A 63,316-nucleotide genomic window follows, 5' to 3' on the forward strand; every position below is an offset into this window, starting at 1 on the left:
ATAGCCTGAGATCTATAACTTTCGACTAGTTATTATGAAAGCCAAAGCTTTTTTTGCAGATCTGGTGCATTTTACGAATCAGCGGCTCCCATGCACTGACTGTTGTTTTTTTCGTGCAACAATTTTAGAGTGGAAACCATCAAAATTGACAAAGACTTACCGCTTTGCTGGGCCCGTTTATTTCGACATTTTTTTTTCTTCAACTGATTCAGGTTGGGTAACTCTGGCTTATGAAATCGATGATAATCACCCCTGCAGTGTCATCTTCTCAAAATCGAGGGGGGACGACATACCCGAGGGGGTCGACTTGCCCTCCCTTCCCCTACACAAACTCAGAATCAAATGCATTTCACAAGCTAAAAGTAAAAACCGTGTTAAATTTTAGTTTTCCTACATAACTTTCTGAGGCAACAGTTTGTGTTAGAATTTAGTCCCAGCAGTACATGAGCTGTCTGAAACAAACTGATTTCCATGTAGCAAATCAGGCCGAGTAACAATGAATAGATGGGCCGATGCGCTTTGTCTGTGGAAAAGACCACTGGACATTCAGAACTGACAACACCCTGTCAGTGTAGACTGTAGCTAGGTGCCATTAATTATGGACCAATTTGATGCAGAATTCTAACATTTTGCTTGAATGAATAGGTTGTCAGAGTACCTTGTGAGTGCAGAGCAGATATAGAACTCTTCAAGCATAAATGGTCCTTTTGCTTAACTCATTGTCTCCCAGGTACGGATATATATATATATCCGTACCCACTCATATGGCTCTATCTGACCAGGTACGGATATATCCGCTCAGACTGTTAGCTTCAGTCGCTTCCTGTAACGTCCATCTAACGCCTGCATTCCAGCGTGTTGATACACTTATACTACATAGTTACTACAATTCTGAGTGACCTGCTGCAGCACAGCTGGTCTCGGCTAAAAAAAAACTTGGTCAACATAGGTGGGGTAGAAAGTGTTATGGGGTGCTGCTGTTTGACTTTCTTGATGTGGAACAATTGATTAATGACTAATGTGTTTAGAAATCAAACTTATAGCTTCAAGGTAATAAGCACACACACACACACACACACACACACACACACACACACACACACACACACACACACACGTACATACATGCAAACAAAGGAATACATTAACATAATTTAATTGTGTCTTCTGGGGAATCTAGTTCAGTTTTTATATATATACATGGACCCGTTCACACACCCAGACACTGCACACACACACCCACACACACACACACACACACGTGCACAGATTCGCACTAATTAACAAGATGACATGTTGCACATTAAAACTAAAAGAACAATTAATGCATATATATAATTATAAAATATCCTTTCAATCCAAATCATTTATTGCATATGATACAAACATAAAAAATGCTTCACACATAAAATCACATTTAAAGAAAAACATTAGAGAATGTGTAATGTAAGTGAATACAAAAATTCTGGGAGAAAAAAAACACAATTTAAAAACTTATCACATGTAATCAGTTATCCCATCCAAATAGTTTAGGGAAAAAAGACTACAATACATGCTCACAAAATGTTAGTAAAGTTACATTTGAAGTTCCATTCAATAAATACCACATATATATAAAACATCAGAAGTTGTGAAAGAAACAATTGAAAGTCAGAAGAGACTTTATTCTGAGATGTGTATGTATATATATATGTATATATATTTATGCCGGTGTAAAAAATTCATAGAGCAGCAAGTCGTGGGGAAAAAAACGACCACAAAATCCCTTTCTCCATGCCCATCAACTCTAACAAATGGACGGCTTATTAGCATGAAAATGTGCCAAAAATGATACATGTTTTTTTTTAAATCCATGTATTAATTTGATATTAATTATGCTGTCATTGATTTGGGCCAGAAATTCATCTTCATCTCCAAATTCAAAGAAAAAATACCAAGAAGTACTTTGAACACATATTTTTTTTATCCCCTGGCTCTGCTGTTAAAATGTTTATTATAGTCATTCTGTTTCAGATCCAATGTTGAGTACCTTGAGCAAAAAGGTATTTTAAAGATAATACCAATACAATGGAATTAACTCCCCTTTTAAGACATCAAAACATCTTGGAAAATCAGGTCTTAAAAAGAAGGTATTCTTAAAAAGGAGAGGAATGTACACAGGCTATGAACGGAAAATCTGATGAATAAAGGTCTTTAAAAGGAGTCTAAAATCAGGGGGTCTTTAAAAGGAGTCTAAAATCAGGGGGTCTTTAAAAGGAGTCTAAAATCAGGGGGTCTTAAAAGGAGTCTAAAATCAGGGGGTCTTAAAAGGAGTCTAAAATCAGGGGGTCTTAAAAGGAGTCTAAAATCAGGGGGTCTTTAAAAGGAGTCTAAAATCAGGGGGTCTTTAAAAGGAGTCTAAAATCAGGGGGTCTTAAAAGGGGGTTCCACTGTAGTACATTTACCTTCAACATGTTAAACATGATTATTAAACATGAACATGAAGAAAAAAAAATCCCTGCGCTTAGAACTGTACCCACGGAATACGCGCGATATAAGCCTCATATTGATTGATTGATTGATGATTGCCATTGTGGCATAAACAAAATAATGGACGGAAAAAATAGAAACATAACGTTCAATCAAAAATCAATCAAAGCCAACAGTATTTCCGTACTACTTAGTGCTCACCATCATATAATATGTATTTGAACTGAAAAAAATTCAGCAGCGTGTCACAAGGGACTGTGTTAACTCAGCATACACAAAACTGTATGTGACATATAACATGAACAAGAAATATGAAATATGAATACACTGCTCTCCAGTCAATCACGTGCACATTTAATTAGGTAAACATGATATGGATAAAGCGAAAAGAATTTACTGAATGAATGTCATCAGTACTTAAGTTTACACTGAATGCACTTTCGTAAAGTCACACAAGCATCAGCATGCATACACATATCCTTGATTTCTTGATGTTGTAACTACAGAACAAGAAAATACAAACTAAAACTCCTGGTTACCAACAAATGAAGACCTTGGTGCAAGGTGTATACAACACAAAACAATCAGGTTTAAATCGGACACAAAATTGCATCTAGTATCTTACTCATACTTGCATTTCAGTCATAAATGAAATAGAAACACTACATAAATGGAGAATTTTCTTTAAAACCTATGCATTGATTCTTTTGAAATCAAAACAAAGAACCAGGTAACCTTGCTCTTTGTTTTCAGTGGTTTGCAAACCTTTTTTTTCTCCTATGCCATATTCACTTGAAGAAAAAAGCATTACCCCTACACTGCAGCCTACCCCCTCCAAGTCTTTAATTAGAATTCATGGTAAATACGTTAATTCTAGCCACCACAAGGCATCTTTCATTAATTGCATACAGGAACTGCATACTTCTAAGAGCACCCAGTGCAAAAAAGTGGACAAAACTGATTGTAAATGTTCAGCCCAAGCTACTGAATACATAAATCATCAAATAACATACTAATGGACATCTAATGAATCAACTATTTTGACCTACAATTGAAGGTCCCAAGAAATTCTTTGAGCCCATCACAAAAGCATTATTTGTCATTTTGATTAGATTTACTCTGTTAATTCGCATCAGTACACATCCAGCAGAACATTTTCTTGTCTTCAAAATTCTGCTACTCGTATGTTCTTGTCCATTCCATATGAAAACATTGCACTTTCTTGGTCAGTTGCAGTCAGGTCAAACAGTCAGGCAGTCATTCTACCTCTAGCACTAGATTAATATAAATCTTTGGTGTTGTTGTTTCATTGCTTCACTAGACGCTATTTGTAGCACAATGTTTGTTGAGCACAGCAGAACTTCGACCGCTTGCTTTTGCACTTGCAACCTGATCATAACCTTAGCCGAGCACATCTGCATCTGCATTGGCCTTATTTTCCTTTCCCAGTTTAATTGTTGTTCCAACACAAAACTGTCAGTGTACCAGAGCAAGCACTAAAAGACAATTAATATACTGTCTGAAAATCAGTATATCAATACGATAATTTAGCGCATCCAGGGACCCGCTTTTTTAACAGGTGCACTGCATTGCGGGACCTCCTCAATGAATTTTGAATACATTTTTTCCGCTTTTAGTGAGTTCCGTACGCAGGGAGCCCTAGTATGTACAGTCGATTCCGGATATTACGTCACCCCTCGGGGGATGTTTTTGAGCGACATTATACGCGGTGACGCTGTATCCGGTTCATCGGTTATAACGTCACTTTTACTTTTACGGTGATGTTATATCCGGAGTCCAAGTTATGTCCCTTTCTAAAGTACTTTTCTTTCTTTATTTGGTGTTTAACGTCGTTTTCAACCACGAAGGTTATATCGCGACGGGGAAATGGAGGGAGATGGGATAGAGCCACTTGTTAATTGTTTCTTGTTCACAAAAGCACTAATCAAAAAAATTGCTCCCGGGGCTTGCAACGTAGTACAATATATTACCTTACTGGGAGAATGCAAGTTTCCAGTACAAAGGACTGAACATTTCTTACATACTGCTTGACTAAAATCTTTACAAACATTGACTATATACAAGAAACACTTAACAAGGGTAAAAGGAGAAACAGAATCCGTTAGTCGCCTCCTACGACATGCTGGGGAGCATCGGGTAAATTCTTCCCCCTAACCCGCGGGGGGTCTTTGATATTTGTGCTAGTTTATTTTAGAATGAATTTGAAAAGCGCCTGGAGCCAATTGATGGGACTCGGGCTATAAAAAAGTTATTTATTATTATTATTATTATTATTTATATTTGGAGATAATTGTACATGTACACAGATTGCTTGCCTAGCGTACATTAAAGTGAAATGAATCATCTCCAGACATCAGCATGAAATATATGTACTTACAATTCATGAACAAGAAGCTCCATCCAGCATTAATTGGCAAGGCAGACTCAATACTACTTTTTTAAATGTACCTTTCTTCAACATCCTTATTTAATATTGTAACAATAACTCACTCTTTTATCCACGGTTTGCTCTAACAATCAATCACATTGATCCTTCCATCAAATGCAGCCGATACTCTCAACACAAAAATTCCAAGACAAACGACTCCACCCCCCCCCCCCCCCCCTCCCCAAAGAGAACTGCTGCTAAATGATGTCCACTTGAATTAAGTTTTCAACAATTCTGCAGAAATACTGATCGAGGCATGCAAGGCTGTATCATTCTTTTGAGTATGAAGAATCCATTCAGTGTTACGAAATGGTGATTTTCTTTTCAGCAGTTACATCAAAGAAAGTATGCACCAGTCCTGTCATGCTTGTGCTTAATTTGGTGAAGTCGACTACCCGAAGTATACTTTGCGAAGCTGGCGACACAGGGCTTTAGCACTGAGTTTTCAGTAAAAAATGTCTTTGCGATGTCGACTTCGGGCTAAATTAAGGACTGCCTTTAATGTGTCACACTGAAGAAAGAATAAGTCAAGGGGTTTGAAGGTTTCGTGAGGCGTGCACGATCAGATGTTGAGGACGCGCTGATCCCTTGGAAAGCTGACCGCCTGCACTCCGGCCTCCACCAGAAGCTCGTTAATGTTCATGTGGTCTGTGTTGGCCTCGTCCAGGTGTGTAAAGTGAACCTCCTCACCTGCAAGCACATGTGTAACGCAGCTGTTAAAAGCCAAGAAAACATAAGTGTATTTGGTGTCTCACTAACACTTTGTTGTTCTTCAAACACTTTTGCAAATCAAATGCCCAACAGAAGGGAGCTCCCCTTTCAAAGTACAACTGACCTTACAATAAGCTAAAACACACTCACACACAATCAACACCCACAACACACACACAAAACATGCATTTATTTTTCAGCTTTAGAGAAGAAGAAAATAAATAAATAACAGCATTTGTGCAAATTTGGTTCAATTGTCAAACCAGGAAGGTTTAGTTATATCTGATCAAAAATCTTTTGTCAAGCTGCAACTTCCAAAAACTATTCTTCATACACACATACAGATACTGTTGATGGACCACATGCAAACACACATCTGCCTTACTAACCATACCACGGGTGAAGGGAAACAACTCAGCAAATGACTGCAAGGTCAAATTCCATTCTAAGTGCTAATTCCAGGGATTGGCTTGGGCGTCGGTCATCGGTCTTTTGCCATGTTAAATTCGGAAAAGACCGACACACATGGGTTTCAATCCGTCAACTGACCGATAGACATGCAGCAGAGTCAGTCAGCTCGTCTTATTTTTGTCTGCTGAATTGTTCTTTCTTTTTTTCTCCTTCCTTACTTAATTGAAATAAATATGGTTATTGTGTCCCCAGACCTTTTATTCCTCTTCATGTAAGACCAATGGAAAATAAACCAAAAAAAGAAGAAACGAATTGAATTTTCCTCTCATTTGTACATTGTAAACACCTGTCAGAAGTTTCTCCTCACTGCCGTAATGCACTATTGCGGCAGTCCCGTGGTGGAAGGAAAGTGGTTTTTTTTTTACTGATTCGTTTTTCAAAATGACTTTTTGATTCATGGCTGAGTCAGTCAATGGACCTTTAGTGGACAAAGCCCAAGCCAATCCCTGTACTTCATTTAACTTTTTCATATCACATGTGGGGGTGAAAGACAGATGTGTGCAAGCATGAACAAGAACATTAGATACAGTTCAACCCCCCTTTTACGACCTTTACAAATCTGAGAAAATCAAGTCTTAAAAAGGAGGGAGTCTTAAATTGGAGGTAAATTTACAGCGGTTATGAATGGAAAATCTGGAAAAGCAAGGTCTTAAAAAAGAGAAAGTGTTAAATGGGGGGGGGGGGGGGGGGGGGGTGTCTTAAAAGGGGGGTTCCACCGTAACACATTCAAAAAATGTATTAGTAATCTTTGTGCACATTCCTGGCCCCAGGATATATATTATGAACAGAACATTCAATAACGCATTCAAACAATTATCAGTAATCGTTGTGCACATACCTGGCCCCAGGATAAAAGCGCCGCCTTGCTGATTGGGGTTGCCTTGGTACTCCTGCACCTTCATGGCTCGCCACATGCTCTTCATTACCCCCATCACCATGCCAGACTTTATGTGCTTGCTTTCTGCAAAAACAGTCACAAGAAGTTTACTTTCACTGATGTTGCTGAACGAAAGCAGCTATATAGCAAAACCCCTCCATCGAAAAAAACGAAAGAAAATAAGGTCTCAATTTTGTTTCTTCCTCTTGTCGATCACACGTCTATATTCTCAGCCCGGTGTCACGAACTGAAAACTCTGCTGAACAATCCCTCTCAATGCGGTCAATGCGCATGCGCCAATCTTGGACTTAAAAAATACGACCCTTTGACCGAACGAACCATGGGTTAGGGGTTAGGGTTAGGTTGTTCACGACCTGATTAATCTCCCCATGTTAGCGCATGTGCATGCGCATTGAGAGGGATTGTGCAGGCAGAGTTTCCAGTTCGTGACACCGGACAGCAAGACAAATGGTCTTAATTTCAAAGGGAGGTACATGTAGTTGTAAAAGTAGGACAAATTCACAGAAAATCTGAGAAATCAGCATTTTCAAATGTCTAGACCTACTACATGTCAAAACTGTCCGACAGTTGACGGGCAAGGGGTCAGAACATTTATAAGTTTAATTTGTGCTCCTTTGTTGTATTCTAGCTTCGAATGGGGAGGGGGAGGGTGAAGGCGAGTGAAGCCAAGGGCTCCCTTAAACTTTCAACAAAATTGCTGACGCTTTCATGGCCATTTGGGCAATTTGCTGAAGAAAAATCCCAAAACAAAATTAATGGAGTGCCAACATTAAAAAACCCAAGAAAACCAGAAAGGTATATTTTTGGAACGTTTAGTTATTGACAAAAACACTACGTTCACATGTATTTCAACCTAACGGTCTTTTTTAAGCGCATAGACAGACAAACACTAATTATACAGAAAAAACTTCTCTGACAAAATGTTCGGCCACATGATTGCCTCGCTTGTGTCTTCCCTGCAAGCAGCTGAACATTTTGTCAGATAATTGTTTTCTTTATAGCTAATGTTTGTCTGTCTGTGCTCTTGAAAGACCGCTGGGTCAAAATATCTGTGAACATTTTGTTTTGTTTTGTCAATAATCAAACGTTCCAACAACATACCTTTCTTGGTTTTGTATGCTGAGGAACAACAAAAACCAAGAGCAAAATTATGTGGCACAAGTACTTACGATCAAGAGTACCAAATACATTTTTTTCTAAAAATCCCAGCTCCTTGTAGATCTCTCTGTCTGGATCACAGTACAGGGTGTACTGATAGCCTGTCAGCTGCTTGAAAGGCTGAAAATACACAAAACACAAATAAATCAAAAATACGTTTGTTTGCCAGAGACACACTTTTTTTTTAAACCTTGTGAGGCAGCTCTGTGTGTATAAATATGTTTTCACCAAGGAAGAAGGATGCTCCCCGTCTAAAAAAAAAACTAAATAAATTTTTTTTTTTAAATTGAAATTAACAAATCAGGCAAAAAATATGGGTTGAAGCAACCTGCATGCAACTGAGGTAAAAAAAAATTTAAAAATATCCACGGAGCTTTGTGATACAGGATTCAGGTACAGATTGACTTAATGTGTTGACATTGCTTTACACAACTTGTTTTGTCATGTCTTTGCAGGAAGGTATTGTGAACTGTGCACACTACTCAAAAGCCTGTTACATGTATTAGTGTTATTCCCAGACTCAGAGGACAGTACAACTTGGACTGAAAGTATGTACTGATTACAAACAAAATCTTCGTCAGAAGACCTGGTACATGTCAAAACTAGTGTACAATTACCTTTCTTGGTTTTTTATTCTGAATTTTGGAACGTTGGCAGTCTCTTTGTTTTTTATTTATTGTACAATTGACCGGCACAAGGTCAGAACAATGCCTCAACTCTAAAAAAAAAAAAGTGTCAGTAATCAGAACAACACTGTGTAATGCGTTCTGATTTTCATAAGTTACACTTACATTGAAAAGATGAGGCAATAAATGCATGTTTTCAGCTTGTTACTTCGCTCACCTTTATGCATTTGAAAGGTGCAGGTCCTATGACCACAAGCCTGACCTCTGCTTCCTGCAAAACAGCATGCATCAGTTGTCACAACATTAGCTATTTTGCATTTATTTCATGGAAAGTGGCAACATTCAAGTCCTCAATATATGAACACAAATTCAGAGCAAATTAAAATACAATATTGAGAAAATGAAAATATATTTTGAGCAAAGTGGCAACATATTTTTGCGTTTATTTTGTGCAAAGTGGCAACATATTTTTTATTTTGAGCAAAGTGACAACATTCAAGTCCTAACAGATTGACACAAATTCAGAGCAAACTTAAATTTAAAAAACAAATTGAGAAATCGAAAATATGACTTTCTACATGAAAGGATTAACAAATGCAGTATTTGTTGTTGTGGTGGTACGGAGCATTTTCGAGCAAATCATTGCCGCCCTTTTGTGTATTTTTGTTCATCAACTTTGGAACGGTGAACAGGCCTGAGGTACATGAATGGAAAATGCGTGGCACCCAAACGGGCTATAGGGCTATTAGTATTAAATTAGACCAAACTCACTCTTGTTTGATTGCCTCCAAAAGTAATTCGAGAGTTTTGTGCACTTGGTTTCATAAAGCGTTAGGCTTTGTGTGTTTGTGTGTGTGAAAGTGTGTATGTTGCACTGCTACAAACTTGCAAGTACTCCAATGGAATCAGGGCAAGATCTGAAACAACCAAGGCCTGTCAGTCAGCACAGGAATAAAACTGGGACTGCAACTGCAACCTTAAGCAGACATTTTTACCCCCAAAATCACGCAAAGAGATATGAAATGATTCTACTCCCACATTTTCCATGACACAAAGGTAACAGAAATAAGCCGGGATAATAATATGAAAACTGGATCAAACAATCTTCTTTAAACATGTAACAACTGGGTATGATGTGATGTGCATATCTTAGTGACTGGTTAAACGCTTTCCATGACTATTGATTCATATGCAGCTATCAAGGCACAAACAATATAAAGGCATGTTTAATTGTGTCAGTGTGTATGTCTATGTGCTGTATAAAACAGCCAACATTCTATACAATCGATCATGATATCGAGTATCATATTTTGACTTTCTAGCTGTAACTTTTGAGTAGCGTACCTTCAACATACTCCTTTGTGATGAAGTCCAGGAAATGCTGAAAAAATGCAATTGCAAATTATTAATTAGATGCACTTGAATTAAGATATATTTGTATAGTATGTCAAATTCAAAAACCTTTAATGTTTAGTTCATATTTGTGCTATTGTGTAGGTATGTATATGTGCATTTGCATGGGTGTGTGTGAGAGAGAGAGAGAGAGAGAGAGAGAGAGAGAGAGAGAGAGAGAGACACAAAGAGAGAGAGACACACAGAGATCGAGAGAGACACAGAGAGAGGGGGGGGGGGGGCTGGGCCGCTATTGCGCGGTCCGCTATTGTGCGGGGCCGCTATTGCGCGAATCTAACCCTAACCCTAACCCTAAAGATTCGCGCAATAGCGGCCCCGCGCAATAGCGGGCCGACCCCAGAGAGAGCACTCACCCTTATAAATATGATTATTGTCTTTTGCTTTTTGTAGATGTCACCGAAGGAGATTTTGTTCCCAAGCTCATCGAAGACGGGTAAGTCTCTCAATTTTTCGTGATCAACTTTTACCTCTTGTGCTGGACCTCTGGACATTGTGCCGTCAGTGGGAGCCACCAGCTCCTCTGTTTCTTCACCTTTGCAGCACGTATCTTTCTTCACTTCCGCATCTGTCATTTTCACGCCTGCGTTCAATTTCCACCCGATACAACAAAATAATCGAACAACCAAGAATACAGCCACACACAAGAGAAAGTTTCAGTCCTAAATTTTCGGAACAGTATCGTATCTAACCGGATCTGACCACGTTTTCTTGCGGTGCAAGTGTACGCGTCCGAACTTGACAACCAGAAGTGTTTGGGACGCTTTGCAGTGGAAACGAGTGACCTCCCTTGCTGTCACAGACAAGGGAAATTCTAGAGTAACTCTGCTTAGTTTAGCTTTATGTTTAGTGTTCCTGAGTTTGTTCCCTTGTCCCTGCGGCCCAATGTAATAAGAGAAAAGGATTAAAATAAGAATACCAGGCCTTATCTGTGCAAAACAACAAGAAAAAGAATGACATTAAAAAGTATAAAACAATGCAGGAGGACAGAAAGAAAACACACCAATTAAAAAAAAAAATTAAGTCCACCAGCCAAAGCACTGATATATAGGTGAACAGCTCAGATCATGGGTCAATCAATCAATAAAGTGTTACACAGATGGTCAAAATTAAAGTACAAGATATTGCACTGGAAGTGGAACTACACTGTTGCTTAGTGTCTGTATGAAGCTACAAGGTGAAAATAGAAAAAGAAAAACACGATTCTTGACTTTGATGGGCTTTTTCTGCTCGTAAGCACACATTCTTCTACTCATCACAGCATGCCCCATTATTGAGTTTAAAACACCAATTAAATTTGTTTTGAATAAAACTCACAATTTTACAATAAGAATTTAGAGACCTGAATCAATTAGGTATATCCTACTTAGTTTGACTTTGGCAAAACTAAGTAATTACACATTTAATTGAATCAGTCAGACAGACGGAGACATAGAGAGACAGACAGAGGGCAAACAGAAATCTGAGAAAGAAACCCCTTTAAAAATGTTACCATGTTTGAAATGAAACATCGCAAGGTGAAGCCATAATTCATCACCTTTCAGTATGACGTCATGAGCGTGTTCCACACTTGAAATGACGTGTTTTTATCATGTTGTCAGCTGCACGGAGCTTGGAAGTATAATTTCCATTCAACGATCCGAGTTTGTTAAGTTTTAGCCTATTTTCAACGTCAAACACCATGAAACTATATATATTTGGAATCAGAAAATGGTAAGGAATAGATAGAAGTTGTTTTTAAGTGTCTTTTTTCATAAATAAAGATAGTGGTTATTTATCGGTTTTCTTCATTTTTAAGCATAATTATCAATACAAAACAACAAAACTATATAGTTTTAGATACAGGACGCAATAGGGAATACACCAATATAATTTTTTTTTTTCAAATATTAGTTTTTAAAAATTTGAAAAAATGACATATTTCGAACAAACATTTCAATAACAAAACTTTAAGTGACCAAACTGAAATGCAATCCCATAATCCGGCCTAGATCTGAGATTGTGTGATAAGAAATTCGATCAAATTGATGAAAAACTGTAACTGTGAAAGTGCTGCCTCGACCTTTTGGCAAACGGTAAAATATGACGTCATCAAACTGTCCTATCAATAAACGGAAAAACCTTCTATGAGAAAATCCAGTCAAAAATATCCATATCAAATTTCATAAAGATCCACTCCGTAGTTTTTGAGATATGATCTGCAGTGTGAAAAAAACGCCCATAACGCCCAAAACGCAAACTCATTTGTCATGATTTGGTCGTGTTCTGCCGATACTATAATGTTTTTCTTTCCTAAAACACACTATAATAGTAGCCTTTCCCAATGTCTATGCTAAAACTGACTTGTCTGTGTTGTCAATGATTTTGCTACAGTGTGAGAACAAAAAGTCTAAACAATCTCACGCCCATAACGCTGTGACACGAAAACTCATTTGGTCGTGTTCTGCCGATACTGTAATGTTTTTCTTTCTTAAAACACACTATAATAGTAGCCCTTCCCAAATGCAATGCTAAAAATGACTGGTCTGTGTTGTCAATGATTTTCTGCGAGAATGCGATCTATCTGTTTGTCGCAAAGACCGTGTGACACGAAAGTTATGAGCGGAAGACAAATCTGCTGAGTGCAATTACGTTTCAGAAGATAGTTGGTTAAAACAGTTTATCACTCAGACACGCAAAGGAACACTATAACTTTATTATTCAGGCCATATTTGCTTTCCTTTGTCATGTATGAAAGTACTGGCCTTGGTTGAAGAAAGTGACCTGTCGCTGTGCAACAAATTTGTCGTCATTTTCCGCCGTGTTTTGTAAATAAAACGTGTTTACTACCCACACATACAAAACGATGCTGTTGGTTCTTTTTATTTTCTTATTGTTTGATTCATGCTTAGCAGTTTAGTATGCTTTGTTTTCTTCTCAATTCAATGGATGGCTATAAAATAAGCATTTAAATGTGAAGGTGTTAAAATTACCCATGATCTGAGCTGTTCACATAGGGGAAGGGCTCCTAGTATGGACCGGCTCTTAATATGGACCACCTCTTGATCTGACAAACTAACGGCGCTAGAGCGCTAAAAACAATTTCATTCGCTGTATTCACCCTCTCTGGATAAGTTGCACATGTCAAAACTGTTGCAGAAACACAAACCTCAAAACCGTTAGGCTTTTTATCTTTTTTTCACTTTTGGCAGCGTTCACTCTAAATTTGACGCCTATAACGGACTCGTTTCTGTCCACAGCCAAAGCTTTTATCACACAAAAATTGCTATCTATGACAGCTAAAACCGTATTTTTTGCATTTTAGCAGTGTTGACCTTGAGTTTCTACTGCAACCAAAAAATAATAGCAAAATCTCAAAGTATGTGTGAGTCCCCTAATATGGACCACATTCAACAAATCGAAGAAAATAAAAGCTAAAGGCTATTTTCATTAATTCATTAAGAAGCTTGCTGAAAATAACCTATAACTAGCCCTCGAGCTTTCAAACAAATATATCAAATTGTCTTCTTTTTGTGGAAGTTGATAATTTCACTTATTTTCACTCTGTTTTTGATATGCTTCTTTAGTTTCCTGGTGTGCTTCAAATAATGCTCTCATCAACCCGAAACAGATAAATCTAAAGCATATTTGAATTAGTCTGACATGCACAATAAGTTGTATCATGTTATTTTGAAGTATAGGGGGCTTTTGACAGTGATTTGTGAAGGCCGCTTCACTGGTCCATATTAGGAGCCTGGGCGCCTAATATGGACCATGTGATTTTTTCTGTATTTAATTTTTGCTGAATGTCTATCAAAGCTATTTCACTCTAATTAGGCCTAACGGTTCACTTAAGAGAGAAGGACTACCAAACACAAAATGAAACTTCTTCGCAAGAAAACAAGCTAGTTATTAGCATGAAACAAAAAGTGGTCCATATTAGGAGCCCTTCCCCTACTCCCAGCGTTGGCCAAACAGGCAATCTCCATCACACACACAAACACACATACACACACAAGCGCGGGCGCGCTCCTTCACCTGTACAGAGATATCATATGTATAGAGGTTGCGAGTTCGACCCTGGGTCAGGGCGTTAGCAATTTTCTCCCCCTTTCCTAACCTAGGTGGTGTGTTCAAGTGCTAGTCTTTCGAATGAGACGAAAAACCGAGGTCCCTTCGTGTACACTACATTAAGGTGTGCACGTTAAAGATCCCATGATTGACAAAAGGGTCTTTCCTGGCAAAATTGTATAGGCATAGATAAAAATGTCCACCAAAATACCCAAGTGACTTGGAATAAATAATAGGCCGTGAAAAGTAGGATATGCGCCAAAATGGCTGCGATCTGCTGGCCGATGTGAATGCGTGATGTATTGTGTAAAAAAATTCCATTTCACACGACATCAATAAATTCCTGCACCTTGAATATGTGCGCAATATAAATTGCATAAAAATATTTAAAAATTAAAATAAATCCCTGCGCTTAGAACTGTACCCACGGAATACGCGCGATATAAGCCTCATATTGATTGATATTGATTGATCTGCACACACACACACATTTTTCCGCATTCCCAACTCTCACACACAAGTATATCTCAGAAGGCTTGAACATTATTTATAAACATTTAATTTGACAGCATTTCAAATTACAAGGCAACGTAGAAACAGAAAAAAAAGGAGAACAAAAGTCAGGCAACAGGCAAATAACCAAAATCCAGATTCGCCAACTTATATACAAATAAATGTTTCAAATTAATTCACACTGTACATTCATTCACTCTTCCACAACCTCTTGTATTGGACTGATATGTCCATCAAATTTTCCCCCCTTCAATCTAACCTGTTGTTTCACTTTCTCGCTGTCACACATGACTCTCACTTGCAAACAGTACTTTGGCAAAGCATGAAGAAAAACTGAAAATGTATGAAGCACTGAGTAAATTCTGTTTTTCACAAATCATGGCATAAATACCTTAGAAGAAAAAACAGAAAAAACACGAGAAAAACAAAATAATAAATTGCACCAATGACTGTTCTAACATCATGAACGCGCAAAAAAATTAATTCACATCATGTACAAATCGTTCTTACATCCTTTACTTCAAATACACTCTTTTAACTGTAGTTCACTTTTTTTTTTAAATTGACCTTTAAATTTAGTTTTATCACTCTGTTACACTATCACAAAATAGGCAACTTCACATTTTATCTTCAGATCCTTTATGTGTTCCCATAAAATGTTTTTGATGTAATTATGCTTACACTTGTGAAATTCATGTTTCTCAGTCTCACACAGAACTGATGAGATTACAGCCATCAGTTTTTTCAAATGTCTGAGTAGAGTTAAAACAACTCCTGTTTGTAGTAGAACTGAGATTGCTTTTTTAAATGCGACACGTGTTGTTAAACTGAGAAGACATTCCTTCATTGAACGTTTCGCACCGAGGAGCAAGGTGCAGACTTGCCACAACAGTCAATACATGTATGTGAAAAACAAACTGAAAAGCTAACTGAAGTAAAAAAAGAAACAAAAACAGGAAAAATAATCAGGTTACTTATGCATTGCACATACTGGTCAAAGTTACTTCAGAGCTGCACTGCAAAAATAATCTTTGACAAAATGTAATCAATTGGTGCTAATAAAACACAATAAAAAAAAAATAAAGAAAAGAATTAATTTTGAACAGACAATTCTTTTAACAATTCAACAAAAGAAAACACCTAAATGATCACAGACAAAACATAACAAGGTTTAATAATGCACCAATCTCAGAAGCAAAGGGTGAATGCTCTCGAAAGGACACACACGCACACAAAGCACGTTGCACAGAGATTCAGTCAATACTTCAAGATGCTGAAGTTACTGCCAACAAAAAAGTCAGCATCACTTGGATGGCTTACAGAGATTCCACTTTTGATGATAGGCTTAAACTGTTCAAACCCAAACAGACAGTTGGACGAGAATGAGTTGAAACTGAAGCATATTTTGCAACCTAATGAAATGTGAACTATGTTTAGACAACATCAAAATCTCTGAACTGAAATATATCTTAAATCATACATCTTCAATGTACAAGTCAACTAACACTGCAATAAATAGTTCAATCCATTCCTCTCTTATATTCAAGTCACAAGAAACACTGTACATGAAACAATGAAATGAAACAATGAAAAGAAACAACATTTTTTCAACAACATTTTCCCCTTGCAGCTACAAGCAAACTAGAAATTCTGGCTTACATTTACAAGCTGTGCAAAACCTGGCCTCTTTTGCAAATAGCATAAACAAAAACACATCAAAAAGACAAAAACTGATTCTGCGTGACTGTTCAGAAACAGGTTCACAGCTCAAAAGATGAACATGTACACCAATATTTACACTACAGCACCTGCGTGCAAAACAGCCTTTCTCTCACTCCAGTCGCACTATCAAAACCCACTCCATTTTTCATTCAATCGATTCATGGAATATATAGCAATAAGCATGACAGACACGCATCTTTTTACACTGAATATCAGATGTTGCCAACCCTAGTTCAGACCCCATAATTATGGGTGCAAAATGGAAGAAAAGCAGACAAGAATATTAATAATAGGGAATGTTAATATTTCAGGAAAGTTTGTCCTTTTTTCCAAGTAAAGTGCCAGTTACATTATGCTTCTATCATTATTTCGGAGATGTTTCTGAAAGCAGAATTATTTTTTCTCTTTTTTCAAGATTTTGATATTCCACTTCAAACCCATGTACGCATCAACCAAGATAACAAATACACATCAACCAAGGTAACATACACACATCAAGGTTACACAAACTCTCTCTCTCCCTGTGCTGTAGAGCTGTTCACACGCACAATAAATAACACACGTTCACACCCTTCCAGTCTTCATGTGACCCGCAGTCACTGGACCATATTCTTCAAATGTTATACTTGGGAAGTCATCTGTAGACTAGCGACATTTTTCATACTCTCATTCCTGTAGTGCAGCCGAGCGATTATAGGACACCGCCGACACAATCATCCTGTCAATTTAATGGCATTAAGTTTTACCCCCACACATTCACACAGTATCTGCTCATTTTCTAGTCAAAAAATGTTCATTTCTCCCTTCCACTTCAAGCACAACTATGTTCGTATCAGATACGCAAAACTAGTTTGCAATCGGTGGAACCCCAGTATGGATAGGATGGCACCCAGCAGAACATCTTCCTGCTCCATACGATCACACACTCGCATCAATACCATGTAGCACGTATACATTCTGTACAATATGCTGATCAACCAGCCTTCAAGTAATTCTCAACCAGAATTGCCTATTATGCTGATCAACCAGCCTTCAAGTAATTCTCAACCAGAATTGCCTAATATGCTGATCAACCAGCCTTCAAGTAATTCTCAACCAGAATTGCTTGGCATTTACTCTAACCTTTCACTCAGCCCAGGGATGTTGCCAGGTTTCATCTTATTTCGGTAAACCGCCCAAATGGGCCAAAGTTTCATCAATTTTCAGAAGTTTTTGCCAGTCTGAGGCATCACCTTACTCCCAAACGTGAGAAAGTTCAGCGATTCTGCCAAAATGATGGCCAAGTTTTGGGCAATTTGAAGTAAGTTTCCGCTTTTTTCTGACAACATACCTGCAGCTTAACAGAAGTATGCAGCCAACCAAAAATCTCCAAGCTTGACAAATACACATGGCTATAATGGGCAGTCACTCTGCAGCAATCATTCTTAAATGCAGTCACTCTGAGGCAATCACTCGTCATCTTCATCACTCAGTCTGGAATTCACGTTGAGCACAAATAACACAGGCATTGACAGGGCTGAAAGTGGTATCTCCTTTGCGTAGAAGGTACGTCTCACAGTTCTCTTCCTGCCATGTGAAAAAGCCCTGGTGGGAGTACACTGTCTCCGTGGGAGTACCGTCTCCCTCTTTTCTGATCCTTTCTTTGCGTCCTCCTCCTGGCTGACCTTGCAGAAAGACAGTCAACTGTCTCTTTTCTTTTTTTTTAAATTTTTTTTTTACCTCTTTTTTTTAATTTTATTTTTTTACATCTTCCTCCTGGCAATTGGACACTTTAAACCTGCGCAACATTTTCACTTTTCTGTTTGTTTTCAATTTTGTGTTGCTTTTTGTGTCATCACTGGAAAGTTAAGCTTTTCAAGGAGGAGGGTAACAAGAGAAAATAGTTCCGTGTGTTAGCTACAATGCAGCAAGACTCCTGCCACGTCATTGGTCCAGCTAAACACTGTGTGTAGTACTTCTCAGCATAGCATGGGGGTGGGGCATCGGTGACCAGACAACTCGCATAATTGAACTAAGTAGGGCGACGCAAATGCTCCGGCCTGCGCTTCCAAAAAGAATTATTGGAATAAAAACACCTCTACCCAAAAAATCTGCCATCAGAGAGATGGGAGTTGAAAGGGCGACTTGAAACGAAAGCTGCGGGGTAAAAAAATGGGACGAGGTGAAACAATTTAATAAAAGGAAACGCAAGCCAGAAAAGATGACTGGAAAAAGGGGCAAGGTATAAACAGATCTGCTTGCAAGTCACAGATCCCGATCTCACTCCCCTTCAGTTTTTTTTTAACGTTTTTTTTTTTTTTTGCGTGCGAGAGCCACAGGACCATAGTGGGAAGGGGATAGGGGGTGGGGGGGAACGGGTTTGTTTCAATTTCATCTGTAATTTCACCTTCTGGTTCATCCAAATGTAATGTAACACATTGCTTGTCATTATGAAGTGATGGTACCTGACATTTCACATTTAAATAACAAAAACAATGAAATAGTAACAATATTGACTCCATGTACCCCTTCTGTGTTTGCAGGTAGACACAGCATTTCTCCACAGCATCAGACACACTGATGAATGACAACAGGTATCCAACCCTTTCTGATGCCCAGCAAAGAATCAACCAGGTGTGAAAGTTCATAATCGCTACCAGCACCTCTATCAGTTGCCTGTGCTTGCAAACAAAAGGGCCAGCGAACCAGCAAACGTTTAATGCCCGAGAAGAGATCTTGTGATGTCTGAATGTTATGGGACAGTGTCCAATACGAAGCTGAAAAATCCCAATGAAGGTGGACCCGGATGATGTTAGATGAACGTAGATGATGAGAACATTGGGATATTTTTTTTTCACCTCCTTGGTGGCTTCCGCTGACTGTATGTTGCAGAAAGGAATACTGCCAGCATAATATCGAGGTATTGGTTTTGTTCGTTCACAGGTCTTCCGACGATCGCACTGGCTTGCATGACATCACTGGCACAATTAATTAGAAGAGTAGAAACCAAAAGACAGGAAGCGTTGAGGCAGCACCGATTGCAAATGAAGTTGGTTCTTCTCATCACACGACCTCGTTTTCTGGGTTTAAAGGTTGCATACTCTGCAACAAACAAAGGAGAGAAAAAAATGTAGCTTTTTTCTGGACAGATGCGAGTGTTTGACAGGCGACTTGACAAAAATAATGAGCAAGGAAAGTTTAAGGCCTGTACAGTGATTTGACTGGTGGCAATATCTCATTTTGATTGGAAAACCTATACATAGTGTTTTTTTCAAGAAAAGATTGATCCAGGAATCCACAGAAATCCTTTTATTTATATTCTCAATTACCTCACATTTCCAAGTCAACTAACACTGAAAATATGATGTTGGTTGACGGGTGGGGGTGGGAGTGTGGAGAATCACCCACATTTCAACGTCAACTTGACTTGTTGATCTTCAAAATTATAATATTTTAGAAGCATAGAAAATATTCCACTAACCGAAGGCAAATTTTGTCTGGAACTTGATCTCTCCATGTAAACCTTGTCCTCATCGGTGGTGGTCTTGCGGTATACGGGGTTGTCGAAGTTCATGCTCTTGATGTTCTTGTTGCGGTAGCGACGGAAGATAAACGCTCCAACCTGCAAATATTTCAAGAAGAATTTGAAGCCTGGGATGTATACAAACGAGGACAGGCAAAAAAGAAGTCAGAGCTCAGCCTCAATCTTCACAAGAATCAAAACTGATACTTAACAAACTTGAAGCCTGGAATTAGTTCAAACATGAACATGCAGAGGGGAAAATAAATCCTGAAATACAATATACTCAGCCTTTAAAAAATGTTGCCAATGATACTTTAACCAGATCATTTTGTTAACAAAGACATGATTTTTGTTCATGGTGCTACTATTGCAGTAATACCTTGGTCTCCCATAAGCTAAAGAAAACTGTCCTCTATTTGATCCCACAAAGAGAATCTATTTATATGCCCCAGTATTTATAGCACAAGTAATGGTACACCTGGGACATAGAATGATTCCTTACAGTCCCTAATTATTTCTTTTCTTTGCAAAATTCTTTCCCAAGTGATCTTATCTCTCTCTGAATTGTGGGAAATCAAATTTACAGTTAAGGTGAAATCCAAAACAAACAAAACGATAAGTAAATTCATGGAACGTTTAATACAAAATAAAAAAATAAATAAAAAGCTCACTGTACTGAAAACAAAATAAAAGACGGCCAAATACTCACAGCGATAACGATGAGGGCAATGCAGAGAACAGCAGCGATGACAATAATGGCCACGTGACCCATGCCCTCCTCCTGCTGCTTGTTGATTGGTGTGCTCTCCGTGCCGTTCACAGTCTTCTCCGTCGTCACATTGCTGGTAGGGTTTTCCGTTGTAACGGCCTTGGGAGTTGTGTTGGGGTGGGGAGTCTGAGGGGCGGTTGTTGGTTCGGGTGTTGGTTCGGGTGTTGTGCCGGGTTTGCCTGAGGGAGCTGGGGTACTGACTGGAGAACCTGTGGAGGGAAAAAATAACATGTAAAGGTTTTTTTTATGAAGATGCAGCTGACAGCATTTCTACACATGATCGACAATTCAAGATGCCTGCAAATGTAAAGATAATATATTTTTTCCATATATATATATATATCTCTGAGGCATGATTTCAGATTCTCTGCACAAATTGTGCTGGTCAAAATCAGATCCGGCTACATATGTGAAGTACGTTGAAAAGTGAATCTATAACTTCCACTGTTGTATTTGTGTGTTTTCAGCGAGCCACATATTCATGGTCACACAAAGGAGGAATTAACATGTAGCAGTATAAAACCATGCTCCAAAAGCTTTACTCCCATGCCTGAAAATGGCACTCAAGATTCTGCGCAACATGTTTTAATTAATAGGCACAAGAATTTTCTTTGCCTATGCATGCAGCAAACAAAAGAGCAAATATTAATTTATTTTGTCTTCCATCTTGTGTTACATTTTAACACCAACATTTTTTGTCTACATAAAAAAGCAAATGAAAATTATCGACGATGACACTGACAGCAATAGATCACAACAAGGGATACGGTTTGGCAGGTTTGTATTCAACAGAGCGAAAGATATGAAACAGAGACTTGCGGGCACGCTCTGGAAGATTAACAAAAGCCGGCATAAATATGTTGATGTTACAAGCACCTGCCTCGATCTGTAACCAATGAAAAAGAAACCAACAAAGAGCAAGGAAATGAAGTCCCACTGTGGAAACAGCTGCCAACATTTAAAGCGAGGAGTAGGTTGTTGAGACACATCACACACAACATACGAATCAGGGAAAAGAGATTCTGAGAGCAGTCCATTCATTTCAGATATGTATTCGGGCGGGGATGTAGCTCAGTCGGTAGCGCGCTGGATTTGTATCCAGTTGGCCACTGTCAGCGTGAGTTCGTACCCACGTTCGGCGAGAGATTTATTTCTCAGTCAACTTTGTGTGCAGACTCTCCTCGGTGTCCGAACACCCCCGTGTGTACACGCAAGCACAAGACCAAGTGCGCACAAAAAAGATCCTGTAATCCATGTCAGAGTTCGGTGGGTTATAGAAACACGAAAATACCCAGCATGCTTCCTCCGAAAACGGCGTATGGCTGCCTAAATGGCGGGGTAAAAAACGGTCATACACGTAAAATTCCACTCGAGCAAAAAACACGTGTACGTGGGAGTTTCAGCCCACGAACGCAGAAGAAGAAGAAGACATGTATTCCATGGCCATGCAATTTCAATGATGAAATAGAGGTTAAGATAAAGCAATCATCCGTGACAGCAGTAACATATTAATGACATGCTTTGATCAATAAGCTTCAATGCAATTATCACTTCGCTGCTAGACTTTATTTAGCAAAGGCGCAGAGACTTTCTTTATTTGGTGTTTGACGTCGTTTTCAACTGTTCAAGGTTATATCACGACGGGGAAAGGGGGGAGATGGGATAGAGCCACTTGTTAATTGTTTCTTGTTCACAAAAGCACTAATCAAAAAATTGCTCCAGGGGCTTGCAACGCAGTACAATATATGACCTTACTGGGAGAATGCAAGTTTCCGGTACAAAGGACTTAACATTTCTTACATACTGCTTGACTAAAATCTTTACAAACATTGACTTTATTCTATGCAAGAAACACTTAACAAGGGTAAAAGGAGAAACAGAATCCGTTAGTCACCTCTTACGACATGCTGGGGAGCATCGGGTAAATTCTTCCCCCTAACCCGCGGGGGGTGGGCGCAGAGACCAAACAATTGGTCAACAAACAAGCGGGGCAGGTACATGCCTCTGAGAATTCATAAATCATTTGCTCATGCAACCGCTTTTGTGATTCAAATACTACCACTTAATAAGGCATGCTGAACAAGAAAGAACACAAAGGGTATGTAGAAGGGTGGAAGGAGGAGGAGGAAAATAAAGACGACAAAGAAGTCTCTAAGACGTTGCCATTTCTCTTGCTCTTTATTCCATATTTAACTTGACATAACCTCCGGTAAACTTGTAAACATACAAGCTAGAAGCTAGAAGCTAGAAGTTTGAAGGGCCTGAAAACATACAAGAAACACTAGTAAGTATTTGTTCTAATAAAATTATACAAGAATCAAGTTCAAATAAAATTATAAAACAACCTTGAGTTGGAATGCCTGTGTTTTACAATTGCTTGAATGTGATCTGGCTGAGTGTCTGTATAAGTGCAAATATTCAATGGAAATATTTCATAATGTTCCAAAAACGAATTTACAATTTGATTAACAATGTTATAAAGTCTCATGAAAAGAATCTAAGCTTTGATTGCTGACATTCAGAAATCAAACAGAACTGTTTACATTTTGAAAAAGGGGTTTCCCCAACTACACACATTTCTACGACATCACTACTCTATGAGTAAACTAATACACCATTTCCGGTGACGTCATGGGTCTGTGCATGGAAATCCTTTTTATGACATCACAGGTTACACGAGATCTATTGACGTCACAATCTAAAAATACGTCCAAAAAAATAGCTAAAGTGGGGAAGAAGAAGGGAAAGAGGGGTTGTACTTGATCACTATGCCTAGCTTGGGAAAAGTCTTAAAAATCATCTGAAACTGTTTCCCGCTGATTTACGCACTTATCTCATATCGGAATAACCAAAGCATCAAAAAATCAATGCTAATTGCTGATTCCGTTTACAGTATACATTTTCATAGGCCGGTCGAAAAAGCACATGTTTACTGCCTGACTTCACTTCAAATGGCTCTAACCGACAAACCATGAAGAAAACCCTCAAATGAGCATACATCGTCAATAATGAAATAACAATGCATCATATTACATACCTTGGGACAAAGATCTTGCACACTCTTGCTTCGCTCTCTCTCTCCGCGCGAAAGCCACTCGGAAGGCGCAAGGATAAATTGTACGAATACTAAACATGAGGAGAAAGTAGGTGACAAGAAACTAGACCGGAGAAGAAAGTTATATTTATTTAGATTTCTGACTGAAACTATTGAGCTGTCGGAATAAAGGGACAGAAATATAGTTTTAGAGCAACACTCGATTTACTAATTTCAGGAAAGAGGTTGCATTAAGAAAACAAAAGGGACGCTAACTAAAATACTACGCAAAGAAAACTGGATCCCCATGAGCTCGAAGGTAGAAGTTTGATTCCGGATCTTCGGCAGCTCATAGGTACCAGTAGTTAGATTTTTGTCTGGTCACAGGTAGAAAAGGGTCATGTTGCATGCAACTAATTTCTGCTCTTTCTCTGCTTCGGATACAGGCAGGCTTGTTTGTGTTACTGCAGCAGCAAGATACCGACAACAACTAGAAGCTAGCAGGGTACACTAAAAACAAACAAAAAACACACAAAGGAGGATGCCATGTCCAAAACTGTACAACAGCAACACGGATAGGTCTAAAACGCATTCCGCGGCATCCTCACCGGTTCGATTCTGGTTACCGCTGTGGTTAGGAGACCTAGTGGTGTTAGGAGATTGGGGCCGAGTGGTTACTACGGTGGCTTCAGCTTCGCCTTAACAGATACAAAAAAGGCAAAGCTATTATATTCACAGGCTCTGGGTTTCTGGGTTTCAAGCTTGCATGATACTATCAATGAGCATGAGAATGGGGGTTCCTCTGTTCAAGCACAGCTATAATATCACAGGCTCTGGGTTTCAAGCTGGCATTGTACCATCAGTGAAAGGGGGTTGCTCTGTTTATCGTTACTTGTCTCATTGGCTAGAGTTAGTAACAGCAAGGTATGATGGATGCAGGCAGATATATCACTGTGCACTTGCTGGAGTGGTGAAAAGATGCATTTTACTGAGGACTCAATATAGAGGCCTGAGAAAGGGTCGTTCCAGAAACCAAGAACAAAAGATCAGGAGAAAAAAAATATAATACTGTTTCTGTGACACCTAACTGTGCAAAAAATACTTTCTATGCACAAAAGGGGAGCACCCCCCCCCCCCCCCCCCCCACTATGGAAAGTAAGATGCATTTTCTGTAAGGAATGGAAAGCAGGCAGGTTTGAGATGCTACATGAGATGAGCTTCATCATGATGCTAACAGGTGATGCAGTTAATGATGGAGTGACATAAAGACCAAGCTTCATCATGATGCTAACAGGTGATGCAGTTAATGATGGAGTGACATAAAGACCAAGCCAGCCATGATGCTAACAGGTGATGAGCTTCATCATGATGCTAACAGGTGATGCAGTTAATGATGGAGTGACATAAAGACCAAGCCAGCCATGATGCACAAGAACAACTTACCTTCAACGCATTTTTTCTCGTTATTGGGATCAACCATGTAACCGTTCTTGCACTCGCAGGTGAACGTGTTGTTGGGGGCTGGAAGGCAGAACTGTTCACACCCACCACTGTTGTTGCCGCACAAGCTAATGTCTGCAAGGGAAAAAACACAACAAATTTAGAATCATATCACACTTCTACAGATAATGAAACAAAATCAGTTACATTCGTAAAATACTGCAATCACTTTTTACTACTAATTGATTTTGACTGGAGAATGTTTTTTTTATACAGTATCCAAGTTGTTGAACAAATGCAATGTACTTACATGCCACCTGTCTGTTGGGATGGAAGATGTGGATGTCCATGGGGGTGTCCAGGCCCTGAGCGATGGTCTCAACCTCCCCCTTCTGGAACTTGTTGTAGCGACGGATGGACTCGGATGGCCAGTCACTCCAGTACAGGTAATCCTGGAGATGCAAGTCAGGTAAACCATCAGAATACAATCATTTGCAAGTAGCAAACCTTAGTTCTTAGCGACCAAAATGTAAACAGGTGCACAAAGCATAACAATCACCTTTGAAGGCAAAGGCCAGTCAAACAGGGTTGAGCATTTTAGAGCTAAATCCACAGCCCTATAAAAACTGCCATGGGTACTTGAATGTTCCCAAGAGCCTACAGGGTGACACCAGCAGCCAGAACCCATCATAAACAGAACTTAACAATTGACAGGTGTCGAGCCAGCGGCGTAAAAGAAATGTTGAGCTACTATAAATATCCCCCACTCTTCGCCATCAGACAACTTTGCTGAGCCTGCTGTGACAGGAAACTACCGCATCACCCGTCACACAAACACTAGAGAACTCTTGCAAGTGTGACAACTAATCCTCTCATCATTTCTTACCCACCCCTTCTTCTTCGTTCATGGGCTGAAACTCCCACATTCACGCATGCTTTTGCACAAGTGGATTTGTGTGTGTATGACCGTTTTTTACCCCGCCATTCAGGTAGCATACGCCGATTTCAGGCAAAGCATGCTGGTTAATTTCGTGTTTCTATTACCCACCTCGAACACGGTGATAGCGAAGGGGTGCCCCAGGTACTGGTGTCCACGCAGAACCATCCTGCGGTTGCTACCGTCCAAGTCAGAGCTACCGATCTGGTGGGTCTTGGCATCGATCCAGTAAAGGCGGTCGTCAACATAGTCTGCACAACAAAGGATACGGTTAGATAATCAGCACAACAAAGGACACGGTTAGATAATCAGCACAACAAAGGACACGGTTAGATAATCAGCACAACAAAGGACAAGGTTAGATAATCAGCACAATAAAGGACACAGTCAGATAACAAAGGACATGGTTAGATAAACAATGTAGAAATGGTTGGTTAATCAAGTTTGTAGTTGCAAGAGGATGAAAGTCCTTTATTTTCAACGCTTCTTATTTCATCTTCTTCTTGGTTCATAGGCTTAAACTCCCATGTTCACTCAAGTTATTGCACAAGTGGATTTTTACGTTGATACCGTTTTAACCCCGCCATTCAGGCAGCATATGTATCAAGAGAAACGCTTCTTATTATCTAAGGTGTCAGGAGACTGGTTCCATTTAACTCTGAATTGCTGTAATCTCTTATATTTCACATGCTTACGTCCCGCTAGATATTTTCTTTAATTGACACACAATGCATTATTGGTTCTCCATTATCCTGTTAAGTACAATGCTCCCAAAAACACAAGGAAAGCTTGAAGCTCGAAATATTCCTTTCAAGTGGTTATCATGGCTTAACTGACTACTACAAGGTATGCTAAACACAAAAGTTTTTCTCTTTCTACAAGCAGAGTTTTCTCATTCCTTTCCTTATTGCTGCTAAGTGCTGATCTTTATAGACATACCGATTGTCAGTCCATTGGGCCATGTGATGTCTTCAGTAATGACGTCCTGGCGTTTTTTGCCGTTCATACCGCAGCTCTCAATCTTAGGGTCCTGTCCCCAGTCAGTCCAGAACATCAGACTAAAAAGATAACGAAACAAAATGCATAACAAATATTTTCAACATGATAATTGGCTTTTAGCACCTACAAGACACTGAAAATAAAAATAAAATGAGTGTACAACTGAAATCGGAGCACAGTTCAATGTTCCACCCCCACGACACCACTGTGGCATGTGAAAGACCTCGGTCATTCTGCCATAAATAAGTGCAGGTGGCCGATTACACCTAAACGAGCATACGCCTGGGTAACGTGACTCGGTTGCTGCTAGCTTTCCACTGGGAGAAATCGACCCGAATTTCCCAGCGATGAAACAATAAAGTAATGAAAATGAAAATGAAAGAAGAAATTAAAATTAAAACTCACCCTTTGTTGGGATGAAGAGCAATGGCGCGAGGTTCGTCCAAATCAGTGTTGATGAGAATTTTGCGCATGGTGCCGTTGAGAGTGGCCACCTCGATGTGGTTGAGGCCAGTGTCTGTCCAGTAAAGGTGACCATGCACCCAGTCCACGGCCAGACCGTCAGGTGTGCTCACGTTTTCTGCGGCCACAACATCAATCACGTTGGTCTCCGTGTTCACACTGCAAAAGAAAAAACAAACATAAATAACTGCTTGATTTGATAAAACAAAACAAAAAACAAAAACTGACAAAGTTATCGAAAATCACAGTATCTAAGTTTCTAGCACACACAAACACACACAACACATTAATACATACTAAATGTCATGTGTAAAAATCATAACTCCTTACTCTCTCTCTCTCACACACACACACAAATGCTGTCCTTACCGTTTGATATGTTCCTGAGTCACATCAGTCCAGTAGACATATTTGTTCTGGAAGTGGAAGTCCATGGCGATAGCGCCCTCTATCTCCTTGTTGTCGATCAGGAGGGTGTAACTCTTGGTCAGCAGATGGTAACGACGCAGATCTTTCCTGTCAGCCAGCAGCAGCTCCGGTTCTCCCTCTGCACACAAATAACAAATACATGAGAAATGAACATTGTGTATAAAACTTGCACCAAAAAAAAAAAAGGCAACTGCAAAGAAATGTCATGGCAACAAAACAAATCTATGTGCATGCGTGCATATCGGTGCATGTAAAAGAGAGATTTTTATCATGAAAACCAAGCACTGTGTATGGGTACATGTATGGGCATGTTTGCATGTGAAAGGATGTGTTTTAGTCAGAAACCGAAAAACAAATCTCTTCTAACTTGTTGACGTCCTGAGATTGAGTACCATCGTGATCAGGAGTTTAGAACTTAATTACCCCAAGGAAACCAAGCCGTTTGAAAGCTGTTGTCCTCTCTTTTTCATCCTCTTTGAACAACACAAATAAAAATTAAACATTTTTCGCCTCGCCTCACAAACATTCATCAAATTCAAACAGAACAATGACAGTGAGCGCGCTGACCTGATGCCTTGCAAAGATGGTGCTGCTCCAGGGTGTAGCCAGACAGACAGTCGCACTTGTACGAGCCCTTGGTGTTGACACATTTCTGTGAGCATACGCCAGGGATCTTGCATTCATCCACATCCACGCACTCCGTTTTAGACTTGTTGGCAAGTTCGTATCCCATGTGGCAGTCACATACAGCGCCTGCTGGTGAGCGGTAGCATATATGTTGGCAGCCTCCATTGTTGGTATTGCATGGGTTCTCTTCTGTAACAAGTTAAAAGAAAAACTCATTGAGAAGTTGAGTTTTATGATGAACACTGGAAAATTTACAAAAGTAATAACAAAAAATAATGTTAAAGTAACACTTGGCATGTAAAATTGCTCATTTTAGCTTGTTTATAAATGAAAACGGCTCCCATCTAAGGTAAAATAACTAAAAGCCATGCAGTTTTAGATTAATGATGACAAAAGCATTCTTGATTTCTGCTTGGAACACAACGCTCTTGGAGGACTTAGTTATTTCCAACATTCACAAGCAGTAAATAAGCACCTCTGGCTTCCTGTCCACTAAAACAATGTACTACTAAAACATTCAACAACAGATTTAGCTATCTACACATTGTTATTTCCAACATTCACAAGCAGTAAATAAGCACCTCTGGCTTCCTGTCCACTAAAACAATGTACTACTAAAACATTCAACAACAGATTTAGCTATCTACACATTGTTATTTCCAATATTCACAAGCAGTAAATAAGCACCTCTGGCTTCATGTCCAACAAAACAATGTACTACTAAAACATTCAACAACAGATTTAGCTATCTACACATTGTTATTTCCAACATTCACAAGCAGTAAATAAGCACCTCTGGCTTCCTGTCCACTAAAACAATGTATTACTAAACCATTCAACAACAGATTTAGCTATCTACACATTGTTGTTTCTGGTAACACTCAGCTACCGTCATGCACCGAACAATGTAAGATATGCCTTTTTTAAATGCAGTGGAACTCCCCTTTTTTATGAAATGTCCTGAAAGCAACAGAAACCAACAAAACTCACATTCACAATCCAACTACATGCATGTACAAAATCATGCTCAGCACAACATCAACAAACATTGAAAATAAAAACAACAACAAACAACATTGAAAATAAAAACAACAACAACAACAGCAATAACAAACCTACATATTTTTACCTAATAAAAATAATCAATCAGTTTGAAACACTTTCAGTTATTTAAATTCCTCAGGAAACCAGTCACATTTAAAAACAAGAAGAGCAAACGCTCGATCGAGTCACTTTCGCAGTTCTGAATATTATATGAGGCATCAGATGGACAGGAAGAAATTGCTATTCACAACACAATGAGTCACGTTCACATAAAATTTGAGCCCGGTCACTTTTATAGTTTCCGAGAAAAGCCCAACGTTAAGTTGTGTGTTGCCGAACAGAAAAGGCTAGTTATCTCCCTTGTTTTTCTGATAACGTTCGTAAAAGGCTACAGATGTAAATACTTTGATGTAAAGAATAATCCTACAAAGTTTCAATCACATCCGATGAACTTTGTCAAAGATATAAAATGTCTAATTTTTCCTTTGACGCTGACCTGTGACCTTGAAAAAGGTCAAAGGTCAACGAAACCATCGTTAAAGTGTAGAGGTCATTGGAGGTCACGACTAAACAAAATATGAGCCCGATCGCTTTGATAGTTTCCGAGAAAAGTCCAACGTTAAGGTGGTGTCTACGGACGGCCGGCCGGCCGGCCAGACGGCCGGCCGGACAGACTAACACTGACCGATTACATAGAGTCACATTTTCTCAAGTGACTCAAAAATCTTATCACTGGACTAGTAGTGCTGAAAAGTGTCCATCTTCATTCATAAAACTTCATCTTTAATTCATATCCATCACACACAGTTTTTTTCAACCTTTCGTTTATGACCAAAATCAAAATTCCCTCATTTTGAACAAACTTTACCGTCGGGGACGCACGATTATGATAGCTTCTTTCTATGCAAAGAACAATGAACAAGAGCAATACAATAACTGAACAAAAGATGTGAGAAGAAACAGAAGACAGCAACCAACAACCATTTCAACGCAGTGACAAACAGAAGTTTTCTTTTTTCTTGTTCCATGTGAACTACAGAACAAAAAGGATTACTACTTTTCACATCCACTGAACACCTAAACTCAAAAACACGATTTACCATCAGTATGTTCTGCAAAATGAGAGAAACAAGGTCTTTATTATTCAGTTAGAACAGAATTTTGATAAGCTGTGACTCTTACTGCAACCGTATTTTTTTGTAAATGAAAAAAATTATACCCGTCTCTTAATCCAAAAGCAGGTTTAAAAGGAATTAAAAAACAATCCGAGCAAATAATGATCAGCCGAAACGCATTTGATACAGAGTCAAAGCCAGGCACACAGGCCATGCTCATAAATGTTAACCATGCCATTCTCCTTTCAAATTAAAGGAATACATGCAAACATCACTGATAAATTCAGCCATAGAAAGTTTCCTTCAGGTTTAGGGCTCTTTAAGCAAAAGGATGTGTACTCATAAAAGTACAAAGCAGCGTTGTGGAAGCAAATCTGTGGACATTCCGTATTAGTTGTCATCCAGAGCATAGAAATTATGTCAAGCAAAGAAAAGTATGCAGAAAGAACAGGCAAATGTTAACCCTAAATACTAAAGGAAAACCCTAAATGTCTTTGGGGGGGGGGGGGGGGGAGAGAGAGGGGGAGTCAAAGATTTCAACAGCATGCAAAACTGCTCCCGGGGTTGTCAACTTATCTTATACCTTTCTAACTGGTATCTTCCCAAAAAAATCATGTTTTAGAAGCAATATAAAAAAAATGTTTGAATAATAAAAAGGGGGAGGGGAGGAGAAAAAGAAATACTTACTAGGACAAGGGTCACGATTCTCAGTGCGTTCATCCTCGTAGTTTCCACAATCGTTCCACTCATCGCAAACCAGGTTGTACTGGATGCATTTCTGGCCGTCACCAAAGCAATCGAATGTGTTGTTGGCACACGTGGGAGCAGTAGCTGTGAAGGTAAATGAAAATTATAAGTAACCACAAAGGATACTATTGTCCCACTCCCAGCTCCCCGTGTACGATTTCACAAAATATCAGTTAGACCAAACTAATAGTGAAACTGTCTGTGTGTGACAACAGGACATAGCTGCACAGGCAAACTAAATTTCAAAAACTACCACAACTTCCTTTGTACCATTGCAAGAATTGCTAGAAACAAAAATGTAACAAGCTATGGATATCACTGCTTTCTGCTTGTGGTCAAAAGACATAATACTGTCATGTCAGTGAAGAAAAGACAACTCACTAGAGCAGTTCTCCTCACAAAATAGCAGATAGACCAAACTAATAGTGAAACTGTCACAATTTTCTCAGTACAACAAAATGAAATAACCGCACAAAGTAAATCTCAAAACCTACCACAACTTCCTTTGTACCATGGCAAGAATTGAAGAAATACAAATGTAACAAGCTATTGATATGACAGCTTTCTGCTTGTGATCACAAGACACAATACAGTGGAACCCCAATTTAAGACCTTGTTTTTTCAGACTTTCTGTTCTTAACCTGTGTAAATGTACCCCCATTTAAAGACACCCTCCTATTTAAGACCTGATTTTCTCAGATTTTGGGAGGTCTTGAAAGGGGGGGTTCCACTGTACCGTCATGTCAGGGAAGAAAAGACAACTCACTAGGGCAGTTCTCCTCATCGGAGCCGTGCAGGCAATCTTCCTGTCCGTCGCATCGCAGGGAGTCATGGATACAGTAGTTTCCTTCGCACAAAAACTCGCCAGGCTGGCACGTGATGTTGCCTGCAAAAATACATGCAAATTTCGTTCAAAAGATGTCATTGTTGTGGAAAAGGCCCCTCTAGCATTTCACCACATGCATGTCCCAAATAGGTAAGCTTCCTGTGACAACGTTAAGCCCCCCCCCCCTCCCCCCCATCTAGTATCTAGAAAAGGCCATGTGAGGGATATGTGTGTCTGTGTCAATATGTGCAGGCAAAAATGTTGCAACAGACTCATTTAGTCATTGAAGAGAAGTTTGCAAAATCTTTTTAGAACAAAAGCAGATAAGGAATTAGGACATGCACTTGACTGAATACTTCAGTTTAAACTATAGGCATTTTTCTGTATTTTATTCAGCAGCCATGTTCAATTCCAATAACAAAGTAGAGAACATCTATTCATAAGCACTGTCATCACAAAATACATGCGACAAAACTTCTACTCACAGTGTTTCTCATCAGACTGATCCTCGCAGTCGAAGTCTCCATCGCATTTCCACGACAAATGAATGCACATGCGGTCCAAGGTTTTGCACTGGAACTCTGAATCACGACAGGTATCCTCAGTGTTTTCACAACTAAATTCATCGCTGTGGTCGCCACAGTCGTCATCGCCATCACACACCCAGGTGTCTTGGATACACTTGCCATTGGTACAGTTGAACTCAAACTCCTTACAATGTGTCTCTGTTGAGGAAACGATTAATAATCAACTTAATGAAAACGAACCAAAACCAGGATCTAAGGCCTAAAAAAAAAAATAGGTGTGGTTACGGTAACCCGACCTACCCTATTTTTTGGGGCCAACCCTATAAGTTTTTATTACATTTGTCAAAAAAATACCAAAAAAAACAAGTAAACGAGTGCAGAAAACGCAATGAAAGCGAAAGGGCCCGAGTCGCACACTTATTTCCCTGTCAAGTAGGTTTAAGTTGTACACATTAGAAAAAAAAGTTTAAAAAAAAAAAAAGTGATTGCCTACCTTCCTACCCTATTTTTTTTGGCTATGTTACCGTAACCACACCTATTATTTTTTTGGGCCTAACAGCCTGAAACATTCGACAAAGAAAACATTCTCATAACATTTCTATTCTCCCTCCTAAAATAATTATAACACTTTTTCTCAGCACATGTGTACCCAAAACTGGTCAGGCTGTACATTTCTGTGTCTTAACTATTTGGCTAAAAGATCGACTAAAGATTTCAAGTGAGCTTCATCCAATAAGTCAGACTTAGAGCTTCTGTTAATCCTATGTATAAAGCCAAAAGCAATTCAAGAGCAACGCACATATATGCAAAATTCATTGCTCACAAAATAGTGATACTCGCAACCTGACCATAACACTTTTTTGTTTAAAAATCTATTGACTAATATGGCTTATATTTAGCTATTCAGTATTTGCCCGAGCAAGACAAGCTTAAAAACGCTTTTTCATATTCAGCTGATTTGATGAAAGTAATCACACTCTCTCTCTGTGGCTGTGCAAGACCAGTTTAACATTTTTAAGTTTCATCAGCTGATTTTGATAAAGTTTTACGCACACTCTTTCTCTCTCATGCATATACTCACCAGGGCAGTTGAGTTCGTCGCTACCGTCAGAGCAGTCATTGTTCAAGTCGCACCTCCATCGAGAACTGATACAGTTGCCCTCAGCCACACACTGAAATTCGGTGTCCGGCTTGCATGTGGAATTGCCTGTGACAAAGCAACACACAACTCTGTTGACCAAACACATGACAAATATCCCCAAGCAATCTAGAATAACACATGCAAGAACCTGATCACAGTCTCATCAAGTGAACCTCAAAGGGTTGCTCTGCTTCAGTTTGTGACGTCACTTCCATGGGGTTAGTTTGGACTGTCGTAACATAAATATCAACTGTGTGAGCCAACGCTACACATACATGATATTTATCCAAGAACCCTGATGGAGACAGTTTTCATATCATGGAAAAATAACCAGACCAACTGTAGGTCAAAACTAACACTCCTAAGTTTTACATGCATGAAACTGAGAGCAATTGCACACTCACAAAACATGCAAAAGATACCTAAATTTACACAAACATAAACAAAATGTTACAAGCATTTCCTGCTCATTGCAGAAGCAGCACAAATTTAAAATTACAGAGCTTAAAGAAAGCTTAAAACCTAAGAAAATGATGATATAGTCCTGGATGTAGGACAGTTTTAAAATAACATATGGCCGAACAACAACAACAAAACGCAGGAACAAAAATACCCACAATTCCGTTCATCTTCTCCGCCCTCACAGTCGTTCTCGCCGTCACACATCCATGCCCTCTGGATGCACGTTTTGTTGTCAGCACAGCGAAATTCATTTTCATCACACGTTGAAACACCTGCAAACAATAATTTACACAAAACATTAACCACAAGAATTTATTATGAATTTGTATTCACACTCTCTGCCTTCGTCTTTCTGTTGCAGATACACCTACCTTCAAAGCAATTTAATGACACAACAGCCTTAACAGTTTGTGAATTACACTAAATTACACATACTATATAAACTTACAAGCAGCAACTCCCTGAGGTTGAAATCTAAACACACCTACACAGTATACTGCTTCGACTACCGGTTTACTGTTTAGAAAAGAAAGAAAAAAATTATTTAAAAAAAGTTTGGGAATGAAAATCACACTTACTGCACAGGGCGGGATCTTCATCGGAAGAATCGAGGCAGTCGCTGGCCTCGTCACATTTCCATCGCAGCGGAATGCACTTGCTGTCAGACACACACTTGAAATCCTCTGTGCCACATGTTGTTGACGCTGATCAAAGAATTGGAGGAAAACAGAGGACAAGTTTAAAAACCAAGCACAGAGATTCCATGAACAAATCTGGTGTGTGGTTTACGCAAGCTAAATAAATAGCCATTCAATTGAACTGTGTCATTAAATGCTATCAAATGCTATTGTAAATGTAAGTATGTTCCATAAGGTTAGAACTGCTTTTTTCCTGAGAAGATTTAAATTGTTCTGTAAACCATTTGAGGCAGACTGGGCCTTTAATATAAATCTAAAAAACACAGAATGCTCATTTTTGTGGTGGGTTTTTTCCCTTTCTGTTTTTCTATGTTCCTAGTCCTGAGAATTAAAGCCCCAAAAGGCAAACATTTCTTTCTTTCTTTCTTTGGTGTTTAACGCCGTTTTCAACCGTTCAAGGTTATATCGCGACGGGGAAAGGGGGGGGGGGGGGGGGACGGGATAGAGCCACTTGTTAATTGTTCACAAAAGCACTAATCAAAAAATTGCTCCAGGGGCTTGCAACGTAGTACAATGTATGACCTTACTGGGAGAATGCAAGTTTCAAGTACAAAGGACCCAACATTTCTTACATACTGCTTGACTAAAATCTTTACAAACATTGACTATATTCTATACAAGAAACACTTAACAAGGGTAAAAGAAGAAACAGAATCCGTTAGTCGCCTCTTAGGACATGCTGGGGAGCATCAGGTAAATTCTTCCCCCTAAAAGGCAAACATTTGACAGGTCACAGCTGTGTTCTTTTTGTCATGGTGAGTAAGAATTGGCTTGTTCACATAATAATCGTGACAAATGACTTGTAGTTCTTTGGGCAGTTTAGATGGAAGGAACAACGGGAGATAGTATGATGTGGTAGGTAAGAGTTTCTTACAAAAAATTTTTTAAAATTCTGTATCAAGTTCACATCTGCTTTACTTTTTCTGCTGTAAAATACTAGGTTAGTTTGTTTCTGTGTGCCTGTCATTGTGTGTATACATGAGTGTGAGTATGAAAGTAATGTTATACAATTTGTTTCATCCTCTTCACTAAATCCTCTAATTTACTTAACCTACAGCTGAACAATCCCTGAATTTGACAAACGCTCACATCATCCAAGACTGACACTTTGTCCCTGCCCACCACACATTCCAACTCAACGCTTTCCTGTCTCATTCCAATCCTTTTCAAGTAAACCCACTGCTAAATGCTATTGCCTCATTCCTCTAGGATTTCGCTCTTTGCATTAATTAACAAGTCGCGTAAGGCGAAAATACAACATTTAGTCAAGCTCAGTCGAACTCACTGAATGAAACTGAACGCATTGCATTTTTCCCGCAAGACCGTACACTCATAGCATCGTCTGTCCACCGCTCGTGGCAAAGGCAGTGAAATTAACAATCCAGAAAAGCGCGGTAGGGGTTGCGCCGAGGAGGATAGACCGCTTTTCTATATCTCTATTCTTTTACTCTCTGAACGTGTTTTTAATCCAAACATATATCTTTATGTTTTTGGAATCAGGAACCGACAAGGAATAAAATGAAATTGTTTTTAAATCGATTTCGGAAATTTAATTTTAATCATAATTTTTATATTTTTAATTTTCAGAGCTTGTTTTTAATCCGAATATAACATATTCATATGTTTTTGGAATCAGAAAATAATGAAGAATACGATAAACGTAATTTTGAATCGTTTCATAAAAAATAATTTTAATTACAATTTTTAGATTTTTAATGACCAAAGTCATTAATTAATTTTTAAGCCTCCAAGCTGATATGCAATACCAAAGTCCGGCCTTCGTCGAAGATTGCTTGGCCAAAATTTCAATCAATTTGATTGAAAAATGAGGGTGTGACAGTGCCGCCTGAACTTTTACAAAATGCCGGATATGACGTCATCAAAGACATTTATCAAAAAATGAAAAAAAACGTCTGGGGATATCATACCCAGGAACTCTCATGAAAAATTTCATAAAGATCGGTCCAGTAGTTTACTCTGAATCGCTCTGCTCTACACACACACACACGCACACATACACCACGACCCTCGTCTCGATTCCCCCCTCTACGTTAAAACATTTGATTTAGTCAAAACGTGACTAAATGTAAAAAGTGTACCTTGTGCAAGATCAACCCAACCTGTAAATCTTATATAAACTATAATCTTGAAAACAATCTGTCCTTCTACTAACAGGAAAGGGTAAAATCTGAACCATTAATTTGGGGAAGGTCAACTATCCTTCCCTCATCAGCGCTCGAAAAAATAACTGAGGATTCCTTTTGTTTTGTTAGCATAAAATATGCTGCCCCGTAGCATACGATAGCGGTATATAACATCACACGTGACTGTGTCAACGCTGCGTAACCTATATTTTGAGGTCACGATTTAACCCAGCGTTGTCTGGGCCAACCTAATTAAAAGCATGGCATGTCTGTGATTTAAGTCCTACATCTTTATTATAAAAAACTATTCGGAAAATTGTATTGATGGGCTGCTTTACGATCAACACAGTTGTGCCGATGTCTGCACGCGTTGAGCAGACGATGGAAGGCATGAAAGGTATGTGACCCGGCAAGTCCCAGTTTCTGTTGCAACGGTGTATGACCATGTACAAGAACACACCCTTGAGGCGGCGCCTTCTGATTGGTCCAAAATGCGGCTAGCAAGCTCGCCTGATGCTTGTCGACCAATCAGAAGGCAGGACTCGCCGCTAAACACATGCGTGCACGATTTCAACAGTGGGCACTGAGTACAAATCCCGAAGGCTGCAGTGTGCCAAACGATTGCTATGGGTTGCACAATTACCTCAAGTGACACTTAACACAAACACTAGAGGCGTGATATCAGATAACCACCCCTCCACCCGACAATAAACACCCCCCGACAGTTATCGCATGACGCCAGAACAAAACATGCCGAGCGCCCGCCGAGGGTTTCATCATCAAGCCGGTCAGGCCATGCTCCACTGTGATTTTTTTTAAGCACAACCCACGGATCATGTTTTAGTCCCCACAATCAGTCTACTTCATCAACTGCATGTCGCACTTTAACATTCAAACATATTCATAATCAAGAATATTTTCCAATGAAATGTCGATCCCAGTAGCCGAAACTAGACGGCAAAAACTTACTGCAGTTGACTTCGTCCGATCCGTCATTACAGTCGTCGTCCCCGTCACAACGCCACGGCAGGGAGATACATCTCTTGTTGTCGCATGCAAACTGAGTGCTGGTGCATTCTGTTGAAAAAATACACGATATCCTTTACTAGTCATGTTACTTTTAGGTAATTTCGTATCCTGATATGGCAAAAGTTGCGTTACTGTGGATTTCTGTGGGTGTAAAAGTAAAACACTGACACTGTTGGTTCAATGTCACAGAAGGTAAAAAATTAAAAATACTGAAAGTAAATCTATCAAAAAGTACAACATAATACATACTATTAGATTCGGATGCTCTATTTTGGGGAAAAAAAAGAAGAACAAAACCAGCCAACAGTGTCAAGTGCGCAGATGACGGGTCGGTTGTGATGAAGGAAAAAAGGCGTGGTGGCAAGCCAACCATACTCACCCTCTTCAGTGCCAGCCGTCCCGGCTACTAGGACTGTCAGGAAAATTCCCACTACCACTGCCAGCCAATGCTGATTCCATAGTAGTTTCCGCATAATGTGAACACTTGTCACTGTACTTCTAGTCTTGCTTTTCCAAGTACAGATGTCACGGGAGAGAACAGTTCACACTCCGACTGTTTGACCGACCACTAACACGGGCACATCAATCGCTTCAGACCAACAATCCCGGTGTGACGGGGGCGTAAAACAGAACTGCGATGGTTGCGGCTGTTGCAATGAATAAACACAAATGGTGTCCTGTGTAGTTCCACAAAATGTCCGACGTTCTCCGTTTAAAGGCACTGTTGTCAAATAAATAGGATGTTGTACTGCCCGGAGAATCACACAGCCAGGTACAGCTCAACGTCAGTCCCTGTTTCTACTAGTTCTGTTGGCGTCGTGACTGTTCACTCCGATCGTGCGATTCCGTGACGTCACCACTACGCGCGCGCATGGCAGCTCCACAACAAACCCGATCAGACCATGTATAATAATGAGTATCACGCCACAGACCTCGAAGGCACACCTTGCGCAGTGAAGGGCATTTTCACAACATACGCAGTGTTTTTATTTGCACAATATTTACCATTACCACTTAGCCTTATTTTGTCTTGATGTAAAATTTGGACGTTTGAAATTAGTCAAGCAGTGCTGAGACATGAAAAGGAGGGGGAGGGGGAGGAAGGGGAAGGTGGTATGATGACGCATACTTCGCGAGACATCGCTGGCTCTCCATTCATGCTTCGCTGTTTGGCGGGGAGAGGGAACCAATGACGAAAGCTCTTCAGGTAGAGTGAGTAAAAACAGCGTATTTCGAAAACCCACAGAACATTCAGCTGTGTAGGGCGGTTTGTTTGGAAGATGGACGCAGATGTTTTGATATTTGTCACCGTTGTTTTTGCGCCTTATCAGTCATGTGAGTCTGCGTGATCCAGCATGACATGCGAGTAATTTTTGGCTCACGTAAGTGTAGCCTATGCGATGCTAACTTTTGTCTGTCTGTGCGTGCGTGCGTGCGTGCGTGCGTGCGTGCGTGCGTATGTATGTATGTACGTATGTATGTATGTCTGTGGTAGAAACTTTAACATTTGAAGACGTCATATTACATTGACGTCACATTATGACGTACGAGGGTTAGACGTCACGCGATGGAATTACTGAAAGTCTCGGTGATTGTTATTTTGAGCGGGCCGAGACTATTTGGCAGTCGTGTCCATGTAAGTGAGGGCCCCAAAGGGTTTAAAATCGTGATCGTGATTGGCGTTTTTTGACCTTTCTGTGACAGTGATTACCAAAATTTCCATTTCTGTGATCGTGATGGGACTTTGCCCGTGATCCGTGATGACAAAAATATCAAGTCTCGTGATCGTGATCGTCATTTGTTTTCGTGATCGTGATGGGAATTATTGCAAAGCATTTTATTTTCAACGTACATATTTCACAGCTGTTTCACTCTATGATCCTCTATTCGTCAAGGTGTTTGTGATCGTGAAAACAAAAATCAAGGTAACTGTGATCGTGAAAGCTAAAATTTCCCTTCCCGTGATCGTCATGATACCCCCCCCCCCCCCCCCCCCTTTGGGGCCCTCAAAAGTGAGACTGGCAGCAAGCGTACCATGGTCTCTTTTGGTTGCTAATGCATTAGTGAACACATAACCGGCACGGTTGGCCTAGTGGTAAGGCGTCCGCCTCGTGATCGGGAGGTCGTGGGTTCGAACCCCGTCCGGGTCATACCTAAGACTTTAAAATTGGCAATCTAGTGGCTGCTCCGCCTGGCGTCTGGCATTATGGGGTTAGTGCTAGGACTGGTTGGTCCGGTGTCAGAATAATGTGACTGGGTGAGACACGAAGCCTGTGCTGCGACTTCTGTCTTGTGTGTGGCGCACGTTATATGTCAGTCAAAGCAGCACCGCCCAAGTCGGCTGGGCGTTAAGCAAAAAAACAACAACAACAACAATAAAAGTGAACACATCTCACACATCAGATTTCTCTTGCTCCACTTGCACGTGCTGCGAGCGCGCATTATGTGTTCAACGTTAAATCTGCTTGTCCCATGTGTTAAAACAGTCACAGCATCAAAATAATCACACAAAAGCAAGGTCAAACATGCCTTCATCAAACTTTTGTGGTTTAATAATTCTAACTCTATAATTGTTGGAGATTTTGTCAATCAAACAATGACGATTGTTTTCGCGTTTCTTTTGTTGCTCGGTATATATCGAATCATAAACTGAGAAAGCTGAATGCCTGAGAAAGCTGAACGCGTGACACTGGCACCATCAGGAAGTCAGTATGATACCCGTCAACACCGTGCGCGCAAGTTTGAATGCTCGGCCTTCACAGTCACAACTGACACTGACTTGGCAAATACCCTACTTGTGAGTGGACTCAAAACTCAAGTTATGTTATAACTGTTTTCTATTATCAACAACTATGATATTATCATGATCAGTTATAATAATTATTATCGTCATGAACATTTGGAAAATTGCATGATAGTGTAAGTGAACACACAAAATATTGTTATAAAAAATAGTGTTGTTGTTTTTGTTTTTGTTGCTGTTATTGTTTTTGTCCGACAAAGGGTGCACCTCTGTGAACTTGAAAAGTCAGTTAGGGACGGACACTCCCTGCACTGTCGAAGAGACGGGTCACTCACTCAAAGCACGCTTGCCGGATAAGGTCGGTAAGCGTGCTGATCAAATAACGTGCTCCCTATGCTGTAACTGGTGTTTACATGATCAGTCGCGAAACAGGTATGACACGGGTCCCCGGTAGTCATATCATGTTGACCTTGCTTGACTCAAGGAGTGGTTATCTTCACCAAGCATGTATAAGCTTGTCATTGTGAAATGTTCAGGTTACGTACAGTGGAACACCGGTCCCCATTTTGAGACCTCCGAGTTTCACCTTTCTTTCAGTCAAGTTTTCTGTTTATAACCTGTGTGAATTGACCTCAATTTTAAGACCTGATTTTCACAGATTTTTCGAGATCTTAAAGTTAAAAGGGGTTCTACTGAGTACTGCTCACTAAACATACGTTATTGCCTGCAAGCAGGTTGTATCGTGCTGTTAGGTTCGTACACTACATAACGGTATGTCAGTGACAAATCTTCGGACCATGTTCAATTCCCCCGAGGGAATCCAAGGACCCCCGCTGTAGTATTTCATTAAAGTTTGGGGTCCCAGGATGAGCCTGTCTATGGGGAGGGTCTGTGAGGAGCTGCCGTGGCCAACGCCCTCTAGTTAGTATACCATATACTTCCTTCTGGCAGCCAAATCCTCGTGTTATCGACATGTTCGTATAAAAAAAAATTGAGTGAAATTTATCTGCCGGCCGGAGGGGTATATCGCACTCTTTAGTGAGTACATTACATACTCCCTTCTGACAAGCAAGTTAGACCCGTTGTTGGCTTCCTCGGCCCTCGTCAGAGCTCGATGACTGCCCAGCGAAGTGGAACCACACTAACAAACATTATCTTCAGGCAAATATATGCACCGGTCAACTCACAAACAGAGAGGTGTGGGCGTGTTGCGTGTATCTTGATTGATATGTAGCAGAGTCAGACGTGGAGGTATACACGCCGGGTGGGTGGGGGTGGGAAGTGAGCTAACACTGATTGGCCTGGTGGAGGGCTTGAGTGTGGGACACACGCATGGGACCGATAAAAGATAGCGTCAAATCAACGGTTTGAGGACGTGACATTTGAGTCTGCAGGGAGGCGTTGGTGTTGTGGTGACCTAACGGGGTCGTTGTCAATAGCAACCTGAGCAATATCCCCCCCCCCCCCCCCCCCCGGTGCACTGTACTGAAAGAAAGTGACAGTGCATGTTTGGAAATGTGATCGCAGACATCTGTTGTTTATTCTTAATTTGTGTTTACGTTGTGTTTTGTTGACTTTGATGACGAAGGAAAACAATACTTTTCTTGTTTGTAACAGGCAATACGTGTATTGTATGGGATGGTATTGTATTGAATTGTATTGTATTCAGTTGTATTGTATTCAGTTGTATTGTATTGTATTAAATGTGTAGTTATTAAGTTGTAAAAGTGCAGCATATCGGGTGGGCAGTATGTTCATTATTTAGTTTAGTTTTTTTGTTCTTCACTGAAATGTGTCCGTTGTGTGTGTGCGTGTGTGTATGTGTGTGTGTGTGTGTGTGTGTGTGTGTGTGTGTGTGTGTGTGTGTGTGTGTGTGTGTGTGTGTGTCACAGTGTGTGTGTGTGTGTTTGGTCTACTCTAAAATGACTTTGCCTTGTCCACTAGCAGGATTTCTAAAAATGTTATTGTTTAATTTCAGTTCATGTTTGCTTGCCAGGCTTTTATGTTTTTGTTTTGTTTTGTTTATTTCCACATGTTCTGCGGTCACCGCTTTAAAAAGGCAACACTCCAACGTCACAGGTGTTTTTTGTTTGGTTTTTTTTTTCTTCTTTTTTTGAAAGCGGACAAACACTCAAGTCCTTAATGGCTCAAAACCGTAGGACTTTTAATATTAATTTTAACGTCACAGGTGTGTTTGAAGGGAGGTCTTAATTAAACCACTCCCGGAATATGTAATTACTTCATTAATCCACGCCGCAAAAAGAAAACAAGTCGCGTAAGGCGAAAATACAACATTTAGTCAAGCTTAGTCGAACTCACAGAATGAAACTGAACGCATTGCATTATTTCCGCAAGACCGTACACTCGAACACCGCTCGTGGCAAAGGCAGTGAAATTAACAATCCAGAAAAGCGCGGTAGCGGTTGCGCTGAGGAGGATAGCACGCTTTTCTATAGTATAACTCTATTCTTTTTAACACTCTGAACGTATTTTTAATCCAAACATATCATATCTATATGTTTTTGGAATCAAGAACGGACACGGAATAAGATGAAATTGTTTTTAAATCGATTTCGAAAATTTAATTTTAATCATAATTTTTATATTTTTAATTTTCAGAGCTTGCTTTTAATCCGCATATAACATATTTATATGTTTTTGGAATCAGAAAATGATGAAGAATACGATAAACGTAATTTTGGATCGTTTTGTAAAATAAATAATTTTAATTACAATTTTCAGATTTGTAGTGACCAAAGTCTCCAAGCTGAAATACAATACCAAAGTCCGGCCTTCATCGAAGATTGCATGGCCAAAATGTCAATCAATTTGATTAAAATATGAGGGTGTGACAGTGCCGCCTGAACTTTTACAAAATGCCGGATATGACGTCATCAAAGACATTTATCGAAAAAAGGGAAAAAAACGTCTGGGGACATCATACCCAGGAACTCTCATGAAAAATGTCATAAAGATCGGTCCAGTAGTTTACTCTGAATCGCTCTACACACACACACACACACACACACACACACACACACATACACCACGACCCTCGTCTCGATTCCCCCCTCTATGTTAAAATATTTAGTCAAAACTTGACTAAATGTAAAAAGGTCGATGTACAACTGCATAGTAAATCAAAATGTATGACCATCGCCCAAAGGAATACTTGCAAAATAAAATATATCGTTGACTGACTCGGAATCGACCGGCACGGTTGGCCTAGTGGTAAGGCGTGTCCGCCCCGTGATCGAGAGGTCGTGGGTTCGAACCCCGGCCGGGTCATACCTAAGACTTTAAAATTGGCAATCTAGTGGCTGCTCCGCCTGGCGTCTGGCATTATGGGGTTAGTGCTAGGACTGGTTGGTCCGGTGTCAGCATAATGTGACGGGGTGAGACATGAAGCCTGTGCTGCGACTTCTGTCTTGTGTGTGGCGCACGTTATATGTCAAAGCAGCATCGCCTATGGCCCTTTTGTGGTCGGCTGGGCGTTAAGCAAACAAACAAACAAACTCCCGGAATCTTAATGACTTTATCCACCAGAAAAGAGAAAAGGGTTTGTTTCTTTGTTTGTTTGTTTGCTTAACGCCCAGCCGACCACGAAGGGCCATATCAGGGCGGTGCTGCTTTGACATATAACGTGCGCCACACACAAGACAGAAGTCGCAGCACAGGCTTCATGTCTCACCCAGTCACATTATTCTGACACCGGACCAACCAGTCCTAGCACTAACTCCATAATGCCAGACGCCAGGCGGAGCAGCCACTAGATTGCCAATTTTAAAGTCTTAGGTATGACCCGGCCGGGGTTCAAACCCACGACCTCCCGATCACGGGGCGGACGCCTTACCACTAGGCCAACCGTGCCGAAGAGAAAAGGGTCGACGTACGATGCATGAAGATTAAATTATAACCATGTCCAAAGGAATACTTGCGAAATGAAATATATCGTTGACTGACTAAACCACTCCCGGAATCTTCATGACTTTATCCACCAGAAAAGAGAACAAGTCGCGTAAGGCGAAATTACTACATTTAGTCAAGCTGTGTAACTCACAGAATGAAACTGAACGCACTGCATTTTTTTTTACAATGACCGTAGTCCGCCGCTTGTACAAAACGGAGTGAAACTGACGAGCCTGTTTAGTGCGGTTGTGGTTTCGCTGTGCTGCATAGCACGCTTTTCTGTGCCTCTCTTCCTTTTAACTTTCTGAGCGTGTTTTTAATCCAAACATATCAGATCTATATGTTTTTGGAACCAGGAACCGACACGGAATAAGATGAAATTGTTTTTAAATCGATTTCGGAAATTTAATTTTGATCATAATTTTTATATTTTTAATTTTCAGAGCTTGTTTTTAATCCAAATATAACATATGTATATGTTTTTGGAATCGGAAAATGACGAAGAATAAGATGAAATTGTTTTTGGATTGTTTAATAAAAAAATAATTTTACTGATTACAAGTTTCCGATTTTTAATGACAAACTCACTCATTAGTTTTTAAGCCACCAAGCTGAAATGCAATACCAAACCCCGGCCTTCGTCGAAGATTGCTTTGCCAAAATTTCAATCAATGACGTCATCAAAAGTATTTATCGAAAAAAATTAAAAAAAACTTCCGGGGATATCATTCCCAGGAACTCTGTCAAATTTCATAAAGATCGGTCCAGTAGTTTACTCTCAATCGCTCTACACACACACACGCACACACACACAGACACACATACACCACGACCCTCGTCTCGATTCCCCCTCTATGTTAAAACATTTAGTCAAAACTTGACTAAATGTAAAAAGGTCGACGTACGATGCATGAAGATTAAATTATAACCACGTCCAAAGGAATACTTGCGTCATAAATTATATCGTTGACTGACTTGTCGCTCTTCAGACCGTGACCGGGTGCAGTACAGCGGACCCCCCCCCCCCCCCTTTTAAGACCCCAAATGTAAGACTCCCTCCTTTTCAAGACTTTATTTTCTCAGCTTTGTTGTGCTTAACCTCTGTAAAAAAAATGACCCCCATTTTAAAACTCCCTCCTTTTTAAGACCCGATTTTCTAAGATTTTTGGAGGTCTTAAAAGGGGGGTTCCACTGTACCGCAGATGCTCAAGTACAGCGCGCACCGGACGACAAAACGCTTACACCCGATACTTCGCGGGTGCCTCAAGCTAAAAACGAGTCGATTCATGTTTTTCCAGTCGCTACCCGGGGTAGTCAAGTTGTGGGTGGCTTTGAATCAGGATCCCATTCGAAGGCTCTCTCTCTCTCTCTCTCTCTCTCTCTCTCTCTCTCTCTCTCTCTCTCTCTCTCTCTCTCTCTCTCTCTCTCTCTCTCTCTCTCTCTCTCTCTCTCTCTCTCTCTCTCTCTCTTTAGTCTCTCTTTAGGAGGTATTACACACCGCGACGACCGAAGAGAAGTGAAAAATAAACTCCTGTTGTGCAGCGGGATAAAGTATTCCCTCATACCTCGGAGATATATCTTCACTCGCTCGCAGCGACGTCACGTGACATTTTAGATGGTGGAAGAAAATGCTGTCGCTTATCGGCACTGGGTGCAGTGCCTTTGTAGTGCACTTGCACTAGAACGGCACTGGGTCCAGTACCCGCTCCGGCGTCGAAGCATTTTCCACTAAAAAGTGAACAAAATTTGACCTATTTCGTCGCCTATAGGGGACGGAAAGAATGTCATTTCAATGGTGTGATAACGTTCTTTCCGTCACGTGACGTCGCTGCGAGCGACTGAAGGTATATCTCCGAGGTATGAGGGAATACTTTAACCCGCTGCACAACAGGAGTTTATTCTTCACTTAGCTTCGGTCGAACCGGTGTGCAATGGGTGCTCTTTAGTCTCTCTCTCTCTCTCTCTTTAGTCTCTCTCTCTCTCTCTCTCTCTCTCTCTCTCTCTCTCTCTCTCTCTCTCTCTCTCTCTCTCTCTCTCTCTCTCTCTCTCTCTCTCCCTTATGTTGTATACGTTGACACTCTGTTGACACTCTACCCCCAACAGGCCAGCTTACGTCACAGAGCAGCTTTGACGTCTGTGTTCTCGGGTCCTGAATACAACCAGGCGGTCCCCAGGAAATTCTAGTTTCCTTTCTTGCACTTTAAGCGCTCCCTGTATTTAGCTGTTCTGCCAAATCTCACAAGTCGATATTTAAAGGCGACAAGTCGAAGGCGGCTCTGTTTGTTGACTAACCCGTTCGTTTAAAGGGTTGGGCAATTTTCTGCTTTAGTTTTAACGTCCATTGTTTCACAACTTGAAGCTATTGCCGGGATACGGAACGCGGATCGTATCAACTGATGCATCAAATTGATGCATCCAAAACCAAGATTTGATGCATCATTTTCACAATTTGATGCATCATTTTCACAAAAGGATGCATCATTTTCAAAAACTGATGCATCCGATACGAAAATGATACATCCTTTTAGAAAATGATGCATCATTTTGATGCATCAGTTTGATGCATCACTTTCGGTTTTGTATGCATGCGAAAGATCATTCATTTCCGGTCTTTCCGTAAGAAATGCCTGAGCACGGAAAAACTTGAAATGACATTTTGACGAATATAAACAGATTGGTTAGATAAAACAAAAATAAACGTACAACATACCATTAAATAGGGAACAAGTCAAAGTCACAGCATTATGCATTTTAAGGCATTTTTTGTTTTGTTTGTGGTTTGTTTTCTGTGTACACGAAGTTTTGACGTCCTTGACTTTCGACTCAAACTTTCGTTTTCCGACGTTCGTTTCGCTTCGTATTCCGGTTCAAATTTTCCTTTTTGCTCGGCACTTTCCGGCAAACCCCGAAAATTCTGATGCATCCAAACGATGCATCAAATTGTGAAAATGATGCATCAAATTCTTGGTTTTGGATGCATCAATTTGATGCATCAGTTGATACGATCCGCGTTCCGTACCGGGAGACCCAGCTGTGACGTCAACGTACCACAATAACAGTTAACAAGTCGCGTAAGGCGAAAATACAACATTTAGTCAAGTAGCTGTCGAACTCACAGATTGAAACTGAACGCAATGCAAAGCAGCAAGACCGTATACTCGTAGCATCGTCAGTCCACCGCGCACGGCAAAGGCAGTGAAATTGACAAGAAGAGCGGGGTAGTAGTTGCGCTGAGAAGGATAGCACGCTTTTCTGTACCTCTCTTCGTTTTAACTTTCTGAGCGTGTTTTTAATCCAAACATATCATCTCTATATGTTTTTGGAATGAGAAAATGATGAAGAATAAGATGAACGTATATTTGGATCGTTTCATAATTTTTTTATTTTTTTTTTTACAATTTTCAGATTTTTTTTCGGGGATATCAATCCCAGGAACTCTCATGTAAAATTTCATAAAGATCGGTCCAGTAGTTTGGTCTGAATCGCTCTACACACACGCACACACACACACCGTCACACACACACACACATACACCACGACCCTCGTTTCGATTCCCCCTCTAAAACACACTCAGTTTCCGTGTAAACTAAACGAGTTGGCTCACAATCCCGACCTGGCCAGGCTTTTACATGGAATAAGGCGGGTTAGGGGGAAGACTTTACCCGATGCTCCCCAGCATGTCGTAAGAGGCGACTAACGGATTCTGTTTCTCCTTTTACCCTTATATAGTCAATGTTTGTAAAGATTTTAGTCAAGCAGTATGTAAGAAATGTTAAGTCCTTTGCCGTACTGGAAACTTGCATTCTCCCAGTAAGGTAATATATTGTACTACGTTGCAAGCCCCTGGAGCAAATTTTTGATTAGTGCTTTTGTGCACAAGAAACAATTGACAAGTGGCTCTATTCCATCTCCCCTTTTCCCCGTCGCGATATAACCTTCGTGGTTGAAAACGACGTTAAAGGCATACTAACGCACTCCCGTGTTTACAAAGTGTAGTTTGCCCACAATCGATGTCAAACGCACCATAAGACCATATAATGACAATACGTCACCATGCGCGGACCATAATACATGCATTACAGCTTGTTCTAGCCTCTGAAAAAGTGAGGATGTCAACAAAGCCGCGGTGTTCTCTCCCTTGCATCAACGTTACATGTGTTGCCAAATCTATAAATAGGACGATCCAGATCAAAATGAAAATTCAAATATCTCAACATTTAAGGGGTCCTAGACCACAATATTTTGCAGGGAACTTAATTTAGTCTGTCTCCAGCTGTTGGTAAAGCAATTAGCGTGTATAGTCATCGAGTACATATGGCTTTAAACACCAAATAAAGAAAAGGAAAGGAATAAGGCCACATCCCTCCTCTTGCACACATCCCAACAATCAACAGCCTGGACGCTCTCCGTGCCGAGTGGGAATTGTTTAATGAATTAATTTCTTAACAAACTCTCTTGTCGGTCTGCTACATTAATTCATGAAAACATTCCAGCTCTGTGGGATGTTGATGTTTGGCATGTTTCCAATTATAGGGATCCCGGATGATGGTCTTATCCCATGCAAAAGAGTTGGCAGATATTTAGCAGGACTGTTTTCGTGGGAAGGCGTATGCCTTTAAAATTAATGAGATGGTTGGTAGTGACCAGTGCTAACATCATCATCATCATCGTCATCGTCGTCATCATCATCATCATCATCATCATCATCATCATCATCATCATCATCAAGACGAATTGCGTTATGATGTAAGGCAGTGTCGGCAGTCGGCAAAACTCCTTAATTTATTTCAATTCGTCCAAAACTTTACCGTCATTTTTGTCATTCGCTGCTCAGTGTCTCTGAACAGTGATTTAGAAAACTTCCTCTTTCAGCCATTTACAACTGAATTATCTTGTAAATTGGAAGCCGGAGCGTTACTGAATATATTTTTGACTACTTTTTCTTTCAGCATGCAATTGTAAAACGAGTTTTCCTTTCAAAGATAAGAGCGATATCACGAACATGTGTTACATGAACCCCGGTAAAAATAAACAAGTCGAAAATATATCCGCAAAACTGTTTACAGGATAATCTCTCAACGGCTAGGTTTATTGGGGGCGTAACTCAGTCGGAGCGAAAGGCTCATTCAAAGAACTCAAACGTCACCTTTCAGATTAGGTTATATAGGAGAAGAAAACAAGTCGCGTAAGGCGAAAATACAACATTTAGTCAAGTAGCTGTCGAACTCACAGAATGAAACTGAACGCAATGCAATGCAGCCAGACCGTATACTCGTAGTCCACCGCTCACGGCATAGGCAGTGAAATTGACAAGAAGAGCGGGGTATTCGTTGCGCTGAGAAGGATAGCACGCTTTTCTGTACCTCTCTTCGTTTTAACTTTCTGAGCGTGTTTTTAATCCAAACATATCATATCTATATGTTTTTGGAATCAGGAACCAACAAGGAATAAGATGAAAGTGTTTTTAAATTGATTTCGAAAAAAAAAATTTGATAATAATTTTTATATATTTAATTTTCAGAGCTTGTTTTTAATCCGAATATAACATATTTATATGTTTTTGGAATCAGCAAATGATGGAGAACAAGATAAACGTAAATTTGGATCGTTTTATAAATTTTTATTTTTTTTTACAATTTTCAGATTTTTAATGACCAAAGTCATTAATTAATTTTTAAAGCCACCAAGCTGAAATGCAATACCGAACCCCGGGCTTCGTCGAAGAGTACTTGACCAAAATTTCAACCAATTTGGTTGAAAAATGAGTGTGTGACAGTGCCGCCTCAACTTTCACGAAAAGCCGGATATGACGTCATCAAAGACATTTATCAAAAAAAGGAAAAAAACGTTCGGGGATTTCATACCCAGGAACTCTCATGTCAAATTTCATAAAGATCGGTCCAGTAGTTTAGTCTGAATCGCTCTACACAGACACACACACACACACGCACAGACACACACACATACACCACGACCCTCGTCTCGATTCCCCCCTCGATGTTAAAACATTTAGTCATAACTTGACTAAATGTAAAAACCACCAGGGTACACACAAGTGTAGAATTCCTGCTATGTCGAAATCTCTTTTTATCTGCTCGCTTGAAACTTGCTGAACGGCAAGTGACGGGACAAAAATCTGCAGTGCTCACAATACTTTGTATACGTACACCTCATAACACCGTCACTTTACAGCCTATACAGTGACCTAAAATGGCGTGGGATCTATTTATTTTTTTCACAAGTATAAACTGCGCACGAAAAACCAGCCTTTATCACAATTTGTGTGCAGTCACGTAAATTTGCATTTTATGAGTTACATGTACTATGATCTTCTCAAACTGAATCTTGATTTGATCTTTTCTCTCTCTCTCTCTCTCTCTCTCTCTCTCTCTCTCTCTCTCTCTCTCTCTCTCTCTCTCTCTCTCTCTCTCTCTCTCTCTCTCTCTCTCTCTCTCTCTCTCTCTCTCTCTCTCTCTCTCTCTCACCTCTCTCTTTCTCCCTCTGACTCTCCTCGCCCCTTCTCTCTCTCTCTCTCTCTCTCTCTCTCTCTCACACACACACACACACACACACACACACACACACACACACACACACACACACACACACACACACACACAGGTCTTCGTATCAAGAGTTCTAGGTTATTATTTAAGGTGTATGGCCGACCTGCACAAGACAGCACTTCCGTCCTATTCTGTATGCGCTGACACGAAAATGGGTCTAATTCAGAAACTGTTTTGACACGCTGTGATTCGAAACCACAAACGAGATCAGAACACTAAAAACGTAACATAATGAGCTCACTTGCACGTATTATCTGGACACGGTAAAATGATGAGATTGAATTACAAAAGCATGCACTCGCAAGGCCGTTAGAGGACAATTAAAAGGTATGACTAAAATACTTTTTATATTTAGTCAAGTTTTGACTAAATATTTTAACATCGAGGGGGAATCGAAACGAGGGTCGTGGTGTATGTGCGTGCGTGTGTGCGTGTGTGCGTGCGTGCGTGTGTGTGTGTGTGTGTGTGTGTAGAGCGATTCAGACTAAACTACTGGACCGATCTTTATGAAATTTGACATGAGAGTTCCTGGGTATGAAATGCCCGAACGTTTTTTTCATTTTTTTGATAAATGTCTTTGATGACGTCATATCCGGCTTTTCGTGAAAGTTGAGGCGGCACTGTCACGCCCTCATTTTTCAACCAAATTGGTTGAAATTTTGGTCAAGTAATCTTCGACGAAGCCCGGGGTTCGGTATTGCATTTCAGCTTGGTGGCTTAAAAATTAATTAATGACTTTGGTCATTAAAAATCGGAAAATTGTAAAAAAAAATAAAAATTTATAAAACGATCCAAATTTACGTTTATCTTAATCTCCATCATTTTCTGATTCCAAAAACATATAAATATGTTATATTCGGATTCAAAACAAGCTCTGAAAATTAAATATATAAAAATTATTATCAAAATTAAATTGTCCAAATCAATTTAAAAACACTTTCATCTTATTCCTTGTCGGTTCCTGATTCCAAAAACATATAGATATGATATGTTTGGATTAAAAACACGCTCAGAAAGTTAAAACAAAGAGAGGTACAGAAAAGCGTGCTATCCTTCTTAGCGCAACTACTACCCCGCTCTTCTTGTCAATTTCACTGCCTTTGCCATGAGCGGTGGACTGACGATGCTACGAGTATACGGTCTTGCTGAAAAATGGCAGCTACTTGACTAAATATTGTATTTTCGCCTTACGCGACTTGTTTTTATCTGTTATGGCGACAATACTGACTATGCAAAGTTGAATTAGTCAAAAGAAAAGTATTTGACCGAACATTTCAAGCCGGCTACAACGATAAGATCATCCGTCCGAATCACATTATTTCGATTGCTAACATGCATGTGTATAATCATGTATTATACAAACATGATGAGAGATGCGATTTGAATTTCATGTTGGACAATAAATTGCATGTTAAGATTATTTTAAGGGTTCTGGTCCTGCATAAACAAATAGTTCGCATTGGTATAGGTAGTGTTAAAAAGCTGAGTCGCCATTCACAGTAATGCCGGACACACATTGGTCAAGGAGTGGACAGTGTTACACGGTCAGTCCTATCATACTGACCTCACTTTGTACGATGGTGACAAGCAACTCACAAATGTCCGAACAATTCCATGCAGTATTCCATGCTGACGTCAAGTATACAGTGCTCAAGTTCATCCTGAACGGAAAATTCCATGTATTTTTCTGATTCAGTTCGAAAAATACCCAAAGAAGGTAGCACATTTGCACTAGTGTTTAAATAAAACTTTGACATAAATGACGCAATCATTTATATGTATGCACGCTAAGCCGTGATTTAATCAAATAATCAAATAAAAAAAATTGGGGTGGGTGGGGGGGGGGGGGGTGTGACGTCCACAGACCTGTGATAGGTTTCAAAACTTTCCGGAAGATTTCATTACATCTGAAACAAATGCCTTTGATGATCAGAAATGTCACCTGAAGTACTGACTTTTCTCATGTAGGCATAAGATCCTGAAAGTTTCACTGAAACAATCTACTGGATCATTGCTCAAAAACAGCGCTTTATCTCCTGGTACCCCTCAAAATTGACGCAAAATAACACAGACCCGCCGTTTTCGACCGCTCATGCGATCGACACCCGTACCAAAAGGAATGGCATAACACGCAAGGTAGCCAAACAAAATAACTCGTTGTGGATAGATTATTGATTTGAATTTCTCCCTGTACGTAAACATTGCCGAGTTTTGCCTATTCGTCGCCGGATTAATCAAATGGTACCTTTCTTTTTGTCGGGTCGATTTTAGGGGTGCCCTTATTTGAGCGGCGGTCACGGGAACCCTGCAAAAAAAATATTTATTCCGAAAATTGTGCCATAAAGTCAAGTGAAGTGCCTTCAACGGCATAACAAGTTTGAAGGAAATGACACGGTAATAAATGATTTAGTAAAGGCACGGATATTGTCGCACTTATTTTTTATTTGTACAGTTTATCTAGTCGTACTCCTACATGGAAGAATAATCTGTATGATTATATCAAATGGGACTGTCAACCTGCATAAAACTGACAGGTTATGTAGGATAATCTTCCTGAGAAGAAACGCGAGTCCCTAATTATAGCCGCCTTTATGCAAAGCATAAAATAGGCTAGTTAGGATTCGCTCTGGTTGTTTGTTTGTTTGTATCTTGAAGAGTTTAGACTGTATCGCTGGTACTCTGGTACTCAATTGAGCTCAAATTTGGTGAGTAGCTTGGAATGGTGGGACCAAGGGTGTGTGCAAAAAATGACGTTCCTAGCGGTATGCAAACGGAAGATCTTTACACGCTTTTGGCACCCGGCCAGGAAAAAAAATTACCTGTAAAGCGGCTGATTAAAGATTTCGCATGAGGACGCGCGTTTCATTTGTACCTGTACTTGTAAGTTTTCATATAGGCCAAAGCGGTTTAGTGCCGGTACTGAGATACCTTTTTTTCAGGGCCGCCAAAAATTAAGGGGAGGGGGGGGGGGGAGAGATAGAAAGAGACAGGAAGACAGACATATAGACAGAGACAGGAAGACAGACATATAGACAGAGACAGGCAGAGAGAAATAGTCTTAAAATGGAAGTAGATTGACATATGTTAGGAAATGAAAATCTGAGAACGTAGGGTCTGAATGGAGGAGAAGTCTTAAAATTAGGCGGTCTGAATGGAAGGATTCCACTGTATATGTCATCAGACCTACGTCTGTCAGAGCAAAACATCCCTACAATTAAAGGACAAGTGACATCATTACACAAGCTCAATTAGCTTCACAAGCAAAATATGTCTCTTGGTGTACTATTTTATACTGTTCATAGTCGTGGAGTCTTCTTACATGTAGACCATTATTATAATGATGTACGGTATACGCTGCATATAAATTCCATACGTTTGAGCCTACATAACATTCTTTTCAGTGATATCTTTTAAATCCGATTTCGCAATGTTTGCATAAAGTATAATCTTTCACATCGTGCATTATGATCATTGCATACAGTGACACTGATCCTTTCACAAATACTCTTTCATATGCCCTTCAGTAACCATGCATCGTTGCGCCTGTTTGCTGCCTAGTGGTAAGGCGTCCGCTCCGTGATCGGGAGGTCGTGGGTTCGAACCCCGGCCGGGTCATACCTAAGACTTTAAAATTGGCAATCTAGTGGCTGCTCCGCCTGGCGTCTGGCATAATGGCTGGTTGGTCCGGTGTCAGAATAATGTGACTGGGTGAGACATGAAGCCTGTGCTGCGACTTCTGTTTTGTGTGTGGCGCACGTTATATGTCAAAGCAGCACCGCCCTGATATGGCCTTTCGTGGTCGGCTGGGCGTTAAGCAAACTAACAAACAAACAAATCTTCTTCTTCTTCTTGTCGTCGTCCTCGTCGTAGTCGTCTTTGTTCTTCTCGTCTTCGTTCTGGTTAGTGTTGTCGTTCGGCTTGTTGTCGTTTTGGTTGTTGCCGCAGTTCTCTTGGTTACTATTGATATTCGGGTTATTTTTCTATGTGTAACTGATGAATTGGTTTCATAGCCTAAATGAACCATGTACCTTCGTGAAATATATTTTCAGTGCCTATGAAACAGGAGTTGTATTTTGACCTTATTTTGTCAATGAGGTGAGGTCCTTGATATACCGCAAGTAGGCGCACCTTACGGCGGCGTGACTTGCATGTGGTCGTCATACAGTCGTCTTACGTCAACTCACAAGGTCTTGACACGATGTTGGGTAAACATTGAAGATATCACCACATGACTGTGACTGCGAGGACGGATTACTCTTTTGCGTGTGTGTGGGGGGGGGCGTGGAGGGTAGGTGGGTGGGCCTGGTCAGTGTGGGGCTCTAGAGTGTATGTATGTGTGACTGTGTGTGAGTATTGGGGGGGGGGGTGCCGTGAGTTTGGGGGAGAGAGAGAAATTGTGTGTGTGTGTGTGTATGTGTGTGTGTGTGTGTGTGTAAGAGAGAGAGAGAGAGAGAGAGAGAGAGAGAGAGAGAGAGAGAGAGAGAGAGAGAGAGAGAGAGAGAGAGAGAGAGAGAGAGATAGCATTTATGATTTTGACACAATACTTTGATAATGTTGGGTGTGTGAGTGTCACAGTTTGTGTGTACGTGTGTGTGTGTGTGTGTGTGAGTGAGTGTGTGCGTGCGTGCGTGCGTGCGTGCGTGTGTGTGTGTGTGTGTTTGCGTGCATGTACGTTTGATCTGCGTAGAGAATTCGAATAGGGTTTGTTATAATTTGGTACAGTTGGATTATAACAAAGCCAGCAAGAATCCTTTGTGGCATAGCTTACCCAGAATATGTCGCATGTCTCGCCCAAAGACGATTATGATTTAGGTCAATTACATCGTTGACGCTTATGAGCTTAAAAGCTCGCTATACACGGTAAATTAAAGTGTTCCAATTTTAAACACGGTTTTTATAACCACTTGTGAACACTGTGCGACATACTTATAATATAAATTCTACTAGCAAAAGCAGCACACATCATGACATGGTAAGCACAAACTAGTGTTTACACTGTGTGCTACTTTTGAAAGTATAATTAAATAGTACTGCACACAATGTTCACAACTGGTTACAAAACCTGTGTTCACAAGAGGAGCACTTCAGTGTAGAGTGTAGGACACGAAGGTTTGGACGTTGAAGAGAGTGTACAAACTGAAAGAAACGTGCCATATTTTACTGTTGTCACGCAACCTGCTACACCTTCCTCTCAGAAGGCGAAGGGGGTAAGGTCAATGTCGCTCATAAAAAAAAACATTGCTTGGCGTAGCCACCCGTGAATGCATACATATGTATACATGGTATCGTATGTCACGGGTCTCTGACCCCAGCGTCTTGTCATGCAAATTGAATGGCCTCCGACTGCTCATAGAACTTGAAATCCCCGTACCGGCCTTAGTTGAAGGACATGTGCACATGCAAAAGGTCGGTTTAACCATAGACCAAATAGCCCGGAGCGCCAACTCGTCACGTGACCCTTCGAGGTTACGACTCTCGACTTTCAGGGGCGCGTCGCGTCCGGTTTGAAAGGCCAGCGATTCGAAGACAGTGAAAAGAAAACACGCTCCAGTTATTTGTGACAATGGGAGGTGACAATGAACTGGATTTTCCAAAACTCCAAACTAAACTTAACAAAACTCATCGAAAAACATGTTCCATATGCACTTTTGCTGAGTTTATTTTAGCATTTTCAGAACTTACCTCGGCAACTTCGTTCATGTTTACAATCGACACCGGATATCACGTCCCCCTGATTTCTGAAAGGCTTGTAAGCGTAGGTTCCTAAATGCGAGAGACCGCTACCTCGTAATAGAGAGAAAGAGCGGAGAGAGAGCTAGTTGGCGGTCCAGGATAAATTAATGGTCTATGGTTTAACAGTTAATCTTGTCATGTGATGAAAAAAGAAAAGTCTTTCGCTCACAGGACTGATGACCTCTGTGGTTTACAAGTCAACAAGAGCGACGGTGTATTCTATATTAAAGAATTTCACAAATCTATCGACACGTAGATTATTGTAACTATAGAAGCAAGGGTAATATTCCGTTTGGCCGCATCTATCGTCAGTCATTCTTTGCCCACATTTCATTTTTGTTGATTCCCAATTGGTATTACTTGACATTCACATATGATTTACTTGGAAATTTGACACGTCATGCTGACTATGTAAAACGGTCGGACTGCTGACGACTGCATAAGATTTTTTAAAGTACACGTAATAACAACGTTAGTGATAAACACATTTTGCAAAAGTCCCCAAAAAAAGAAAAATAATAAATTAATTAATCGATCAATTATTCCACTTTTGATTTTAAAAGAATATATATTAAAGTAGTGACGGTCACCACAGTCACTTTCTCAGTTGTCCGAAACTGCATGCACAAATAGTTCTGTTGGTGGTTTTTTTTCTCTTAATGAACGTGAGAGGAATGTTTTTGCAAGTCACATAATTAAACATTTGCACAAGGAAGAATTCAGAACGTCAACCTAGAGCTTCAGCAGTATACATAAACACCGGTTAAATCAGTATGACGATAAAATACCGATTCGCGTTCTCCGTACCGGTTCGAATCGGTATTCTTTGTGCATTTTGTGCAATGAACTGAAACATTCATGTCGAGCGCAAGATGTTTCTTTTCATGCGGTAATGTATATAACATAAGTGGACATGAATTAAATAGATTCTTTTGATTTTTGCTAACATCAGAGTGAAAACCTCATCACACACAAAAGAAAGATGAAATGACATGATTCCTTTGATTTTTTTCTGTTGATATAACTATTGATACATTTTTAAGTTAATAAAACGTTCTTCTGTAGCGCTTTTCGCCATTATCAACTTTTTGTTTTTCTCTCCTTTAGAATATTTTGGTTTTTCCTCACATCAGAGCGAGAACAACAAAAGATGTTACATTCACACGATCCCTTTAATTTCTTTCGTTGATGTAATTTCTGTAATATTATTAAATAAAACGTTCTTCTATATCGCTTTTAATCACTATCACCTTTGTCCTTCTTTCCGTGAGATCCGTTTGATTTTTACTCATATCAGTGTGAGATACTCAACAGAAAAGTTGTTAAACTCACAAACTAAGACCCCTTCAATTTCTTCCGTTGATATAAATATTGTTAAGTATATGAGTAATGATACGTTTTTGCTGGCATGTCAGCCCAGGTCATGATCGCTCAGTAAGGGGTAGGACACAACGGTTCTAGGACACAGCTGTTCTAGGACTCAACGGTTCTAGGATTCGAAGGTTGCAGGACACGACGGTTGTAGGACTCAACGGTTCTAGGACACAACTGTTCTTCGCTCAGTTGGTAGCGCGCTGGATTTGTATTAAGTTGGCCGCTGTCAGCGTGAGTTCGATCCCAGGTTCGGCGGAAATTTATTTCCGAGTCAACTTTGTGTGCAGACTCTCTTCGGTGTCCGAACTACCCCCCGTGTACACTACATTGGGTGTGCACGTTAAAGATCCCACGATTGACAAAAGGGTCTTTCCTGGCAAAATTGCTTTGGCACAGTTAATAATTCAATTGTCTACCTATACCCGTGTGACTTGGAATAATAGGCCGTGAAAGGTAAATATGCGCCGAAATGGCTGCAATTACTGGTCGTATAAAATTTCATCTCACACGGCATCACTGCTGAGCGCCTAGAACTGTACCCACGGAATATGCGCGATATAAGAATCATTGATTGATAAGAATCATTGATTGATTGATTCGCATGTCATCAGCGTTTCGGTACACAGCAAGGACACCCACGTAAAAAGACTGGTCAGTTGAGAACCCGTGGTAGGAATTATGATATCTGAGGTGTACACGCATATGCAAGTATACTCATACACAGACACGCATGCATGCACGCACGCACGCGCACTCAGACAGACAGACAAACAGACACACACATACTCACGCGCGCGCGCGCGCGCACACACACACACACGTTCGCGCGAGCGCGCACACACACACGCAGACACACACAAATGCACACCCTACTACCCCCCCCCCCCCCACACACACACACACACTGTTGACAACATACACCGTCACCACCCAACGCTACAACGCTTGTATGTTTCCAGCACACACACACACACACACACACACACACACACACACACACACACACACACACACACACACACAAATACTTTATTAGATGTAAAAAGGAGAGAGGGTGTTGAAACAAACAATATGTGTGAGTTTTGTTTAATGATTGTCGTCGGTGAAACTAATAAAAAGATCACAGACCGTCAAAACTTTCATGTTTATAGAAACACGAAAATACCCAGCATGCTTCCTCCGAAAGCGGCGTATGGCTGCCTAAATGGCGGGGTATCTTTAACCTAGACACATATCAAATATCAACATGGTTCGAACCCCGGCCGGGTCATACCTAAGACTTTAAAATTGGCAATCTAGTGGCTGCTCCGCCTGGCGTCTGGCATTATGGGGTTAGTGCTAGGACTGGTTGGTCCGGTGTCAGAATAATGTGACTGGGTGAGACATGAAGCCTGTGCTGCGACTTCTGTCTTATGTGTGGCGCACGTTAAATGTCAAAGCAGTACTGCCCTGATATGGCCCTTCGTGGTCGGCTGGGCGTTAAGCAAACAAACAAACAAACAAACAGACAAACATACAAACAATATCAACATCCTAGTTGCGTTCTGTGCAGGGCGGGAGTATCTGCATGAAGTATTTTTGTAACTGACACAAGTGCCAATCTGATACATTAAATTTCCCACAAAATGACTACTCTGTGCAAGAAGAAGCCAGGATGTTGATTCTTGGATTGAGAGCAAGTGGAGAGATGGTTTTATTCCCATGTAAAAGCTTTGCCAGATGGTGAGTCGGATTCAGTGTTTAGACGGGAAGGACTGTGCTTTTCAACAATACTATAATCACTTCTTGTAGTACTAAGTTAGATGTTACCATATTTTTGACAAATGGAAAATATGACTCACAGCGAGGTGGTATATATTTTATGCGATCGGTGTGACTTTAACATACGCAGAAGACGAACACGTGGTGCATGAATTACGTGATAGTCGCGTGACTTGGCCGCGCGAGAGACAAAATCACACGATGTGGAGCACAACCAAAATAGATCTCCCCGCGGGTTAGGGGGAGTCCCATATTGGTTGGGACGAGAAAGAATTTACCCGATGCTCCCCAGCATGTCGTAAGAGGCGACTAACGGATTCTGTTTCTCCTTTTACCCTTGTTAAGTGTTTCTTGTTAAGAATATAGTCAATGTTTGTAAAGATTTTAGTCAAGCAGTATGTAAGAAATGTTAAGTCCTTTGTACTGGAAACTTGCATTCTCCCAGTAGCCTAAGGTCATATATTGTACTACGTTGCAAGCCCCTGGAGCAAATTTTTGATTAGTGCTTTTGTGAACAAGAAACAATTGACAAGTGGCTCTATTCCATCACCCCCCTTCCCTCCGTCGCGATATAACCTTGAACGGTTGAAAACGACGTTAAACACCAAATAAAGAAAGAATAAAGGACACAGCAAAATGGTTGCAGTACTCAGATGGATTTATTTCGGGCTTCAGCGGAACGAATTTTAGCTTGCAAGTCGTGAGATGATTTGAGTTAAGCAGGTCCGCTACAGATCCGTCCATGTTTTTACAATTTGTTTGTTTGTTTGCTTAACGCCCAGTCCACCACGAAGGGTGATAGCAGGGCGGTGCTGCTTTGACATTTAACGTGCGCCACACATAAGACAGAAGTCGCAGCATAGGCTTCATGTCTCACCCAGTCACATTATTCTGACACCGGACCAACCAGTCCTAGCACTAACCCCATAATGCCAGACGCCAGGCGGAGCAGCCACTAGATTGCCAATTTTAAAGTCTTAGGTATGACCCGGCCGGGGTTCGAACCCACGACCTCCCGCTCACTGAGCGGACGTCTTACCACTAGGCCACTGTGTTGCGGTCCATGTTGTTTTGACAATGGAATACGAGCATCTATTTACTTTGACACATACCAAAAAGCAATAAAGCGTTTGCATGGTAGATTGGGATTGGGGGGTAGGGCGGCTGAATTAATCGAGCAATTTGACATCACTTTATTAGCACCGCATACGAAATTAATTCAACAAAGAATCCCCACTCTGCTTAGAATGTAGATACGCTATTGTTTTAGCATATTTGCCAAGAAAAAAAAAGCTCTTTTTTCAGATCTGTGGAGGTGAACATGAATGTGTACTGGCTGGTTGTTGATTTTTCGTGTCCTTTCAACCTTTTTGGCTATTTGGGATCGATTCAATTGTGTTTCCTTTCTAATGTACGCAGGAAGGAAGCTTTATATAGGCTGCTTGTACGAGACCTGTCTGGAATGGCCTCAGGCGTAATGCCTTAGGAAAAAACATTTGACCAGAAGTCATTACATCTTCTGGGTAACAGGAAGTTGGAGTGATATAGCATCTTTGATGACACATTTAAAACTGACTCTTTTTAACAGCTTAAACTGAAACAAAAAGAACACGAAGTTGCGAAATAATGTAGCATTTTCGATGACAAATTTCAAACTGACTCTTTGTGACAGCTCAAACCGAAACAAAGAGAATGTCATGAAACAGCAAGTTTTGCCACTGTGTGTGGATGACTGTGGCTGTTTGACCTTGACGAAGATCCTGCTTTATCTTCAAGACGGAGGCCGGTCATATCTAGAAACATACTAGCGGGTAATGATTACAAGGTTGCTGACCTGGCAAATCTACAAAAGATAATTGACCAGCAAGTTATACCAATGTTTGAGTTTAAATGTGTTTGACCTTGAAGGCTGCCCTATTTGACCTTGAAAACGGAAGGAATAGGGCGTTGGGCTGGGGCATGAAAACATAACCGAAGAGTTGATACTAACAAGTTCGCTGACCCTACAACTACGTAGCCCTTAACAAGACACCAGCAAGTTATGACAGTGTTTGAAGCAGATTGTGCTTGTTTGACATCGAAGACGGTTATGTTTGACCTTGAAGAAGGAGGGCATGTCAGCTACCACAAAATTGAACAATAATTGCAAATCGCTGACCCTGCAAATGCAGACATTTTTTTAGATGCCAGTAAGTTTTAATTTGTTTGAAGCTGATTGTCAGTCTCTGTTTGACCTTGAAGACTGACAGCAAGTTGCTTTCTGCAAACACAGTGGAGGCTCGATGATAACAACGCTGTCGATGCCGATAGACAGTCTGCAGACGATAACGAAGATAAACTCGTCGCCGAAAGATGTCTGGCTACATCTTTATTATTATCACTTTGTTTGGGTGTTTGCAGGTAATAATTAGTGTTGTCGTAGGAAGACTGAGATAACTCACACAGGCAGATACGTGAAACTCATAAAGTGACTATCAGTTCTTCTCTGTGCTTTTGAAAGTAGATGCAAGGGGCCTGGTAGCTCAGTTGGCAGAGCACAGGACTTGTCCTCCTTGGTCACAGGTTCGAATCCAGGCCGGGACGGACGTAGATTAACTTTATGTGATGGCTCAGAGACGGCATCCATGTCCCATCCCACCTGTCATCGCTGTGGCACGTAAAAGACCTCGGTCATTGTGCAAGAAGTGTACACAATAATAAACCCTTGTTTGCTCTGAATGAAAGTGAAGAATGAATATGTGACAGAGTCATATTGGCCCGGTGTCACGAACTGAAACCTCTGCTGAACAATCCTTCTCATTGCGGTCAATGCGCATGCGC

At 40.4% G+C, this 63,316-nt stretch overlaps 2 protein-coding genes across 5 annotated transcripts; both read right to left on the reverse strand.

The window, feature by feature from the left end:
• Positions 1-1,140: 1,140 nt before the first annotated feature.
• On the reverse strand, positions 1,141-11,094 carry LOC138966316 (peroxiredoxin-like 2C). Of its 2 annotated transcripts, none has more exons than XM_070338502.1 (7): positions 10,663-11,094; positions 10,127-10,163; positions 9,668-9,699; positions 9,000-9,053; positions 8,168-8,276; positions 6,939-7,061; positions 1,141-5,608 (listed from the first exon to the last, which is right to left on the reverse strand). In XM_070338502.1, the coding sequence occupies exons 1-7, from the start codon at positions 10,765-10,767 to the stop codon at positions 5,481-5,483; spliced, it is 588 nt and encodes a 195-aa protein (XP_070194603.1). In that variant the 5' UTR covers positions 10,768-11,094; the 3' UTR covers positions 1,141-5,480. The 2 variants fall into 2 exon arrangements, with proteins under 2 accessions (XP_070194603.1, XP_070194602.1); XM_070338501.1 differs by having other exon boundaries at positions 10,549-11,088.
• A 3,689-nt stretch (positions 11,095-14,783) lies between these two features.
• LOC138966317 (very low-density lipoprotein receptor-like) lies at positions 14,784-39,251 on the reverse strand. 3 transcript variants are annotated; one of them, XM_070338503.1, is made up of 19 exons: positions 38,789-39,251; positions 38,350-38,457; positions 35,117-35,242; positions 34,694-34,810; positions 34,017-34,142; positions 32,894-33,133; positions 32,349-32,468; positions 31,523-31,666; positions 28,617-28,865; positions 27,990-28,167; positions 27,564-27,779; positions 27,099-27,217; positions 26,271-26,410; positions 25,533-25,674; positions 25,226-25,357; positions 24,391-24,480; positions 20,689-20,957; positions 19,938-20,078; positions 14,784-19,558 (listed from the first exon to the last, which is right to left on the reverse strand). In XM_070338503.1, the coding sequence occupies exons 1-19, from the start codon at positions 38,880-38,882 to the stop codon at positions 19,520-19,522; spliced, it is 2,790 nt and encodes a 929-aa protein (XP_070194604.1). In that variant the 5' UTR covers positions 38,883-39,251; the 3' UTR covers positions 14,784-19,519. The 3 variants fall into 3 exon arrangements, with proteins under 3 accessions (XP_070194604.1, XP_070194605.1, XP_070194606.1); XM_070338504.1 differs by lacking the exon at positions 24,391-24,480 and having other exon boundaries at positions 38,789-39,250; XM_070338505.1 differs by lacking the exons at positions 14,784-19,558; positions 19,938-20,078; positions 20,689-20,957 and adding an exon at positions 22,912-23,009.
• Positions 39,252-63,316: the final 24,065 nt, after the last annotated feature.

This window comes from Littorina saxatilis, linkage group LG5 (genome assembly GCF_037325665.1).
Source record: "Littorina saxatilis isolate snail1 linkage group LG5, US_GU_Lsax_2.0, whole genome shotgun sequence".
In the NCBI taxonomy this organism is placed as follows: Eukaryota; Metazoa; Mollusca; class Gastropoda; order Littorinimorpha; family Littorinidae; genus Littorina; species Littorina saxatilis.

What these genes read in the sequence shown, in the direction of transcription:
- LOC138966316 (XM_070338501.1), bottom strand. Translation starts at nt 10,767, where the DNA reads ATGACAGATGCGGAAGTGAAGAAAGATACGTGCTGCAAAGGTGAAGAA. An exon ending in CAATAATCATATTTATAAGG is followed by an intron (nt 10,164 to 10,548) that starts GTGAGTGCTCTC and finishes GCATTTTTTCAG; the next exon opens with CATTTCCTGGACTTCATCAC. An exon ending in TTCCATTGGAGTACTTGCAA is followed by an intron (nt 9,054 to 9,667) that starts GTTTGTAGCAGT and finishes GCTGTTTTGCAG; the next exon opens with GAAGCAGAGGTCAGGCTTGT.
- LOC138966317 (XM_070338503.1), bottom strand. Translation starts at nt 38,882, where the DNA reads ATGCGGAAACTACTATGGAATCAGCATTGGCTGGCAGTGGTAGTGGGA. An exon ending in TCAGTCTGATGAGAAACACT is followed by an intron (nt 32,469 to 32,893) that starts GTGAGTAGAAGT and finishes GTATTTTTGCAG; the next exon opens with GCAACATCACGTGCCAGCCT. An exon ending in CGATGAGGAGAACTGCCCTA is followed by an intron (nt 31,667 to 32,348) that starts GTGAGTTGTCTT and finishes TTACCTTCACAG; the next exon opens with CTACTGCTCCCACGTGTGCC.